Here is a 72,089-nt window from a genome sequence, read left to right on the forward strand (position 1 = left end):
AGTTCGTTTTTCACAAAGGGCGTGTTGCAGACCTCATTTCACAGCAATGGTTCTGTTTCATCTAGTCTTCCACTGACGCTGGGAAGTTACTTTTGAGAAGAATGTGTGATTCTGATTTTTTTTTAAAGTGATTTGTTTCATCTAGTTTTGCACAAATCTGATGCTGGGAAATGATGTTCTTGGAAGGTCCTTATTCTCATAGGAGCAGAAGCCCACAGGGTGGGCTGTTTTCATTAAACAGGCAGGAAGGCTTTCTTCTGTCTCTTCCCAGCACTTTTTCATGCTCGTACTGAAATGCAATACAGACGAAAGGCTCCTTTACCCCCTTCTCGGGACCTATGTCCATTTTCCAAACCAGAAAGTTAGTCCAGGAAGATAGGAAGCCAGGCCTGCACCCCATTTTCTATGTCCAGCCAGCCAGTTTTCTTTGTTTCTCCGTTTTATATCATAGACCGGGAAACTAATATGCACAGAGATTTACATTTAGCCTAGAACACACGGCAGAAAACATAGTGGCCAAGAACCCCAAGGCCAGTGGGCTTCAAAATGTTCCTTTAATCCCAAATAAATAGCTTTTGGGAAACCATCTGGCAATATCTATTAAAATAAAAAATACGTGTAGTCTTTGACGTAGCACCTAAACTTTGGAGGAATCTTTCCTTTAGAAATAAATACCAATGTATATTAATACGTTTGTGTCTGTGTCTGTATCTATCTAGCTCTCCGCCTGTCCACACACACATTTGAGCACTTATTGAAGCATGAGGCTGGGAACAATGTGAGTGGCAGCGATAGCCCCCCTAAAGTGGTGTCCCACGCTTGCAGGATGTCCCTGAGGTATCATTAGGTGAGATTCTCATTAACTAAGTGGTATGGCTGTCAAAAGACTCCAGTCATTATTCACAATCCCAGATGAAAAGAATTTTTTTCTTCATCAAACATCTTATTGTCCTTATTTATATGGATATGATTTTGCTTTTGTGTATAAAATGTAAGTTTTGTGTATAAGAATTGTTTGTGTAAATGAGTTACATGTAAGATTTAATCAGAAGGAAAAAAAGAGTCATGCCAGGTAGTGACCCCCTCAGAGAGAGAGAGAAACCCAGCAGGGGAGGCCCGTGGGTATCTCACCTGTATCTGTAATGTTTTATTGCTTAAGGTAGATGGTTAGCTCAGGAGGAGTCATTATGATAGTTTTTATATTCTTTTGTATATCTGAAACATTCCAAAAATGTTTAAAGAGTATTGAGTTTTAAAATGTTTTGAAGCCCCGAGGCAGGCAGGCTGTTGCAAAGTGTCATCGTCAGGGTGGAAAACACGAGGGGAGGTGACTGAGCACAGTATCTGCAAAGATGTCACATTTACCTCTAAGAGAACTATGATCCTGGCCGTTCCCTAACAAGGCCTCCTACTACCTGTTTCTTCTTGAAGAAACAATGGTGATATTCTCAGTGAAGACATAAGATTGTCTCAGGAAACATTTATTGTTTTCTTATATCAGCTTTAATAAGATACAATAGATATGTATGTATATATACCTCAAAGTTCATCATTTTAAGTGTACAATTCAGAGGTGTTTCATATTTCACAGAATTGTGCGACCATTACCAATATTTCATTGGAGAACATCTTTATCACCCTCCAAAAAATTCTGTCCCCTTTAGTGGTCACCCCACAATCCCCAGAGTCCCTCCTTCTGTACCCCTCACAACCACTAATCTATTGTTTGTCTCTATAGATTTGCATATTCTGGATATTTCATATAAATATAATCATACAGCATGTAACCTTTTGTGTTTGGCTTATTTGAATTCTCACAATGTTTTAAGGTTCAATCACAGCATAGCATGTATCAGTATTTTATTCTTTTTTACGGCTGAATAATATTCCATTGATGAAAATGGCACATTTTTAAAATCCACTCATCAGTTGATGGACATTTGGATTGTTTTCACTTTTTGGCTACTGTGAACAATGCTGCTATGAATACTCATTTACAAGTCTTTGTGGGGACATGTTTTCTATTCTCTTGAGTATATAGAGAAGAGTAGAATTCCTGGGTTATATGGCAACTACAGTTAACATTTTGAGAAATTTCCAAACTGTTTGCCAAAGTGACTGCACCATTTTACAACCCCAACGGCAATGTATGAGGGTTCCAATTTCTCCACTTCCTCATCAATACTTGTTATTTATTGTCTTTTTTTATTTTAACCAGTCTCGTGAGTGTGAAGTTGTATCCTGTTGTGGTTTGATTTGCACTTTCCCAGTGATTAATAATGTTGAACATCTTTCATGTACTTGGTATCCATTTGCATATATTCTTTTAAGAACTGTTCATTTAAGTTCTTTGCTTATTTTGAAATTGGGTTATCTTTTTATTGTTGGGTTGTATGAGTTTATATATTATTCATTCAAGTGCCTTAACAGATATATGATTTGCAAATATTTCCCCCCATCCTGTGGATTATCCTTCCACTTTCTTGATGCTGCTATTTACAGCACAAACGTTTTTAATTTTGATTAAATCCAGCTTATTAATTTTTTTTTATCGCTTGTGTTTTGAGTCATATCTAAGAAGCCATTGCTTAATGAAATGCCGCAAAGATTCATCCCTATGTCTTTTTCTAAGAGTTTTGTAATTTTAGCTCTAATACTTAGATCTTTGGGCCATTTGAGTTAATTTTTTTATCAGGTATGAAGTGGGAGACCAACTTCATTCTTTGCGTGTATATCCAATTTTCCCAGCACCATATGTTGAAAAGTCTATTTTCTTCCATTGAATTATCTTGATACTTTGGTGGACAATCAATTGACCATAAATATAAGGGATTATTTCTGCATTTTCAGGTTTATTTCACTGAATTGAGTGGCTATTTTCTGTGCCAGTACAGCACTGTCTTGAATACGTAGCTATGAAGTAAGTTTTGAAGTCAGGAATTTTGAGTCCTCTAATTCTGTTCTTCAACATTGTTTGGGCTATTGTGAGTCCTTTGCATTTCTGGGTGATAAAGAATCCGGCTGGTCTTCACCCCAGTTCCTGTAAGGTAACCTCTAAACCTGTGGAATTTCCTGAATAATAGGAGTGTCTTTGTTAACCATGTTGGGCCCCTTGGACCACACCTGATAATTTAGGGTAAGGAGGTAACCATGTGATTAGCAAGTCAGGGCTTTGGGTTGGTGATCTCAGCCTCTCCTCCAAGAAAGGTAGTGGGGATGGAGATTGAGTTTAACCATATGGCCAATGACTCAATCAACCATGCCTATGTAATAAAGCCTCGGTAAAACTCTGGACTCTGAAGCTTGGGTGAACTTTGATGTCAGGAGTATGGCACATCCCTAGGAAAGCAGAAGATGTGCATTTGGAACCTCCCCAGACTTCACCCAATGTGCCTCTCCCTTTAGCTGGCTCGAATTTGTAACCTTTTGCTATAATAAAACTGTGACCCACTGCTATTCTGAGTTTTGTGAGTCATTCTAGTGTATTATGAAACCTGAGGATGGTCGTGTGAACCTCTGAACTTGTGGCTGGTGTCTGAAATGAGGACAGTCTTTTGGAGGACTGTGCCTTTAACCTCTAGTTTGGCTAACTCCAGGTAATTCTTATATAAATTTTAGAATCAGCTTGCTAATTTCTGAAAAGAAAAAAAAGGGGGGGGGCAGCTGGAATTTTGATAGATATTGCAATGAATCTGTAGGTGAATTTAGGGAACATTACTATTTTAACAATATTAAAACTTTTGATTCATGAACAGGAAATGTCTTTATATTTATTTAGGTTCTTTATTTCAATGTTTGTAATTTTCAGTGTACAAATCTTTCACCTCCTTGGTTAAATTTATTCATAGGTAGTTAATTTTTTTTATGCTATTATAAATGAAATTGTTTTCTTAATTTCATTTTTGGATTGTTCATTGTTAGTGTATAGAATACAACTTTTTGTGTATGTGCATTGGCCTTGCATCCCGCAACTTTGCTGGACTCATTTATTAGTTCTAATAATTTTTAGTGGGTTCATTAGTATTGCCTATATACAAGCTTATGTCATTTCAGAATATAGTTTTACTTCTTCTATTCCAGTCTGGATGTCTTTTATTTCTGCTTATTACCTAACAACTCCGATAGAACTTCCAGTACAATATTGAATAGAAATGGCAAGAGTGGACATCCTTGTTTTGTTCCTGATCTTAGGGAGAAGGCATTCAGTGTGGTTTAGCTGTAGGTTTTTCACAGATAGCCTTTATCAGCTGGAGGAAGTCCCCTTCTATTTCTAGGTCTTTGAGGGTTTTTATTAAGAAGGGGTAACTATTAATTTGTGAATAGCCAAGAGGAGGAGATGAATGAAACACCCTGTTCAACAGCAAATGTGAGATGCTCTTCCATTCAGTTAGCTCTGTTGCGGTGGAAACGAGGCCCTTCCATGGAGCTGCAGGGAGAGCCTCCCAGGGACCCATGCATGGGAGGCAGAGGCATGGTAAGGTGTATCAGGCTGGAAACAGAAGGCTGCCCTCAGGGTCCCGAAGTCTCATCTCTGTCCATCCTGCCGCTGCAAAAGTTCAGTCTTGTCTTCACCAGGCCTAGAAATAGGGCCAGTGTCCAGACATTTTGTGCCATTGTCTCTGCCCCTGCCCTCCTCCGGTGAACCTAATCTGTGTCCCCGGCTGTGCTCCAGCTGGTGCTGCGCCCAGGCCTACATTTGGAGCCCCAGGCAGCTGCGAGAGCCCCATGACCATGGAGAGAAATGTCCAAGCGAATGGGCTGAAGGCATGTTGGCGGGTGAGAGAGAGGGCGCTTTGTTACTCGGGTTATATTACCTGGGGCTTGGGAAGGACCAAGCGCTTTTTCAAGCCAACCAGTCAGCTTCCCAATCTTCCACAGGCTTGCCGTCGGATCCTGCCCTTAGCCAGTCCATTTCCTACATCTCCCGGGGTTCTGTGTCCCCTGTCCAACTCAACCCTTTCCCCAGGCTACCCTGAGGGGTCTCTGTGGTTCATCTTGGCTCTCACCACACAAGCCTCATAGTAGACGCCCCTCTCCCTTAGTCATCTTGGATTTTACTGGAGCGAGCCCAGCTGAGGAATTTCTCTGCTTTCGTTCCTGCCCCCCTAGTCTGGACAAATGAACTGGTTATACCCTGGGGATACTGGAGAGCTGGTCCTTTCTCCCTACATGGGGTAGGGAGGGGTGTTAATCCCCTTAGTGGGGAACTGCTTGGATCCCCTGGGGTGCCTGTGAACGCTGCATCTCCCTAGTAGATATGGCCTCTTAATGTCTGATTTCCTTTGCTCCCTTCCCTTATTAACATATAGCTCCCTAAGCCAACAGTTCCTTATTCTCCATTCACGTGTGACTCTTGCGGAGAGAACCCCAGAGTCAGGCAGGAGCCAGCTGGGCTGTCTGTAATTTTGTGCAAAGAATATGAGATTTCTTCCCCATTGACCTGCATCCAAATTATCTAATCAAGAAAATATTCAGTCGTAGTGCTCCTGATTTCTGACTCTAAGAGCAGCAAAGAGACCCTGAATCAGGAATAACTATTTGGGGGAAGTACGTTTCTAGTTCAGAGAAATTTCCTGCTTCTTAATGGAAAACAAATTCTCTTTAGCACATTTTTTTCAACTTTTCTTTTCTCTAATAGGAGGTACTTAAGCAAAGGAAGAACGGAGACTGAGAAAGGGATTCCTTCACCTGAGGTGTGGCTTGCTGGATCCCCACGCCGTCCGTGATTCCTCGTGAGCGTGCCCTCCGACACAAGAAAGGAACTCAGGAGACTCAGAGACGAACCGAGTGAGACAGCGATGCCTGGAATATCCTCTTCAAAGGGCAATTCTCTGACTATACGCTACTGTCGCTTCTGTCATCCTCTGTGAGCGACAAAAACAGAGTTTCATTTTGTCCCTCCAGACTGATCTATTGTCCTGTGAGGCTGTCAGGGCTCAGGGACACAGGGTACTCGAATCAAGGAACGATGCCGGGCCATCCCGGGGCGAGAGGAGCAGTGGTATCCGGCCTGGATTATTTCTCCAAAGTAATTAGTACTAAACCTCCTTCCAAAGGTTTATTGTTGCCGAGGAAGCAACAGAGGGAAGTTGAGGAGAAATGCTTCCTGTTCTAGGGAGGTGATTGGACGGACAGAGGAATTCAATTTTAAAAAATGCTGCAGACTAAGAAAAGAAACAACAAGAAGAAAAATAAATAATAAAGAGGGATTAAGAATTGACTTTGAAGTTCAGCTCAAGTTCCATAGTTGCAAATATTCTTGGGCAAAATAGAAGAAAAACATATTTGCTTTCTGTGGTCTGGGAGGCTTCCCGAGTTGACCGCCTTCATTCTGATATCCTCTCGTGTTGCGGACACCACCACCGTGTCCTTCTGAGATGAGACCGACCTGGTTCGGAGGCCTCAGAAAACATAGGTTTGGAGTCTATTTCACACCCGTCTAAAGCTCTCCCCGGGACAGCAGGCATGAAAGAAAAGCCGGGGTCTGTTTTCCTCCGTGAGCTCTCCGCTTTGCCCTGCACCAGGCGATGCCAGAGGCGGGCACAGGTTGGAGCGGAGGCCAAGCAGCACCAGGACGGGCCGGCGCCCCCGGGCTCGCACGCTGCCCGAGCCTCCCAGCTGCTGTGCCAAGGGAAGAAGTCAGAACGGGCGATGGGGAAGATCAGAATGCCCGGTCGTTGCCACAGAACCCGCACATGCAGGTTTTGATGAAGCACGTGCTCTCTAAAGACAGCCAGACAGGGGTTCAAGTCTGGCTGCGCACATGCAATTTAGAAGGCTCCGGACAATGCTCTAGTCAACCTTAGTATTTCCTCATTTATGAAAAACAAATGATGTGAGTATCTGACTCACAGGGATAGTGAGGAGTAAACATAATGACGTATATAATGAACACTCAGGAGGGGGTGTGTGTGTAAAACCTTTGTACATGTTTTACCAGATTTTATATATGTAACATTTGGGGCAGGGATGATAGGAACACTTGTGTGGATTATAGTTTATTTCTTCAAAATCAGATTTTTAATCACAATAGGAATTAAATGTGAATCAGGGAAAAGATTAACTTCAGGCTGGACAAGAGTAATTCAGATTACAGGGAGCCGTAGGAGGGGGGAAAAAAAAACTAAGAGAAACAGGAAGGTGTGATTTTTGTTCCCCAGCAACAAGAGCATTGGCCAGAGCCCTCGGCACCCCGTGGGCCTGGCTGAGGACTCATAGGGTGGTATCACCCCCTCGCCATTTACAATGAAAACCTTCAGCCGGTGGAGGGCCCACTGCAGGGCCAAGTTTCACTGAGTCCTCGCTGTATTCTAAGTGCTCCTCCTGACGCAAAACCCTATAATGACATGTGCTTGCTTGACATGTAACTCCTGGAGCTATCTTCAGCATTCATGGCAGGACCATTTAGTCAGCTTCAGTGGGATTGCTAAAAAGACAAAGGGTGGGGGCCCTGCGTTAACTGTCCCCAGTGACAAGCTGAGCTAAAACTCCCAACCTTCAGCTAGAAGGAGCTCTCGATTTACAATCACGCCGGGATGGATTACCTGAAAACTCAACCTTCAGGCACACTGTGATTAACTTGAGCAAAGACATCTGGGAGAGTCATCGATGGCCTGGAATTATAACCTTAGTGTTCTGGCCTGAAACTAGACACCACTGGAATCGCCTTCCTGTACAGGGGCCTTTATTTGCTATCCCAATGGCTGCTTCTTTTTTTCTTGGAGCAGTTCAGTGAAAAACACCTCCACAGGGACATTCCCGAAGAAACAACGTTGACTTCCCAGTTTAGCGGACTTCGTTTTTTTAGAAAGCCAATTCCATCTTGCTCAAATCGTGGGAGAAAAGCAATGAACGCCTTGGTGATGATCAGCTGCGGAATAAGTAGGCTTATCAGAGCCATGGACCAAATATGAAATGTGGTGCTTGGAAAATCACATGCTCACAATTAGCTGAGCTTTCCTGCTGGATACTGTAAAATCACAACAGGCTGTCAGGATTCATTTTCCGTTGCTGTCATCAGCAGTGAATAAAGGTTGAAGTGAAATGCAAAACAGACTCACAGGTGCTAATGCAAGTAACCTAGCAGCGTGAGGCAGGCTCCCTTCTGTTCCCTGCAAAGCCTTGGGAACTTGGGTGCCTCCTTCTGTGCTGAGGAGCTGAGGATCCAGCAGCAGCCACACAAATAGGCCTTAGAAAGAAACTAAAGAAATAAAAAAGCCTATTTGCCTTCCCACCCAAAGGTGCCTTTCAAGAAACTATCTGGGCTTAGAAACTAGAGATTTAGAGGCCTTCCCAATATTTTTCTTGTCCTTTCTTCTGCCTCCCAGTCATTATATTGTCATTTAATCTGGGTGTTTTGGTCTGCAGGGAATTTGAAATAATTTTTTTAAATCTCTATGGGATGCAAAACCCCGTGCCAGTAAGGGCAAGAGGCCTGCAGAGTGTATGCTGATGTGTCCCACACACTTAGAGGATATTGTTCATGTTCACAGAAGAAAAACAGCAAACTCATCTGTTCCCTTCATACTTGGGGGCACCTTGAGGTACAGAAAATGGGTGAGATGGGAATGTCCAGATTTACAAAATTAGGTCGATGTTCAAACAAAGACAGAGACAGAGGAGGAGATGAAAAGATAAAGACTATTTATGTCCTTGAACTTCAAGGAAATTGTTGTGGAGACTTTTCACATTTTAAAAACTAGGCTCATCCCTTCTGAAGAAAATAAACATAAATTAGGGGATTACATTGATCTCTGAAGCACAAGAGAGCATTAAATGGCTTGGTAAACACTGAGAATTTTACTAGAGTGGAAATCCCTCTAATAATTTGGAAATGGTTTCTTCTAATAAGAACAAATGGGCGTGGTTGGTAACAAATACCCGCCTTTTGGAGGATGTTCTCACATGGTGAAGGGAGAAGGGAAAGGATTGTGGAAGGATGGGCTACCAGTAGCCCAAGGCTTTTCAGAAATACACTCATAACTTAGTTTTTCCCTCAATTTCCCTTAATTTTTTCTCAAACAATTTAGTTCTTAATATCCCCTTCCCAGCATGTATACTTATTTCCCAAAAACCATGTGCAATTTTTAAACATAAAACTCTATTTCAAAATAAAGGTTTGTTTTTCTATAGCATTATGAAGAATTTTGTGTAAATTAAGTGAGGACCTTTAAATTTGGACCCTTAGAGGTGTCAAAATTTACAAGAAATGACCCTATCAAGATACAAAAATTGCCCTGGCCAGTGTGGCTCAGTTGGGTGGGCATCACCCTGTGCACCAAAGGGTTGCCACTCCCAGTCCTGCAGTCGGCGGCGTCTTCCCTCCTTATTCTGGGACCTGTCCCCTATGCTTCACCCCTCGAAGGCCCATCCTCACTGTTAGGCCTCCCCTGCTGGTTTCTTCAGTCAAGGGGTATGAGCGGTTAATCCACCGAAGGGAATACAAATGGCCAGTGAAATGAGTCCCAGAAACAAAGAAACACAAACTCAGAGGATGGCAGCTCTACCCTTCCCGTTGCTCAGCCCCAAACTTCTTAGGCTATCTCATCTTTGTCTCCGCTCTTCCTCTCGTGCCCACCTCTGATCCATCAGCAATTTTCCGCATAGGTTCCGTCTAGCCACCTCCCACCACGTTCTCTGCCACCCCCGACCGCACCTACATCAGAATGCTGCCGTGCTTCCTGCGTGGCCCGTCTGCTGCCACCCTCGCTCACTTCGGCCTGGCGTCAATATTTCGGCCAGGGTGATCCCCCGAAGTCAGGCCATGCCAGTCCTCCTTTTAAAATCCTGCGGTGGCTCCTAATTCAGAGTAAAATCAAGACTCCACAGTGGCCTAGGAGCCCCTACATAATCCGCACCTTCCTATTATCTCTGTGGCCTAATCTTCCACAGCAGCCTCAGCCCCACTCACAGCTGCGCTGCTGTTCATGGACCATGCACCCTCTCCCTTTCCCACGCTGTCCTCAGGGCTCCTGCGCCATTTATTCTGTCTGCTTGGGTCACTCCCCTCTCTTGACTACCCCACTGTCCTTTTATAACTCTTTATCTAAAAGTCACCTTCTCAATGAACTGACCCAGACCCCCGCACATCTAAATTTCCAGTCTACCTTCCCTTGATCTTCCCTGTCCTGCCCTGTTTTCCACAGGACTTCACATACTATATATTTTGCTTATTTATTATGTGTATTCTCCACCCACTAGAATTTGTGCTCCATGTGGACAGAGATTTTTGTTTGTTTTAGCCCCTGGTGTAATCCAGAGGATTTAGAATGAATGAATGAATGAATGAATGAATGAATGAATGAGTGAACGACAAAAATGCCAATAACAAAGACTATGTTTGTTAAATGTTGAACATAAAGCATAGATTAATGCTAAAAAAAAATAAACAAAATAGAGTTCTCGTGTTTTGTTAAATAAATATATAACACCAAGGTGCAAGAGGACTTAATTTGAGGAATACTTTTCCTTTTGGGTTGAATTCAGACAGTTGAAGGACAAATGTGTGCAAATTAAAGACAATACTCTTCAAAAATAAAGACAACACTCAACTTTTCTGACCCTCGCCTGAACTTTGGCATTTGTTTATCCAAGCAATCGACTGACTCTTTAGAATTAGGTATTTTGAATTATACTTCGGTAATTTGTAACTTTTATTTACTGTAGTGATTAGTTAAGGACAAAAATATAAAATGCTAAAAAAATTAAATAGGTGTTAACTACTACTTAACAGTGGATGGAAATGCTGTCAGATCTAAATACTCAAGTCCCCTAGTTTCCAGCTGTTTTAAGCCTCAGAGCAGAGTGGAATCTGTCCTGAAAATTGTCCCTACAAAGAACATCGTTAGCAGCAATTGGGAATGCTCAGGTTGGCTCCAAACTGGCTAATCTCCGTGCTGCTGCTCCAGGAAAAACTTTTTTCCATGATTACAGGAGATTGCAACTGTGGAGAAATAAGGAAGTAGATATTCTGGAAATATAATTTTAGAGACAGAGAAACCAACTGACAGAGGAAACAAAGCTATCTTCTCTCATCCACAAACACAGTTCAGTCCTGCTATCTTGTTCTGTGAATATCTGAAAAAGAGATAGTAACTGCTCACATTTCGAATTCGAATAAAATTACCTTTGTGGTTTCTGGCAACCCTGATTTGTTTAGGGTTTCTGTACATGTGTATATATTTATGTAAAACTACTTTACTGTATTCAGGCTTTTGGTACATATTTTAACATTGTACATTTTTCTCATTTAAAAGAAATACATGCTCATTATAGAGAATTTGTACTTAAAAGGTACAAGAAAAAAATAAAATCACCTATAATTTCACCAAATCATTAACATTTTGATGTTATTTCTCCTCAGTCTGTGCTTGTAAAGTGACTCCAACCCTCCATTCAGATTACCAAGAGTTTGTCTTTCCTCTCTACCCAGGGGCCTCTAAACCTTCTTGACATGACCAAGAGGTCAGCCCCCTTTGTTTATCATGCCTTCATGGAGAGAAAACCAAGACTTTTAACCATCGACTAAAGGGCTCCTTCTGGGGGAGTGTTGCCTCTGTTGCAGCTAAATTCAGGACCTGGAGCCAGGCCAGTGCAGCACAGCAGACACCGAGGGCAGGGAGGGAGGGGCCTCAGCCAGGCAGGAGAGTTTGGTGGTTGAGAACACCCACCTCTGCAGGACACGCGAGTCTCACCACCATGGTCACTGCCATTTTGGTAGAAGGAGGGCTCAGAAGTAAAGGAAGCCACTTTCCTAGTGATGTTGCTCCGGCTCTGGAAAAGCAGCCTGGCCTCCCCTTGATGTCATGTCACCCTTTCTATTGACCACTCCCACCCCATGAGACACACTGGCTTTCTGTTGAGGAATGTCCGTGTGCTGGTGTTTGGGTCAGGAAGGGGTTAACATCAGCCACACATTTTGCCTCAAACCAGCCTTTTCTTAGCACAGTCATAACCTTGGTGTTGGGCCCAGTCCCAACCATCAACCAATTTAAGCACAGCCTTATTAGTGCCACAGCATCAGTGGATCTGTGCAATAGAAATACCAGTGAGGTTGCCTCAGGTCCCTGAAAATCTGACCGTGCAGTGAGAGATTGTGTCACTGGAAAGGAAGACAGATCTTTTTCCATTTGCCATGTAAATATCACTGACTCCTAGTTTTCAGTCCGCTCTATCGTCAACCATTCTCTTCTGTTCTTTATCTTTACTTATCCGTAATGATTCAAACAGATTGCTGAAGGGGAGTTATTATAAATTGTTTTTTACTTATTAATAACAATATCAAAGACCATATTATAATTAGGTAGCAATTTTTAAATCACCAAAAAGCAGTCAATGAGTGATTATCATTGTCAGCACCATCGCTTCATCGTGGTCCTTAGCCACAGCTTATTTATGAAGGTATAATGTCTCCACAGTGTCATCATACACTCCTAGCAGAAAAGCGTTTTGAACATAAACAAATTACACTTACAAAAGTTCCTGAACAAAACACTTAAATATATTTTGAAATATATACAAAACTTAAAATCAAAAGATGATACACACACACACACACACACAAAACACACACATTTGCGTGTATGTATAAATATATATATAGGTACATTTTAATACATGTATATGAATATACAAGCTCCTTTTTTTTTTCTTTCTGCATCTCGGGAAAAATTTATATGTAACCATTTTGAAAACTATACTGGCTAAAGAATATACCTTTTGCCTCTAAATAGATTACAACTGAACCTGAGCGTTATTGACACAGTGAGAAGATAAGTCTACGGAGAACATCTAGACTACTCATAAAAACAGCAACCAGTACCCATGAATAAATAAACCAATAAAATACATACAAAGGTTTTGCGCAATGGTTGATCTCATACCTAGAGATTCTATAGAAGAAAAAAGGTAAGGATACAAAAGCGTTTCTTGTTCAGGGAGATCACAGTGCTTCAAGAAATATGTGAAGGAAAGAGTGGCCCTTCTGGACAAAGCATTGGTGGGATGAAATTCCTGGAGTGAAAGAGCGTGGGTGAAAACTTGGTCTTGTGAGTGAAAAACCACATGAAAGTCTAATGCAAACACCAGATGGCCTGAGAGAGAGAGGATGATTTTATAAGTCTTAGGAAGACACTGGACATTTGCAGGACACTTACGTTCCATCAGCTTTCTAGATTATTAAGGGAAAATCAAGTTTCAGTCTCTATTTCCTTTTTATAGAGTTCCTTCTAATAATACCGCTTCAGGCCAATCCTTTCAGAAGGAATAAATGCAGATTCGTTATCCAATAAAGTTAAAAAGATTTCCATTGGTTACTTTCTTCCTCTAAAGGGAATACTTATCTTGGGGATAACAGAGCACAGACATCAATAACTTTGCAGGAAACTTGAATTTGCACAACAGCTATAGACATCAGAAGTGGCCTTTGGGGGAAATAGTTGGAAACAAGGTTGGAAATTCCAACTCAATTTTTTTTCTACCCTAAACTTAGAATATAAGTCTTTCTTCTCAGTGCCATTTGTTCCCCATCTTTGGCCCCCACTGAAGACGTCCATCCCATTATCCTAAAAGGTTTTTGAAAATTATTCCTGGAGGTATTGCTCCTTCCCCCAGCTTCTATCTTTCCTCTTTCCCTCCCCAGCAGAGCGCAACCAGAATGGTGACCTGCCCTGGGTTTGCTGGCCCTTCGGAAAAGGTGGAAGAAGGGCACAGTTCCACTCACATGCATGAACTCCATCAAACTCCTGGGCGTTTTTTCTGAAATGTTTACACTACAGGCACCTGGAGCACACTGACTTTCCCTCTTCAAATATTTTGATTTTTTTTCCTGTTTGGTGGCTGCTGCCTCCTCCTTACTCCCTGACTTAGGTCAAGATAAATGAGTTTTCCACTAGGAAATCCATTTGAATCTCTGAGGTTTTGAACCCTAATCCATGATATCTAGTCTATTGACTTTGAGTTTTCAGGGGTTCACTTTACCCCTACCTTGACTTCGGCCTTCTACAGTTCTGTACCTTCATGAGCCATAAGAGTCCTCTGCCAACCTCTTAGCTGCCTCATTATACTACTTCCATATACATTTTGCAGATAAAAGATCAAATGGTAGAAACTTTTGACAAACTTTCCACAACCAGAGAAGAGAATGTGTATGTGGGAATTAATGATGTACTCATTCATTTTACTCTATAGAAATGCCCTCCAACACTGGACCTCTATTCATTCTTCCAAGATATCTCAGGAGAGCTTTCAGTCTGTGGTATTGGTTTCGATATAGAAATACTGAGAGAATAATCTGAGTAATCAGTTTCCAGTATGGTAGGATCTGGGAGTTTGGAGAGATCTTCTTTATCTATCACAGTCGTTAGAATGATATCAATAAAGATTTCTTCCTTAATATTATAGTGATAATACATTCTAAATGATATATTTTAAATCTAAAATTGAAATCTAAGGTATGACATGAAGGGACAGAACATGTTATGCTCAAAAAAATGAAATGCTTAAAGAACGTGCCTATCCTTAAAGTCTGAGCAAACCCCTTGAAGTGGTATTCTCCAGAATGGTATCAGTCCTTCTCAACTCCATGTGAATTAGTCTTAGTATAACATCACTTTTCTGCTTTCAACTAGTTGCAATAAGGGAAAGGACATTTGTTTTAAAATGAAGAGAAGGTAATCATGAAGTAGGAGCTTTGCCCCTAGCAGGCTTGACCTGGCAGAGAATGAGGACACCTGGGAAGGTAACGGTCAGGGGGTCAGAGGGAAGGATTTGCCAGAACGGACGAACTGTGCCTTCGCTCCTATGGACCATAGTCTCCAGACAGCAGAAACCTCAGTCACCCTGGTGCTTCTGAAGGCCCAGGGGACGCGCTCAGGTGGAGCCCTGTGTCTTCCTCCTCCACGATCTTGGCCAAAAGCATCAACCTCTGAAGAGTCTCAGTGCTGTTAGAGACTTCCTGGCTAGGAGTGACTGCCTGCTGTGGACAAAAGGTAAAAACAAACAACATAAGAACAAATCAAAGAGGCCACTTACTCAGGGAGCTAGACAGCTAAACCAGCCCACACTTCCACAAAACAACAGTAGCTTAACAGACTTCTTAAAATCATGTTCTTTGGGGAGGGGGGTTATTTAATAAAGTTAAAGACACAATGCAGTTTTACAAGGCATTTTTTCTTCAACTGTGTCATTTACTGTTTTGCTTAAGGGGAAAAAGTCTTTTATATTCTTGCCAACAAGAGAAGTAGGGGGAGGACAACGAAGGAATGTTATATTTTGGATTCTTCTCTGGATAACCCGAAATGAAAGAATTGGCAGAATGATATGGAAATAATGGCAGATAGTCCTGCTGGCCCCACACTGGACTCTATCTTGAAAGGTCTGTTTATTAGATTATGCAAAGGCTCTTAAAAATTCAAAGAACTCGTCCTTTGACAAACCATTTTCCGTCATCTGGTTAGGATTGCTGGGCCAGCTAGCTCAGATCTGCATTTCCTCCCCATGTGCTCTGCAAACCATGGGAGGAGAGGTCATTATTTTGCAGGAGTCAGGAATGAAATGCAATTACGGGGCCCGCGCAGGACGGATGATACCGTCCCCCGGCCGGCCAGCCGGCATACAAGGCTGCTTGTCTGAGTTCAGGGGCTGCTGATTGAATTTCGCCAGGAATATGCTATAAGGGCCTTATCGGCCAGCTCTTCTCGTCTGTTTATTTAGAAAGAAACCATTGTGTGATGTGGTTATTCCAACGAGGCCTGCAGAGCAAGTGCTGCCTTTGACATGATGAATCGGCAGTGCGCTCGGGGTCCGCGCGGGTCCCAGAGGCCCGCTGCCCGGGAGGGGAAGGCTCAGGCCGGGCCCCTGCGCCTCTGAAAGCCAAGTCGGCAGATCTGGAGCTGGAGAAAGAATTTGCTGTCCTCGGTCTTAGCCCATCATATTTTGGTGGGGGAGAGTTTATACTCAGAAATCCAGTGTGTTGGAATGCTGGAATAACAGTAATTTTTGGTAATTTGCCTGGGTTTGCATTTGTGCTTTCTTTGGCCTAATCTGCTTAATTGAGACCTGAACTCTGGCTGGCCGCCAGCATCCACAGGCCATGTGGGCACCAGATCCATTTACCTCTATTTCTGTCGACTGAAAAATGACATTCCTCCCACTCTGTTAGCCTCTCACCCAGGGGAAAGTCATATATTGAAACGACTTGCCTGAAAGTAAATTAAAACTCGAAATAAATATAGGGAGCAAAAGTATCTGTTTTCACACTTATCCCTCATTCTTTAAAGACTGAGATGTGTTAACAAACACCCCATCCGAAAAGAAAATCAATAGTGAGCAAAAACTGATTGTTATTGACCAGAAGAGGGTTTACTTTGAAAGAAACATTCAAACACATATTGACATACCTGCCTCCACGTTCAGACAGCAAGAGGAACCCCAGGCAAGTGTCTTGCAACATCACTTAACTCTAGAAAAGGAGAGAAACGTGCACAGTGGAGCCTCACACGAGACAGAGTGAAGGATCTGTTTTAGAGATGCAAGCAAGGTGCTCAGAGAGGAAGTTCATTCTGTTCTGGGAGTTGGGGAAGATTCATGGAGGGGCCCCTTCTGAACTGAAACCCTCTCCCACCCATAGCAGCCTCACACACATGCACTGCACAAACAGCACAAAATGGAACACTGTTTTCACTTCCCAGTGGGTCAGAACATATTTGTATATGTGTACACATGTGTTTATATGTGTGCATATATATGCGTATATACATACAGACAGAAACTGCTGGTTTTTTAAAAATACTATCTTTAAAATTGTACCTCTTTTAAATTGTTGAGACACTGTGATAAATTTATTAGAAAAAAATAGTGGACAATTAATGGAGATATATATTCAACAATTTTGTATAATGCAAGTTAACTATACTTAAAAATATGTACTATAAATTAACTATATTTAAATATGTAGAACATATAAGCATGTATTTGCCATTATTGATTAGGTTTATATATTTTTATTGAGAGAATACACATAATATTTCAGTGTCTATGGCTATAGGCAATAAGAGAAACTGTTAACTTTCTGTTAACTTCTTTTTTTTCTTTCAGCAACACTACTACAAGGGTAATCAGCTTCGCTTTCAAATAATATGGTTGGAAACACGGGTGGCGTTTTCATGTTTCTTGACTTCTGTGAGAATGATATTGTTCGATTTGCACTATACTGTGCTTTACTGCCCCGCAAGACATTCCCTCGGGCCTTGGAAGAGCCTGCTTGTGCCGTGCGCCGGCCAGAGCCCCTGAGTTCCTCCCCCCGGGCACCCCTGCCGGCCGAGAGAACGCTCTGCCCCGGGGCTGAAGGGCGTGGGAGAGAACACCCGAGAGCCGCGGAGGCTTCCCTTCCTGTGTTAAACAGAGTAGTGAACATGCATGAACGTGAAGGCTGCTTGAGTTTGGGGAAAGACCTTCCCAAAAGGCTCAGGAGGAAGTTCTTTGCGCTCACACAAAGCGGGTAGTGATGCCTGTTTCCACCGTCATACAGGAAAACATCATAATTCACCCAGCATTGGAGAGAATATTCAGAAGCGGGGTAATTAGTACCAGACTAAACACTGCTCTGGTCCCTCCTAACAAATCTTAAAATCAAGTCCTCAAAGGATCAAACTGTCTCCAAGTAACTCAACAGCATCCCAGAGAAAAGATCGAGAATATGTTTTTAAATGTTGGGAGAATATCCAGCACCCAAAAAGGTAAAATTCACCGTGTCTTACATCCAATCAAGAGTTACAAGGAATGTGAAGAAGCCAGAAAATGTAAACCATAATGAGGGGGAAAGTAAGTCAAAAGACTATGCATTGCAAAAGGAAAGACTGGCAAACTTGGAAACAGCCAGAGCCACTCTCTGAAGTAAAACAGAGAGAGAAAAACAGCAAAACAAATAAAAAAGTGAAAGCAACAAACAGCATCAGTGAGGTGTGAGATCACATCAAGTGATGCAATGTACACATAACTGAAGCTCTAAAGGACGTGGGAGAGTTTGAAGAAATAATGTCTGAAATATTTTCAAATAAATAAAATACTGTAAATCCACAGATCCAAGAATCTCAATGAACACAAAACAAGAGAAACCTGCAGAAAAACACACCAGGGTATAGCATGATAAAATAGCTCGCAAAATACGTAAAAAACACAGGGCGTCCCCCCAGAAAGGTATACACACTTTGAATAATTATTAATTACAGTGGGTTAAATCTGCAAAGAAAGAAACATCAACTGAACTATCAGCCGTAAAGTGTGTATACATTTTTGAGGGACACCCTATACATTCGGAAAAGATTTTTCATTGAAAACAGTGTAAGTAAAAAGACAGTGGAAAAATGTTTTTAAAGTACTGAAGGGAAAAAACTGTCAACCTAGTCTGTCACCAAAAAACATTTTTTAAATGAAGAAAATAATTTTTAAGTACAGAAAAGCTTTGAAAAAAATGTATTATCAGCACCTTGAGTCAGAAGGAAAATGGTATCAATAGAAATATAAATCTATAAAAGAATAAAGAATGCCACAAATTATAACTATGTGGATTAGTATATAATAGTTTCCTTATTTAAATTTAATTAAAATATCATTGTTTAAACAAAAATAATTACAAAATCATGTGGGGTTTATAATATTGGTAGAAGTAAAATGTATGATGACAATTACGGGAGGGGAGAAGTGGAATTACCTAGGACAGAGTTCTTACAGTATATGTAAATATACCATCTGGAAAAGGTAGACTGTGGCAACTTAAAGATGCATACTATAAACCCGAAAGCACCCACTAAAACACCAAAACAGAGTTACTGCTAAGTTAGTAAAGAAGACAAAGTGAAATTAAAAATATGAAAGAAGGCAAAAAACGAGGAAAAGGGGAACAAAAATAGGATAAGTAGAAATCAAATAGCAAAACAGATTTTAATTTAACCCATAGTAATAACCACATGAAATGTAAATGGCTTAAATACCCTAATTAATGAGCAAAATTTGCTAGATTGGATAAAAAAAAATCAAGACCCAAATATATTCTGTATATAAGATGTAGCATTACATACAGTGTAATGGAATTTAATACATACTCATATAAACAAAAAGATACACTGACTAAAGGAAAATGGATGGAAAAAGTTATATTATGCTAACACTAACCAAAGCTGCAAGTAGAAATAGATAATCCACAATTATAACTGGAGATGCCAGTATCACTCTTTTATTAATTAATAGAGCAAGTAGATAGAAAATCGGCAATGAAATAGAAGACTTGAATAACACTGTCAACTGACTTGCCCGAACTGACGTTTACAGAAGGACCACTCAACAACAGCAGAAAATACATTCTTTTAAATTTATGGAGCAATCACCAAAAGACACCATGTTGCGGGCCATAAAGCAAGTCTCAACATAAAGGGATGCAAGTCATACAAAATCTTATCTCCGATCACAAGGGAATTAAATTAAAAATAAATAACAAAAATATCTGCGGGGAAAAAGGATAGAAAGAAGACTATAAGTTCATATTCTTTTAAATTTTAAAAGGTAATAAGGCATAATCCATGGAAGACATAACTGATGAGCTGAACTTTATTAAAATTGACATTTTCTGCTATGTGAAAAACACTCTCAAGAGAATAAAAGGACAGGCCACAGACTGGAAGAAACTATTCGTAAAAGACATATTTGATAAAGAACTGTTATCCAAAATATACAAAGAACTCTTAAAACCCAACAATAAGAAAGCAAACAACCCAATTAAAAAAATAAGCCAAAGACCTTAAGGGATACCTCACTAAAGATGTGCAGACGGCAAATAACTATATGAAAAGGTGCTCCATAGCATGTCATCAGGGAAATGCAAATTAAAACAACCATGAGATACCAATGCACACCTGTTGGAATGGCCAGTCCCCAGAACACTGAGAGCACCAAATGCTGGGGAGCGCGTGAGCAACTGACACTCTCGTTTGTTGCTGGTAGGCATGCAGAATGGCACAGCCACCGTGGAAGACAGGCAGTTTCCTACCAAACTAAACACACTCTTACCATATGATCCAGTAATCACGCTCCTTGGTATTTACTCAAGAGTCAAAAAGTTAGGTCCATACAAAAACCTACACACAGATGTTTATAACCCTTTTATTCATGATCGCCAAACCTTGGAAGCGACTCCCAGCTGCCAGCAGCGAAGCAAAAATAAAAAATAAAAATAAAAAAGCAGAGAAGATGGGAATCAAACCCAAACGTCACTCAGGACCTGGCACACCAGTGTCTGGTATGATTATTATTCTGTTATTGCCCAGCCTTTCTCCCATGGAATTCTTTCAGCTTTACACTCTGCTTCACCTCTGTAGACAGCACTGGCCTTCCTTCTGCAAAGGAGCTGTCACCAGGTCATCACCTGTGCCTCTGGGATACCTCTGAACGGTATCTGAGACTGGACTGTTTGGGCTCAGTTGGTGGTTACACCACACAGTAGCCGTGTCACCTTGGACAAGTTACTTAAATTCTCTGGGTTTCAGTTTCTTTATCTGTAGAGTAGGAGCATTAATAGTATTTATACCAGGGTTGTAATGAGGATTATGTAAGATAGTACTTAGTAGATGTAAAATGCTTAGATGTAAGATGTAATGCTTAATGTAAATTTTTAAACAGTGCTTGGTACATAGTAAGCTACATATAAATTTTAGCTACCATTGTTATTAACAACTTGATTAAGTTTACTCTATTAACACCCAAAATTTTCATATTGGTTCTTGTCACTGTAGAGCTGGCCCCTTAGAAATGGAGCATTATATGATAGCTACTTGTGATCTCCTGTAGAATTGGATTTTAAACATCCAAAGATATAACTTAGAATAATTAATTTGTTTTATTTTCATGCCTTCCGCTTCTCTCTCTGCCTCCTTCATTTCTTATTTTTCTATTATTGTTCAGTACAATTAAGATAAAAATTACCCACATCTGTTATTTATCTTTTCATCCTGGGGCAAGGCAAATGTGTATAGTTCCCTCAAGATAACAGGAACCATATGGAGCCCATGGAATTATCAGTTTACAAATTCAAACTTTTCCAAAGATCGTCCACAAGCAGCCCAGGGATCTTGGGTGAAAGAGTTTGCATTGTGATGTTTATATTCAGCAAACATAATGGTGTAAAACATGCTTACAGCTGGTGCCTCATCAGAGTGAAGGGGTTTAAAAGTGGTTCTGAGTGGTTCTCAAACTCTGCTATATATTAGAATTGCTTTGGGTGCTTTTAAAAATCCCTATATTCATGTCACTCCCCACACAAATTAAATTAGAATCTGTTGGGTAAAACCAGTGGCATTATGTGTGTTTGTTTGTTTGTTTGTTTGTTTGTTTAATTTTCAAGGAAATTCCTTTGTCTAGGAAAGTAGGAGACACAGCAAGAGCTTTTGAAAAAAAATGTTTGCATTATTTGGCCACTATAAGGGACATACTAAAAGACCAAAACACACCTTCACTTGGAGCCATTTCTACATTCCCATTAGTGATGCACATGTTTGGGTAAAAATGTCAGCCTACTCGAATCCTAACGAGCAGCCGTGCAGTGCTATCCCCCAATAGCATCCTTCTCAAAAACTGCAAACACTGATTAACTAGGCCCAGAGAATTTAATCTAATCTTGCTGGGGGGGGGGGGGGGGGGTAGGGAGAGGAAGAAGAAGAAGAAGACGAAGAAAGAAACTCAATCCATTTGTCCAATTTTCAAGTCAATTGCTATTCATTCAACAAGTTACATCCTGGGCTTAGCCCAAGCTCTGTGTCTGTTACGCTTAATTGCATACAGTTGGCCTTCAAACAGAGATCAGAAGGTGACACACAAGGTACGTTTCGGGCACCAGCTGGCTCCAATTCAGTGTCCTGGAAAGAGCCTTGCCGAACAGTGGGTCACTTTTTAGAGATGGCCCACTGGACGCCGCTTGGAAGACAATTTGCTTTGATCTCGAAGGGCATTTCCACTCTCATGAAAATCTCTGGGTCCTGAAGCTCCCTACAATGGTGTTAGTGTCTGTAGAATCTTTTCCCATGTTGCCTTCCTATTGCAGAGAAACAGTGAGGCACTTGAATTTCTTATGAAGAGCTGTGTTACCACCTGGATCCCTCATCTTGTTGTTGTTTTTAATAGAAATAATATTTCAAACAATAACTCCCCTTTGCTATGTAGAACCAGCTTCTGATTTGTTCAGATTAGTGATTTTAGTGATTACAAGTTATTTGTAAAATGAGAAATTGTTTGGAAATAATATACCTAAAGCTATTTCTAGTTCTTAGTCTAAGATTGATTTTGAGCCTTCAGCATTAGTGTCACATCGTGTTGCTGAAGTCAGACAAAGTTCAAGTACCAATTTCACAACTTCTCTTGTGCACCTTACTCATTCTTTCTGGTCTTCAATTTCTGCACCTCCAAAAAGGAACTTATCATTACACTTGCTCCTTAGGTCTAGAGAGTCGGAGGGCTAAAAGCATGGCTTCTGGGATCAGGCTGCCTGGCCTGAACCCCCGCCCTAGTAGAATTAGCTATGTCTCTCTGAACACGTAACATTCTCATGTTTCATTTTCATCACTTGTAAAATTGGGATGTTAACAATGAGCATTTCATCAAGTGACCATGCGAATTAAATGGTAGTGTGCGTTAAACTTAGCACAGAACCTGGCAAATAATAAACATTGAAAAAGAAAATCATTTCGGTCATCATCATATCATCAGTGTAAAATGAGACTGCATAAATAACTTGTAGACACCTGAGACATGAACCCTCTCATCCATCCTAGTCTCCTCTTATTTCCAAGGCTACTAAGTCCCCAAGGCCTTCTGAACCCCGTAACGACAAGGATAACTTGCTTATCTTTCAGCCTCCAACAACTAGACACATTCCTGGTGCTCAATAAATACTTAGGGGCTAACTAAAAAAAAAAATTCTGACAATTACTCTATGGAATATTATGGGCACTGTCCAAGTCAAGGTTTATGCAAATAAAACAGAATCATATATGACTAAAAACCTGTCATGGGCTTGGATGTTTGTTTGGGAAAACTGTCTCACAGGTGGTAACTCAAGAACCTGTGTTCCTTGTTTCTTACATGGTCTGGCCTTATTGTTCATTCAACCAACCAACACTGTCTCAATATAGATCACCAGGCTAAACTCTGGGAATTCAGCAGTGGACAGACCGCGAATCCAGACAAGATCCGGCCTGCATGGAGCATACATTCTAGTCAATGGAAACATACAAGAAACAAGGAGATAATAACTGAAATAATTTCAGATGACATTAAGTGCTATTAAGAGACTAAAACACACAAATGAGCTGGAAAGTGCCTGGGGTGAGGGCCACATAGGTTTCGTGGTGAGGAAAAGCCTTACTGAAGAGATAACATTTAAGCTGAGGTCTGAATTCAAGAAGGGGCCACCTTAATATAGATGGTGTTAAAACATATATTAAGAGATCCTGGGAAGGTCATGTCATCCAAGTCAGGGCAAACAGCAGATGCAAAGGTCCTGGCACAAGAAAATCTTGCTGTTGTGTTCATCTGGATGAAAGAGGACAGTGGCTTATACAAGTGACAGGACATGGTCAAATTCCAGGTAAAACTCAGAAATAGAATCAACAGGACAGGCTGATGCATTGGATATGGAGGGACTAGGAAAATAGACAAGAACCTCCCAGGTTTTCGGTCTGCTTAACTGGTGAATGGTAGCCCCATTTTCCAAACTGGAAACATCTGACATTTGACCTGAGTAAGATATGAAAGACAAAAAGGACCCAACCAAACATTTATGTGAAAAATTTTGGGGGTAAAAAAAGAAACAACAAGTGATGAGGCTTAAAGAATGAAAAGCGCTTGGTGTGCTTGTGGAACAGAAAGCAGGCCAATGTGACTAGGCTGAGAATTTATTAGCTTGTTCGTTTTAACAAGAAAAAAAGATAATTTTTATTTGCCATCATTAATCCTGTAAGAATTAATTAAAGTACTCATATGATGAAAGCAACAGGAGATGTTATCCTTCTTAAAACTTGCTGAAACTGTTTTATAATAGAAAAACATTCAACTGTGAGGTAAGTGATTTAAAGTTATTTTGAGGAATCAGACAGTTCTAAATCATTTTGGTACATTTTATCATGACCTCAAGTAAGGCAGGCATATGAACTGTTGCATACACTTTAACAAGAATAAAAAAGTATTCAGTTCAAGTCCTTATCTACTAGAAAGAGAATCTCTACTAGAAAATAAATTCTTCAAGTAATTAAAATTTGATATTTGAATCCAAGAGTCAGCAAAATCTTACTTTAGTTTATCTATTGTATTTCACAGTGTTGGCCAGAATTTAGCTGTGTTGAAATACTTACTAGTTGAAACTATAGGGCAAAACCCTACAGAACAAGTGGAGTACTGAAAATTATACCACTGGGCCTGAAGCCATAGAACAAGACAGGGAATCGATGAGGAGAGTCTACAGGTTAATTTCGGGTGTGGAGGGACCTGATTGGCATGAAATACAGCCACCAAACCTTTGTGCCACATCTTCTGCTGTGTTAGTGCAGTCCCTGCCTGAGTCGGTTTCTGCTGTAATGGATTATTTTTGGCATGAGTACCCACTCTCATGTTCTAAATAAATATGTTCAGACTTCTCCCCTTCTCTTTAAGTCTAATGTTTCTCTGGTCTAATGTAGACCGTCACAATATTTTGTATTCATAGAAAACCTTTTCTTCATGAGATTTCAAGTACTAGAGCAGAATAAATGACTCTAATAATTTCCCCAGGTCCCTGAAGTCCCAGATGCACTGGAGCTTGCAGCATTCCCAGAGCACTGGGCCAGTTCAGACTCTATTTTGCTTCCATCCTACCCTCACTCTTTTATATTAGAAAATATGCTGAAGAACTGTGGACCACACATTTTTTTCCAAGAAGTTTTTTTCCACAAAGGTAAGTGTCCATGGAAGTTCCCTTCCTATCTGAAACCTTTTCTTATCCTTCCCCCAGCCCTACCCCCGCCCCAGTCCCCCCAGCGGAATTTACAACTTCCTCCCTTTCAACCTCCACTTTACCCTGTTCAAACCTCTACCATGGCTTAGTTAGGACTATGAGCTTTGGAATTAGAAAGTCCTGGTTGTGTACATTCAGGTCTCAGTGCGGTCAGTGAAAACATACGTAACAATTGACTGACCACAGAAATTATAATAAAGATCATAAGAGACAATTAGGTTAAAAAAACCCTCTTAGGATAGTACCTGGTTCGTGGGAAGCGATCAGTCACTGATAGCCATCGACAGCAGCAATCCCAGAAGTAGCAGTGTTTTCATCATCATCATTCTCACTACGAGGTCAATTTCATAGCTTTTTGCATGTACTTTCTCTGCAAGGTTGTTTCTTAGCCCATAATGACCAGGCCTTGTTATTGACCTTGTTTTCCAGCTGCCAAACACAGGACCTTCATAAATGTTGATTGAATTTATGAATGAACTACTTTTGCCCATAGTTAGTATTTTCAGTGTTTTTTCTGCTTTCTAGACAACTTATAATCTTCAAACAATCAACAAGTGGCAGTTTAGTCTCAGTTCCAACTTTCTTTCCCTTGCCAGCTGTTTATCCAAACAGTGGGTGACACTGACAGATTTGAAATTCAGCTCAGGCCAAAAAGATAAGTCAAATGAACTCACTGTCAGGGGAGAAGAGAAGAGCTTGGAAGAAGAGCTTTACTTGTGGTTAAATAAAATCAACCATTCCTTGGTAATCAAAACCTTCTGTTTATTCCTGTTTCATTTTATCTGAGTTGCAATATCTTTAAGTTTAGTTAAACTTATAATTTTATTTGTGCATTGATAAAATCTCATAGAATTTCAATGAGATGAGATTTAAAGACCCTGAGTAGATTCAATGCAATGTATGAATTTCCTCTGTAGCACCTTGAGTAAGTGCTTCACTGAGCTTCCATTTAATGAGGTCCCCACTGCATTCTTAGAGATACTGTTTATTAACAGCTATAAGAAATGTAAGCTACATGATTGCCAGGTATTTACTAAATGACAGGCACTTTCTAGATGCTTTACTATGTTATTCATAATTCTCAGGGCAGTTATTCATAATTCTGAGAAGCATACATATAGCTACAGAATCAGGAATACTTTAGTTGCAAGTAAGAGAATATTTGACTTCAGTAGCTTAAGCATTAATTATCTCATATGACAAGAAGTACAAAAATGGACAGCCAAGGACTCATTTAGCAATTCCAAGGGGTTACCAAGGACTCTTCAGGGTCTTTCCAGCCATCCCTTCTGTCATCTTTAGCACATTGGTTTCATCCTATGAATGTCACCTCATGGATTCAAGATGCTGCCAATTCTCCAGGAACCATGTCCACCAGCAGCAGCCCAAGTGGGAAAGGAGAGATAAACGCCATTCTCCTCTTGAGGCTCTACCTTAAACCTTCCCTTTCCATTTCTTTGGCTAGACGTGTTTATTATTCCTGCTTTCCCTAGAGCACTCATGGAAATTGTTATTGCTATTTTACATCAATCAGAATGTGTCTGCTGGGCCTGGATCTTCCCTGAAATTGAGAGATTCTGCCAACTGTCTGAACCTCAAAGCTAGGTCCTGTCTGTAGAGAAGATATTAAATGCTCTTTGGTTAGAAATGAGCTACATCATAATTATTATTATCCATTTATGGCTTAAAAAAAGATGCTCAGAGAAGTTAAACAATATTTTCAGGATTACACAGATCACAAGTGGAATATAGGATTTCAATATTCAAGAACACCAAAAAATTAAGGAATCCATAGAATATCTGAGGCTTGCAAAAAAGAGGACAATCCCTCAGGATCAGTGCATTCCTGATAAAACAAATGAGAAGAGTAAAGATAAAAAGCATTTTTTTACATGCCCACTATAAGCCAAGCACTGTTACTTATATTGTCCCAGTAAGACTTAGAGAAGGGACCAGACAGGTTAGGTAATCAGCTGGAGATCACACAGTATTTCAGTGTGGTGCATGAATTTGAAACCAGATATTCTAATTCCATACCTCATGACCTTTGCATGTTGCTTCTCTGTCCTTTTGTATAAACACACAAGATGGGCTGTCTTGAATAAAAATGGACTCCATGAGCTGCAAAGTACAAAATCAACCAAAGGATTGCTGGGAGGAGGAAGGTAGAGAGTAAGTAGTTACCCAAGGATCCCTTCATTCCTCTAATTGCCTGTCTTCTACTTTCAGTTTGCATTGACTGTCCAGCTGCCCATTGATCTGGTCCCTCAGAAACAAGTCTGCTGTTGCCATTTTCCCATAAACCTGTCACAATTCAAATTCTTACTTATTTAAAAGGAGCCATACATTTACAGCCACAGGAGCAACTTGGTGGCTGTGGGTGGTGTCAGGGCAGGTAGAGTGACCCAAATCCCCTAAATTATATGGCCACCCTCATCTTCTGTCCTGACAGTCTTCCTCTGCGATGTTGTCTGGGTCTGAAAGTGGAAATTAATTTTGAGCTGAGACCTGCTAATAACCACTTCTGCAAAGCTCTGACTGTCACATGCAATTCTCTGGGTGGAAATTCTTCATAACCAGGAATAATATAAGTGATAAGAAGTTCAAAAGAGCAAACCTCAAAGTATCTTTCCAGAAGTTTCTATTGGGAGTAAGAATGAGGAACACCAGCTTTGCCACTTACTGGCTTGAGATTATCAACTTACTTAATTTCTGCAAATTCCTTATTTGTCAAAACTAGGCTGACAAAGGTGACCTCTGAAGTGTCTGTGGGCTTCAAGCGAGGTGCAGCTCAGCACACACAGGTGCATGTGCCCCCCCGGGTTCCCTTCTGAATTGGCACATTTCCACCCACTTGAACCAGGACTAAAGAGCTTACCTGCTCCAAGGCCGGGCATCTAAAGCCCAGCATTACAGTGAAGAAAGGCAAGTAAATCCAAAGGCGCCTTTACCATTTGGTAGTCATCAAACTCGAGCCCCCGGTGTCGAAGGTCAGATTCTGACATTACTGCTAAGGGAAGCCAGTTGCCTAGAAGTGGAAAAACTGCCTGGCAATTAAGAAAATTTATAGATATTTCTCAAAACTCCTTGGGGCCTGGGTAGGGAGAAAGGGGAGGATGGGGTAGTGGTATGTATTTTATCAAAAGCTCAACTAAATCCAGATCCAATTAGCATCACTGCTCAGAGATATAAAAAGACAGGGAGGCAATGAAAAGGCCGAAGGAAGCTTTAGCAAGGTTTTTCCAGTTGGAACAGCAGCCACGCCTGCATTCTGTGTTTCCTTTCTCTGTCCGCTCCGGCCAGCCCCCAGGGTCAGAGGGAGACTCATCCACCCCTGGCTTGTTTTTATCCTCAGGCCCCAAAGGAAAGATCTAAGCGAGAGACGTTTTTTCAAACTTGGATAGGGTCTCACTCTGTAATCCAGAAAGCAGATGTTTGTGACTCAATCTTGGAAGTAAATGTCACTTTAAAAAATTTATTTATTTATCTACTTATGTATCTATTTCCTTATTAATTGTCATTTTAAAATGTATCTGTTTATTTATTTTTACTAAGATTTGTGCACAATTTAAATATGTCCTACCCAGGAAATATTTCTATTCAGGGTTTCACTTTGGCTTCATTTTTCCTTCTTTGCATAGATTTCCAACTTAATAGGGGATGGCTGGATACTATAACTTTTTGGCAGAAATCTCCAAAAAAGGAAAAGGGGAAGTTCTTTTCCAGGGCCGAATTGTTTGCGCTCTTTGTCTTGACAGTGCCACCTGACCCCCTGGGAAGGGTTGGGTTTCCCCACATCCATCACGCCCGCAGAGGCCGTGTCAGGAGCCGCAGGGCCCCTTCCTCGCCCCGCTATGGCTGATTATCCACTACATTGTGCGCCGGGGACCGGGGCCTGTGACGGAAAAGGTACATTCCTGCCCGGCCGCTCAGGACACTGACCCTTTTGTGAGCTGACTTTCCTCTCTTGTTCCCATATCTATGACCTCCCATCGCTGTTCAGAGCCGTTTCAAGTGCGATCTTGTAAGGTATCACTTTTCTGAAAATTTTGGCCCATAACCATGGGCATTCAGATATGAGTAAAAAGATACGTCGGTAATAAAGCCAAGCATAACAGCCAGCGCGTCAGGATTCCTGAGTGTGTTTTGCAATAGCAGATCGCGTTGCAGCTGATGCCGGGCTTACATGTTGTTCATCTAATAAAAGCGCACAGGGTGCACAGGGCCTTCCCTCAGCCTCGGCTCTGCACGCGTGAAAATGCTGTTGGACCACCGGGCGTTCTGTTCGAGCTCATCTGCCATCTTGAAAATAAATGTTCCAGCTTGATTTATGTCCTTTGGAAAATTCTCTCCTTATCTGTTGATGTGAGACTTAGATAAATTATGGAGGTAAAGGTTTAGCTGGTCAGAATCAGAGTCGTAAGTAGTCCTGGAAATTCCCTATCAGGCACCAATGCCAGCATGTCTTGGTACCGCTTAGGAGGAGAATTTGGAAGGAATGGAGGAATGGGCCCAAACTATTTCACCTCTGAGAGTCTTTATTTCTGAAATGAATGAAGGTACTCTTTGCTCTCACACATGATGAACGCATTGAGACTGCCTAGATTCCCTTGAATAACTTACCCTAGTTAAACCTGTTCTGAAACGTGTATTGGATACAAGCTGTATGCTGGAGGTTGCACACTCAGTAGCTACAGGGCCGCATAACAGGATAAGACGGAGAGGATGTGAGATGGTAGAGTGGTGGGGATGGAGCATACTTCGAAGGACAGCCACTACTCCACTCCCTTGGGATTGCAAGTGTGGCAACATTTTCTGATTTTTTCCACAAGAAAAGTCAGAAATCTGGATGCTTAGGTGGCATCTTTAAATGTTGGTAACTAATTCAAATTTTTAAAAAATTCTCTATGGAAATAAAAGAGTCTATGCTGAATTCAGCCAATAGGATATCAGTTTTTAACCTCTGCAACAGACTTGGACTTGGGAATTTATCTCTGACTACACAATATGGGGCTCTATGAGTGGGGAGTTACAGTGATCTTTCTTCATGACATCCTAGAGAGTCTGTCACTCAGCCCTTCTGCATGGAGCATGATCCAAGCAGAAGGGTGCTTACCCACACATACCCAACGGCCCTTCCACCCTGGCCAGCGCACATTTGAGGTTGGCTCAATTACAGTTATTTGTTTTCTATGGATGCTATAACAAATTACTACAAACATGGAAGCTTAAAATAACACAAATGTGTTATCTTCACAGTTCTGACACAGTTTTCAGTGGGTTAAAATCAAGATGTCAAGAGGGCTGCATTCTTTTCTTGGACACTCTCGAGGAAAATCTGTTTCCCTGCCTTTTTCAGGGTGTTGAGGCCTCCTGCATTCCTTGACTCATGTCCCCTCTATGCATCTTAAAATCCAGCAATGGCAGGTGGAGTCCTCACATCGCATCACTCTGACTTGGCTTCCATCATCACATCTTTTTCTATTCTTTGCCTCCCCTTCCAGTTTCAAGAATTTTTCTGATTATACTGAGCCCCCCTGAGTCATCTCTCTATTTTTATATTAGCTGATTAGCAACCTTAAAGTCCCTTTGCAATGTGGTCTAACATATTCACAGGTTTTAGGGTCTAGGATGTGGACCCCTCCAAAGTACCCAAACCAGAGTGTAAACAGCTGTGAATGAGGCGAGGAGACCACAGAGGATGAACATGGAGTCACGTGCTCTTGTCCTCTGCTTTAAATGCCTAGTTTTCTCGAATGTATCCATTGGCCTTACTCGCCTGCCTTAACTTCTGTATCTTATGGGGCATTTCAGCCTAATATTAATTCCGTTATTTTTGCATTTGAATCGCAGGAAGTTTTCTTCAACTGTATTTATTTTCACTAATCTGAGGCACACACTGTCCTCACCACCTAGCCACTCAGTTTGCTCCTTTGCACGAAAAAGACAAAAAGACTCAGAAAGCAAATGCCATTTCCTGTCTGCCCACTTAAAATCCCTAAACCAAAGCTTTAACCTTGTTTTTCTTTGTCATTTTTTTGTTTTGATTTACTAAACTTTTATCGAATGGCCTCACTGTCTGTAACATTGTGTTAGAGCTGTGATGGGGTGACTGAGATTCCAAAATGCATAACATGTCCACTGGTCCCCATTCCCTTATCAAGGGTACAGTTGGGTAAAACAGGTAACGAAGGAAAGACGAGTGGGTGTTGGAAGCAGAGAAGATTCCATGGGGACTACAAATGGAACTAATGAGCTTCAAAGTGCCAAAGTGGAATGCTGTTCTTACAATCCGTTTTTCTGCCTTTGAATATCATTAAAGGAGAGAATACTCTAAGTTTGGTGGCAAAAGTTGAAATCAGGATGGAAGGTGAGAGTTAGTGCAGTGGATGAGAATAAGGGGGTGATCAAAGATGGGGCTCCCTTCTATTTCATGCCATTTCTCACAGATTTTGGCCAATGCCTTGCTCAAAAAAATATTTATGGTCATAAATATATGCCAACTTGTAAAATTCAAGAGACAAAAATGTCGATGTTGCATATAGCTGTTGTAATTATTGCTTTGTCATTGTTTAAAAAGAAGCCCATCTTCCCCTAGAGGTGAGATTTGGGGAGGAAGGGATGGATTCTGATTTACCTTATGTTTCTAAACTTGAATCATACTTAGCACCTTGTTGGTGCTTAATACACACATGATTTCAACTGTGCTCTCTACTGCTCCCCCCAACTTGTGACATCACAAGAAGGCAGAGCTTGGCAGGACTTTGGCTCCAGTAGCCTTCATCCCCTTGAGTTAGGCCTGGGATTATGTTATAAAATTAAGGTTGATAATCGGCTGACTTTACCCTTGAGGAGTATCCTGAATAATCCAGGTAAACCCAATATAATCACATGGGCCGATAAGAGCAGAAGCGTAAGGGACAGAAAGATGCAGCAGAAGAATTGGAGTCAGAGAGAAGTGCAGTATGAGGTTGATGCTTTTTCTGGTTCTGAGATATAGGGACCATGGGCAAGGTATGGAACTACAGACAGCCTTAGTTGACAGCCAGGAAGAACTGAATTCTTCCAATAGCCCAGGGCTGGAATGGATTCTTTCCCAAATCTTCCAGAAGGAACGCAGCCTTGCTGACCTGTATTCTAGTCCAGTGAGACCTGTATCAGACTTCTGGCCTACAGAACTAGGAGGCAATAAATTTGTGTTGATTTAAGCAGCTAAGTCTATAGTAATTTATGACTGCAGCAATAGATAACTAATACATACACTGTTCCTAGATCTCTGAAAATCCTACATACCTGGGATCATAACCACTACATACCTAGTCTCTCCAAAGAGAAGTGTTTCTTCCCTTGTCTTAGCCACAGAGCAGATAGTATCTGCCCCCCCTCTTCCAGCACTCCTAGTATAAGACTCATAATAACATTAGCCCCGTTTCCTTGTGGACTTCTTACCTGACACAGTTGATTGTAAGTTCCTTGTAAGTAAGAAGTAGGTATTGGTCATCTTTATCTCTTGCTGCACAGGGCTTAGGAAAAACCATTTATTTCTGTCAAAAAGATGTCCAAAACCCATTTGGGAGAGAGATAGGAGTAGGCCCCACCAGGGAGCTGTTTTTCAGTCTGGGGTCTACAATGGGAAATCTGAGAATCGGGTGGGAGTGTTGAGCTCCAGTTTACCACAAGGGTCATTGCAAAACCCAAAAGGGAACCCAGTCAGACAGAGCAGCTACCATAAGAACCCAAATATCTGGATCAGAGAAATAAAGGCAAATGCAGGTGGATTGGGAGCAATGGGGGAGCACCTGGGAGATTACCTAAAAACTCTGTGATGTCATTGGCCTGACCTAAAGAGTCCAGCATAGTGTGGGTGCTGTGTGTCTAGAGAATGTCATTTCCCATGCTAGTGAGTGACCTCCATCTTCTTATCAACACACTACCATTGAGGGACAGCTTTCATCCAGTGTATTCTCTCTAGTAATCTTTCACTCCATCCCAAGGAATTTGAGAGTCCAAATTTATAAGTAACCAAGCTTGGGTAGACCTAGCTTCACTTTACTTGGTTCCATAATTGAAGATTGAAGTCCAAAGTTTCAAAAGTAATATGTGTCCTGCCCCCATTCTCCAACACACACACACACACACACACACACACACACACACACACACACACACACAAGGCTTTAACCTGGAAAGTTCAGTCATACAGCCTGTCTTCCTTATGGATCACAGCTAACCCTGGGAGCCCTGGTGGTTCTCAGAAATACAGATCATCCCCAAATCAAACTTCACAGCTCACCAATCCCAAGTGTTAGCCTCTCCAGCCAACTCACCCCTGGAAACTAATTTTAAACTCTTTTAGCAGAGAAAAATATTTGGATCTTTGCCTATTTTGCAAAGGCTGAGCATCAAATTACACACTCAGAGCTTCTGTTTTTTTAATATTATGTGTCTGTACTATTTAAACATACATGGAAAGTGGTATTTTTTTCCTAACAAACTAAAGCTCGCTGGCGCCAGCATTGCATTGGTGACTGTGACCATTATGTGAGTTGTGTCACTGGGATGCAGTCAGAGGCCTCAGTGAAATAGTCTGAAGGCACAGGAGGGAGCCAGATTGGGACATGGAATGTGGCTCTTCCCTTTGCTTTTCTGGAAAGTGAGATATAAATTACCAAGACTTTCCATTAATTACTCCAGTGTCACATCCTGAGTCTCAGAGTAGACCATGGCAAGCCCTAGGATACTGAAATGTTATTCTCTTTGTATTTATGGAGACTCCTTTTAATTAAATGAATTTTTCTTTCTATAACCTTTTTCTTAAGTTTAAAAAACATTCTTAGCCCATGTATCTAAGCTATGTAAGCACATGTGTTTTGTGACGCTATATATTTCAAGAGGAAAAGAGTAAGATCCTTTGAACATATTTTTCAAGAGTCTCAACTCATTAAGAATCTATTTTATCTTCCATGTCTGTGAATAGTTTGCAAGTGATGTGGCCAATGTTTTTTACCCCTGAGTTTCATACAGCGTCATTAGTGTGGACCTCACTTGGGAATTGGTGAACATTTGAGCAGCAGCTGTACTGAAGTTCACAGTTCCACAGTCCAGGCAGGGAAAGTTAGCTGAATAAATTAACAATATAAATAATATTTCAGAGGCTTTTTAAAACCAGTTAAGAAAACAAGCTATTCCCAATCACTTCAGATGAATTATTAACATTCCAAATTCTAATAACAAATTTGTTTTGCTTTATTAAACTAGGAGTTCCAATTTTCCCTGCTAGAATGTCTATTATTGGCATGGTTTAAATTATTACATCTACGTAAAATAAAAATAAGTAAAATTACATATCTTAAATAATAATTTTTTTTTCTACTTTTTCAACCAGTCTTTCACCCCATTTAATGATCTTTGACTCCATCTTTCATTATATTAAAAGTTCTTTGCTACTCCCTCCCTTACCTTCCACTAAGAACCCTGTTTTGACTTGTAAGGGCCTTCGTGTTGCTTGACAAGTGTTGCGAAGCCCAAATTCGTGCTGAATTTACCTGCACCCTCAGTCCTGGCTGGTGGGGGAGTTGTGTCCCATAGAAAGGCTACAGAGACGGGCAATAACAGTACACTGGGCTGGTGAAATCTTTCTGTGCCATGCGGTCCAGCCCACGCGCTCCTACAGGAGGCCTCACTCCCTTTTCACAGGTGGAGGAAGGAGCTCTCACTTTTGATCCCCCTACTACGCCCCACGCTGCGCTAAGCACTTGAAAGGCAGTCCCTGACTTCACCCTCCCAGACTCCTTCTACAAAAGTACCACTGTCCTGAGAACTTCCTTTTCAACTTCGAAGAGCATGGATTTAGGCAGAAGGCCATCTGATCCCAAAGGCCATATGAGTGTATGTAAAGCAAGTGCTCTCTTAAGTCCAATAAAATATCCAATAAAATACATTTTAAAAACAAAAGCAGAAACAATTTCACAAGCCAACCACATCAGTAGAGCAAATTATGTCATTGAATTTAAGAAAATAGTTGTCTTACAAGTAGTACTATACGCAAATGTTGTAATAAACAGTTTGGAGGGAAATGATAATGGAGCCTCAAGTCCATGTGAAATGAAGATTTTAGAGATGGCTCAGATAGAAATGAAGGCAGGGGGGGTGCTTCTCCTCTTTTGAGAGCTCCCCAGGTAGAGTTATTGTCTAATTAGATTTTGAATGGGACAGAATGGTAAGTCATTGATTTACAGAAAGACCACACGGACTGTAGTAGCAATGGGGAAAAGCATTGCTAGAATCATCTTTAGAACCCAGGAATTTGGCTTCATCCAGCCTCTCCCACAACCACTTCAATCTTCTGCGTTAGTAGAGATAACAACCCAACATGCTTTAAACATCATTGCCTTTGCCTGGGGAGCCACCTCTACTTCTACTTCAAGCATCACAAAGCTTTGTCGTCCAGGAGGTCTTCTTGCCTCCCTGAATATGTTTTGGTTTTTTTTTTTGGTTTGTTTCTTTCCTCCTACCCAACCCCATGAGCTGCCTCAGTGTATTGGAATCCCTGGCCTGCATGTTTACTTCTCACTAGAGGTCACATCCTCTGAGGGTACATACTGTCTTTTCCGTGTGGCATCCCCATGGCTTTATTGAGTGCCTTTGCATGTTTGGGGGATGAGCAACTCTCATTTGAACCCAGTCTGAGGTCTATAAGCCCATGTTTAAACAATAAAAGTAAGAGACAAAGTGGCAAAAATGTTACCCTTAGTGACTTGATTTTTAATTGGACTATGGAATTCTAGAGCGCTGATGGAACTTTGTGTGTCAGGGCCCAAGTTTCCACATCTATAAACTGTGAGAGCTGAAATAATAAACTCCAAGTGATGTCACCACAGCTAGAAGGAGCCAGGGGCTGAGCCTTAATCTCTGGAGTCCAGTCCACTTTTCCTTGTATCACAGGTCCTACTAATGGAGTTTTCCAAACTTAGCCTTGACTTTGTAGCCTAAATCTCAGCAATGTGAATTCCACTAAGGTCTTTGAGACCTAAATCCCCAACTCAGCATTTTTAATTTTATTTGAAAGAAATGATCACCAGCAACATTACAATTCAGATACAAGATATAGATAATGAAGACTACAGATTGTGTGATACTGGAAACAACAAAAGGAAACGTTTCTCTCTCTTTTGTTGACAAACTGCTGCCGTCTATGCATCAGAACACTCTGGAGGCATAAGAAGATATCAGCGAACAAATATCCACAATATTCTGAATATAACTTTCAAAATGTAAATTTATTTTAACAAAGGAAATATATGCGACTTAAGAGGATTCAGTAGTTATCAGCAGTTAGATTTAATATGTTGTCTTCCAGGTGGAAGAATGTATGGGCTCAACTATAAATCTCACCACAAACAACAATAAAATACATTGCAAAAGCAAAATCGTTGGATGTGGAAGGAATCTCTTTAGGCTCAACTTTGTCCTGCCAATAGCAGGAATAAAACTGTAACTTCAGAGCTAATCATAACCAGTTCAAAAGGAAGACTTCCTTCAAAGTAAAATCAAACTATTTTACAAATTAGAAGATATTTTAACTATCTGGACTTCAAGTAGATGGAGGGAATATATACAGTACACAGCTGTCTTTACATTGCCCTTTTTTGTTACGATAAAGTACAGTAAAAGAGACTGATCCCTAAAGGAATGAGATATGTTCTTTTTTTTTTTTTCCCAAAGAGAGTGGCACTTTCATGATTTCCCACAAAACAGCTGCAAAAATACCTACAGTAAGGCATCTGGAATTCTTAAAAGTGACTTGAGGATTTGTGGCTAATGAAACATTGTGAAATAACACTCACCATGTTGTAAAAAAATACCCTTAACCATTTATTAGCATTCTTTAAGACAAAAATGAAAGGTGCCCTAAGCATATTAGCCTAGCTTGATTAGAAGAAAACACGAAAGTGACAAAGAAATCATGTAAATAGATGCCTTGCCAGGAACAGATCTTGACATGGTAAGACATTTAAATCTCTTTTCAAGTTTATGAGGAACAGTGTGATAAAATCCCAATGTGATGGCTGGAGCTTAAAGTGTTTGATCCGATTCTGAAGCATCATCAGTAATAACTTACATGTTCTTTAAAAAATGTGGTTTCCTATTGAGACCAAGCACTGTTCCCAGAAAAAAAAAGAAAAAATTCTCTTAAAGATGTTTTTCATTTTTACCTCTCACATAACAGGACTATCAAAATGAAAGCAATGGCCTTTCCATGAGAACTCGGGTCAAATAAACCATGTATTGTTCCATCTTAAAATGAAACATCTGGCTGATTTAAGAAAAAAACTAGCTTAATTATTCCTGAGTATCTAGCAGAGAGAGGTTAACTTCAAAATCTATATGTCTTTCCAAGGTGGACATGGAAGAAAAAAACAGCATGAAGTTATTTTTTACTTGGGAAAGTAGATCTGGAGGTAATTTAGTGAACACAAATTACCAGTGACAAGGGAAGAAATAATTTATTCTCCTGGTGAGTCTTTTTATATGAGTGGGCAGTGCAGAGCTGTCAGCAGGGAAAAGGCATTTGGATGGATTTTTAAATAATTGAAATCTGAGTCCAAAATCCTATATGATATTTGGGGTATTATATGAAGTTGATATTCCTTGGAGAAGTTTCATTTCTAAACTGAAGCATGAGAGTGAAACTATGAGATATAAATTCAGATGGAGAATTTACAGCTGGGAGATAAACATGTTGGAGGGATGGCTAACCCTTGCATATTTCTTAACAAATTCTTCTTTTAGCCTCACTTTCAGTTTTGTTCCTGGGCCCTCGATCTAAGGGGCCCTCCTCACTGGAGTATTTATAGATGTCTTTGGAAGTCCTTCCTAAGCTCTGGGTGTTTCCTTAATGGCTCCTCCTTGAATGTGAACCTTGGCTCACTTCACTGACCATCACTTTCAGACATAATCCACTTGGAACCAAGTTGTCCTTTCTCTGCTGGAACTTTGGGACATGGGTGGGATGAGGAATGATTTGATAGCTGGCCACGCTTCCCTCAATGTACAGTCTCCTCTTCTCCACTTAGGTATCACTTAAGACTAAAGGGGTGATCAGACTTTCAGCCTTTCCTGAAGGTACGGAGGAGCTGCAAGGCAATACCTTCTAGAAGAGGAAGACTTACAATTGTACTCTCAATCTGCCTTCTTCCATAATTATAAGGAAAGGCACCCGACCTTGACCACCTGGCCTGCTCCTCTCTCGACCATCTCACCTTATAGTCTCCATGCTGTGATATTCCACATGCCTTTTGGGAAAACCCAGTCTTCCTCACAGGCTCCTCTTCTCCATCCAGGATTATATTTCCTTCAGTTTAGACTATATTTCCTCCAGTTTAGAACAGTTCTTCTCTGAGAGGATGGGGCATTAGAAGGGAACTGTGATTGCTGGTCTTTGGGATTTTAAGTTTTATAGACTAAGCCATCTCACTGCCCCCCCTTATATGATGGAGCCACTATTGAGTTGAACACACATACTCACATGTCTCACAAGGACATACTTCAAATCTCATAGAGAGTATCAGCAAATGTAAGGGGGAAGAGGGTTAGTGATAAGACTTCCCATAATTTACAAAACTGACCTCTCTCACAATGAAGTTATAGTTCACTATATTATGCAGAGCACTATCAACATCATCCTTAATTCCCCAACAACTTTCTCCTTCCCCCTCTCTCTAACATCTACTGGGGATAACCATTCGGCTTTGGTTAAAACACTCCTTTAAGTCTACAGATTCTCCCCATGGATGCTTTGAAGTTGCCAATTAACTTGAGTTCTCACCCAAGGGTCATCAAGGTCACTTTCTTTCTGGGTAAGAAAATTACAGTGATATCTAAAATTATTTTGTTGATGAAGATTCCATAGCCAGTTGTTGGTCATCTAATCAGATGTGAGAAGGGAGGTCATATGGATAATATAAAATGATTTATGCTCAAAATAATCTTAATTCACTAGTGTGTGTATATATTGGAAGAGAGATATGTTAAAAATTTTGAAAATCTACCATAACTCAAAGAGAACACTGATACTCCACTCTAAAGACCAAATGCAAGAGGCACTAAAAACTAGCAGCACATTTTTTTCAGCTCTTCAGTGCAAAATCCATGTTTCTGTAAATCGAAGTGATCTACCTATTATCCAGAATATTCTGTAACTCAGGCAAGTCCTATCTCCAGCTCTGTGATGCTTTCACTCATTCCTGAGGGTGGTGTGTGTGTGTGCGCGCACACACATGGCACATAGCCGTAGTAATAAAAGGAATAGTAGTAATAGTAGCAGTCGACAAGGCAGGGGTGGCACCAAGTGCTTTTCATGACAAAATGTCTCAGAAAAGAAAATTTTGTGTGGAACCAGGAATGACTATAGAAACTCTGTATTTTTGGAACCTGACTGAAATAAACTTGTCAATTCTGTTGGCTATTTCTGTCTTACCAGGGATCAGATTGCGCAACAAATCATTTGCTCAGTGAGTCCCACAAAATTAGAGAATCAAGAAGTGTCTCACATTAATGGTATATTTTCTCACTGTAACTTCTTAGTTTCATTCTCCTGCACTTATTGTTTAAACTGGTATGGGAAGGGCAGGTGGGGGGAGAGAGAGATAACAAGGAGAGTGGGAAAGGGTGTCTGATGGTTAGAACTTCAGCCCGAATGGAGGGAAGAAGAGCATGGAATGAGTAGCTTGAGGCTCCATTTCAGTCATGTGTAGTCAGTTACCTGCGCACTAGGTAATCTGGCTACCAGGTCACTGAGAATTGAGTCTATTTTGGTAGGGTGTTTGTTTATTTATTTGTTTGTTTGTTTTTAAAGCTTATGTGAATGTACCGTGTAGGGGAAATGGAGTTATCTCTATTTTAACAAAAAAGCAATAGTAAATTCATAGATTAGAGTTAATTTTCAGTTGTGAAAAGGAAATAACTAGAACAAAGACATTTGATTTTATTTCAAAAATGGCTATTAACTCAGGGGCTCAGATTTTTTTCTAAGTTGAATGCAAAATGACCAGACCACTTTAATATTATGTAGGTCAGCAAATCTCAAAAATGAGTTCTTTTACTTTTTTCTTTCAAGGAATAAAACATTGATTCCTAAGCATGGTTGCGAGTTATTTTGATAGTTCTCTGATTTCTCCAAGTACTATTAGAGAATTTTCCATTTTAAATCCCTTGAAAAAATATGGGTACTCATGATTCAATATTTGATTATTTTAGTGGGGGATTGGAGGTTTAGGTGGAGTCATAAAATCAAAACAAACAATTTAAGGTTACAGCTCACTTAATAAAATTAATTCCAGGATACACAAGTCACTAAGTTGGGAGAGAATGTTCTAGAAGAGGTTATAATTAGAATAAGAGGACTTCTCATCTACACAAGGCCTCCAACTTTGGCTCTGAGGCGTAGCCTTGTTTCCAGGGGAAGAAAAGCTTTATACATTCTTTGAACCTATCTTCACTGCTCTGAAAAGGAGAACAAAAGGGAGAGCTAGAGCCAGAGAAAGAAAAAAGGGAGGGAGAGAATGTTAAGGAAACTATGACGCATAAGGGATGAAAAGAAAGAACATCTGCTGGATAATTAGCAAATTCCTTCACAAAGAAACATTTAAAACTATTATTTTCTACTCCAAATTCAGTAAATTCAGGAACTACTTTAAAGAGGAAAGTAGAGGAGGGAGTGAAGAGAAATGACTTCTTCCATAACTATTATTTTAAATCTCCATATTCAGTTTTGCCCTTGATTTGAACCAAATTAATTTGATATCCACAGGTACTACTTTTTAACAGTCTAAGTAAATTATATATTTCCATCTTCTTCAGTTGCTGAAGAAAGGGGTGAATTGTATTTTTACTTGGGCAAACCGAAAAGGGAGCTGGAAATGGTAGAGTCTCATATCCAACCAGGTTAATGGAGAACTGGCGGCCAGTTAGCTTACGAGATTAGCTGGGCCTGGAGAAGAACCACCGAGGTGAGGCAGGCTTCTCTACTCCACACTTTAAGGAGAAAAGTAGGAGGAACAAGATGGCGGGTAGGTAGCAGCTGCCCCCGCCGCCTCCCGCAACCACATCAAAATTACAACTAAAACACAGAACCACCGTCACTCAGAGCCTCCTGAGATCCGGCTGATCAGAAGCCCCACAACCAGGGAACTAAAGCAGCACCGACACTGGGAGGAGGGGCGGAGACACGGGCGGATCGGGGCTGAATCGAAGGGACGCGAACGCGGGCCCACACCCGGTGCCGCGGGGTAAACCCGGGAGGGAATCTCAGTGGCGGAGGTTTCCCTGAGGAGTGAGGGGTCCCAGCCCCACATCAGGCCCCCGGCCCAGGGCTCCAGGGCTGGGAAGAGATGTCCCCACAACTTCGGGCTGTGAAAACCAGCGGGGACTGTCCCTGAGGGTCACAGAGGCTGCGGGAGCCCCAGCAGCTCCTCTCAAAGGGCCCGGCACGGACTCACTCAGACACGCTCTGTCCAAGCCCCACTGCCAGGCAGCAGCTTGAAAGGACCCGGGACACTCGGGGAGGAACTAACCTGCCTGGAATCCGGGCGAGAGGCGGAGGGCGGCTTCCTCCCAGGCAGAAGGGCTGGCAGAGGCCGTTGCTCCTTTGGCGAGTCCTCCCCGCACACAGCCGGCAGGCAGGCGCCATATTTGAATCGCCAGCACCTGACTCCCACCTTTGGCCCCGCCCCGTGATTCCCGGAGGCCCCGCCCCTCCCCACCTGCAGCTCATCCAGGCCATTTCCAGTGGCTTTTCTGTGCAAGTGGCCCCTCAAGGCTTATGCTTAGGACTTTCCTAAAATCTCTCAAATAAGCAGCATCGTGCCCCATATGACTTGATAAGTGGCCCCAGGCCTGGCACTAGCGGCAGCCTGCACTGGCTCATAGCTTGGCCTCTCCTGGACACCTCCAAGCCCAGCACAAGTAGCAGCCAACTATGGTTTGCTGTGTAGCTCATGCTGGGTGGCCCTGGGCAAGGCACTGGCACAGGCTGACTTTGCACCTCCCGGGAAGCCCCGGACAATGCACCTGGTGGTCAGACTCGACCACGCTGGATTACAACCCTTCCACATCCACGAGTGACACACTCAAGGGGTGCACTGGGTGAACACCAAAGCTCCACTGAAGTAAATCCTGCTCCATAGGGGTGTCTCCAGAACAGCAGCTCTTTGGCTATAGTTGTAGCTGGTCCTCACAGCAGATTGGCTGGGGGTCAATTCCTCCCAGTGATGCCAACAGCAACCAAGGCTCAACTACAACAGGACAGTGCACACAGCTCACACAGGGGAGCACCTAGAAGGCCCAGCTCAGGTGACTGGGGAGGCTGAGCCACTCGACCCTACAGGACACCTACTACACAAAGCCACTCTACAAATTCCAGGAGACATAGCAGCTCTACCTAATACATAGAAACAAACACCAGGAAGCAGCCAGAATGTGGAGGCAAAGAAACATGTCACAAAGGAAAGGACAGAAGAAATCTCTAGAAGAGGAACTAAATGAAATATATCCAAGCAAGCTAACAGATACAGAGTTCAGAATTTTGTTATAAGGATGCTCAACCATATTAGTAAGAGTATTAAGAAAACAACTGAGAAAATTGATGACATAATAAAGTACCAATTTGAAATGAAGGCTACACGAACTGAAATGAAGAATAATTTACAGGGAATCAACAGTAGAGTAGAGGATGCTGAGAATCAAATCAGTAATTTGGAACATGAGGAAACAAAAAACACTCAACCAGAAGAGCAAAAAGAAGAATCCAGAAATGTGAAGATAGTATAAGGACCCTCTGGGACAACTTCGAGAGGCCCAACATTTGTCTTATTGGGGTGCTAGAAGGAGAAGAAAGAGAGCAAGAAATTGAAAACCTATTTGAAAAAATAATGACAGAAAACTTCTCCTACCTGGGGAAAGAAATAGACTTACAAGTTCAGGAAGCACAGAGGGTCCCAAACAAGAGGAACCCAAGAGGCTCACAGCAAGACACATCATAATTAAAATGCCGAAGGTTAAAGACAAAGAGAGAATCTTAAAAGCAGCAAGAGAAAAGCAGTTAATTACCTACAAGGGGGCACCCACACAACTGTCAGCTGATTTCTCAACAGAAACTTTGCAGGCCAGAAGGGAGTGGCAAGAAATATTCAAAGTGATGAAAAACATGGAACTACAACCAAGATTACTCTACCCAGCAAAGCTATCATTTAGAATTGAAGGTCAGATAAAGAGCTTCACAGATTAAAAAAAAAGCTAAAGGAGTTCATCACCACCAGACCAGCACTACAGGAAATGTTGAAGGGTCTTCTTTAAGAAGAAACTAATGTACAAAAGAATCGGATGAACTAAATAGACCCAGAGACATTGACGCAGGCAACAGACGATCATATTTCAGAGGAAAGAGGGAAGGGGGTGGAAGGTGGGAAGAGATTAACCAAAGAAATTATATGCATATATGCATAACCCATGGACACAGGCAATGATGGGGTGAGGGCCTGGGGAGGGGGTGGGAGTGAGGTGGAGGGTGTCCATTGTGGGGAAAAAATGGGACACCTGTAATACTTTCAACAATAAAGATAAATTAAAACCAAAAAAAAAAAGACTAAAAGATACACTCTAAGTACAAAAAGATAAAGCTAGGCGAGGTAAGGAAAGAAAGTTACCTCCTGTCTGAGCAAAGAGATGAAAACAAATTAGAAGCCCTATAATCCATCCACGCAGCGCCAAAGCAGTAAGGAGGGCTGAGGTCCCCATCTCTAAGGCAACTAGAGAAACAGGAAATGGAGAGAAGCAGGAAGTGGAGAGAAGCAGGAAGTGGAGAGAAACAGAGAAGCAGGAAGTGGAGAGAAGCAGGAAGTGGAGAGAAACAGAGAAGCAGGAAGTGGAGAGAAACAGAGAAGCAGGAAGTGGAGAGAAGCAGGAAGTAGCTCAGCCAACAGCGTGTTGAATGGCCAGGGCCTTATCCTTACTCCTCCTTGACTCTTTTTACCCTCTCCCTCCGCTCCTCTTTCTCTTCTACTTTTTCTTTTCGGCTCTTGGCTGACGCTGCCCGAGGGTTACTACAGCCTCCACTGACCCCGCCCTGACGTTGGACACCCTCTCCGCTCTGAGGTAGCACAAGGAGAGGCCTGAGCAGGAAGCAAGGTCCTGCTGCATCAGGGAAGAGTAAAGATGCTCGTTACTCCAAGCGCCGACTTTCAGCTCTGTTAGCAATTAGATGATTTTAATCATTGAAAATGGCATTCCCCAAAATGGCATGATTTATAAGTATTTGCCAACATGTTCTTTAGTAAATAAAAACATGCACAACGATTTAGTCATGCACAGAGATTCATTTGGAATAATCTTATCAGTGACTTATTTGCTCATTTAAATGTCATGAAAAATTACAAAATGCCCCTCTTATTTCTCCCTCCTTCCATATCTCCCTCGTCCCTACTAGTGAATTTGTCACCTGGTGCATGGACATCGGAGACCTTGTAGGTCAATGACTGATGCTACAGAAGTTTCTAAGGCTCATTTAGTTCGATTCCAGTCTACCTATAATGAGGATGGAAGGAAACACATGTATCACCCACCCTTCTGAATATAATCCTAATTTTTCCTGCTCAGTAAATCAATAGAAATAGTCATTTATTTATGGAATTTTCCCCACTGTCTGAGAATACATGCCAGCAGGTGATTTGATGACACCACAGAAAAAGCCCTGATACTGGCACCTCTCAGACGGGAACATGACTAAATGTTTCCATCTCCTAGTATCTCCTTATTAAATTGATTGAGCCGATTACATTCCAGTGACCTGAAAAAATATATTTTGTAGGTCTTCTCAATTTTTTAAGACCCTGGCTGTGTAACAATCAATAAATTTTCACCTGTATAGGTGCTTTTGCATATTCCCACTGAACACTTGTAGAATTGAGAGACCCCCTACCCCGGACCACCAAAATCTTATATCAAAGACAATTTATACATGTATAAAACAATTCCTGAGTGATACAAAAGTGACATAATTGTATTTGTCAGGGTTCAACCAGGGAAACAAACCACTCTAGGTGTGTAAAATAGAGGGTATTTAATTCTTTATGTAGATGATAGAAGCTGAGAAGCAGAACCCAGCATGGTGGTCCAACCCAAGATTGGCAAGAGCAAGGGGTTGCTACCTCTCCGAGGCTGAAAGGTCACAGTATTACCTGAGTCTAAAGTCAAGGACACAGGAGGCAATGAGAATCCTGGAAGCTCAGGTGGGTTCTGGATTCCTAGGAGAGACGCAGTTCTTGTGAGGGATGCTGTCCAAGGCAATGAGGGAAGGGGGAAGTACCCTGGCTTCTCCCCTCTTAGCTCCCCTACTATCTCACAGCAGTGCCTCCCATTAGCCAAATCCTGCTGGAAGACAACGGATGGAGAAACCTGGGAAACACAGGCCACAGGGTGAACCTCCAAAGATATAGAGCGGGGCAGAGTGAGGAAAGGCAAGGAATGGCTCCAAGAGCAGAGGGCCCAGGTCTGACACAGTGATGGAGTATTAGCTTAATTTATATTAACACTGATTCTGAAATAAATTCGGGAAAAACTTTTGTTGTTGCTGACACATTCTACCAAGTGCTCAATACACTTTTATATGTCACACACACATACACACACACGCATATCAGGATGACTCAAAGAAGTCACCAGCATGCTTACAGGCAAAATTGGGAGGAGGGGCATTTGAGATGGCACCCAATAATTTTAGAGTTACTTTTCTCCACTGTTGCCTAAACAATCAAAAAGGATCACTCTGTACACATGTGATGTTGGAATCATTACTCTGAATCCAAGGCAGCTGACTACTTAATCTTTATTCCCTTTAGGAAAGCAAAGGTTGGTATCCCTGGGAAACCAGCAGCCTACAGAAGGCATATTTCCCACCAAGCCATCTTGCCCAGGCTTTTCACCAGTTCTGAGAGTAGGGTGTCTGGCTTGTGGCTAGACCACAATTCTGAGGCGGTTGGCGAGCAGGGGCAGTGCCAGGCTGACTTCACCGGGATGATGTCAGAGCTGGGGTTGGGTTGCCAGTCTCAACATGCTGATGTCAAAGCCAGCCTACTTCTTAACCTGCTCAGTCTGTTGGCTGAAACAATTGGCTAACATTAAGCTAGGGCCTAAGGACCAAAGGATTAGTTAAGGCCCCGGCAGACTAGGTTCCCAGTACCAACTGCTACAAGTAAGCACTTCAGATCATGTCACGTATGGTGAGGCGAGATTTGGGAGTCAGGCAGATCTAGCTCCAAATCCCAGGTCCTTTGCTGACTAGCCATGTGGCACTGGGCAGTTCTTTCATCTTGAAAACGGGGAGAGAGAGGTTGGAATGAAGCGCACAGTGAACACGTCAGCCCAGGACTCTCTGTAACGTACAGTTTGTGTTCAGCCAATGACTCCTACTGTAAGTGTGAATGTTTAGTTCAAATTAATCACTAATAATAATGATAATCCATGAAAGAGATATTGGCCCAGCCACTGAAATAAAATTGCAGTCTAAAAAAGCCAATCAGTTGGACACGTTTGTTTAATCGATGTGTGCTTTCCTTGCTCGAGACACAAATATTCCCGAGGCTGCTTATCTGGCAGCTGACACTCAAGGCCTTGCTTTCCATACGCGCAGATGGTGATCCTGACCCACTCAGTCGGCAGCCCCTGCAGAGGAACACTGCACGCTGGGCCAATGACTGGGAAGTCAGCACTGCCACCACCCCTGCCTTCACTGTCACTGAGAGAAGCCAGTCCTAAACACTTCTCACTTTGGATGTGTAGGCTGTACTGTACTGGCTATAAATGACATGGAAGCACTAATATTTGCTGCAGTAAAAATCTGGAGAGCGTGAGTTTCAGAGGAGGTTCCTATTTGCTAGTGTTGTACTCTCTCTCAAATCTAAATATTTCTCTTCGCTCCCTTTCTTTTCTTTAGCTTTTCTGCTCCTCCTGCTGGTATTTCTTCCTTCCCTCTCTGCTCTTCTCACACACATGGATCGTTCACCATGAAACTAGCTAGACACATTAAATTATTTTGAAGAAAAGTATCCAATAGGCCGTCTAAAAAAAATGTGATTCATACTCAAGTAATTATTTTAAGGATTTTGTTATTTTGAAATTTGAGAGAGCTGCAGGAGAAGAGTCCAAAAACCAGGCAACTGCTTTCCTTTTGAGGGGTACGTTGGCATATTCAGCAAATAATTTCCCAAACACTGTGTGATTTGGGGAGTTGTTTTTCTATCTAGACAATGTGTGTGGCTTGGAAATCACATTTTGCGGTATGTTTTCTTAGATTGGCTTGCCAGGTGACCAGAAATGAAAAGCATGTCCTTAAAAACTACCTCCTCCGATGCCTATCTCCTCCAATCGAGGGGTTCAGTGCATTCCAAGTCCGCATTCTTTGCTCGCACGCCCTGTGTGGCCTTGCTCAGTTTAGATTTGAACCCAGTTCAAAAAGCACGAGTCCAGGAAAGGGTTGTGCAAGAGCGCCGTGTTTACGCTGCGCTGCACACGCTCAGCAATATTAGCCACTTTGTCCATAAACATCAGTCCACATTTTATGAGATTACCAATCAACTTCTAGGCAAATATTATAGATTTGAAGGCAAAAGTGGAGAAAATACTAAATAAAGCAATGTTTTCCCAAAAGTTTATATAAGACAGTGAACACAAGGGCATCAATCAAATCAGTGAGGCAAACACTTGTGGGGTGTCCACTTTGGGCATTGCACTGTTGCTAGGTGCTCAGAGGAGCAAGAAAGTGAGCAAGACTCTGGGCCCTCCCTCAGAAAAATCATGCTGCGGTACTGAGGGCTTTGTTCTCCCAGGGCTGGATTCACCACATCCGACTTCAGGCCGTCGGTCCATTGGAAAATAATCGTGCGGCCTCTATTCGAGGGTATAAAGAAATTGATCTTGGGGAGTACAACTTACGAACTAATTATTAAATTTGTTCCAAATTATTTCATTAAGTTTTAAGAGTAGGTAAGAGAAGAGCATTTGTATTAAACAATTCCTCAGATTTCCCTGTATTTATCAGTAGAACTTTTATCACAGTAAGGATAAAAGCTAACCCATTGACTAGCTACTACGTAGTTGGCACTGACCTAGCTCCAAACATTTTACACACAATAACTACTTTAGTGCTCAAAATAGCCCTTAAATGGGGTTCCAGTTATCTATGACAGCCAACTTACTAGTTTAAACCTGGCAGCTAAAAGAATAAACATTTTTCTGTGTTCACAGAAATCTGTGGATCAGGGAGTCAGACAGGGCACATGACATCAGACAGAGAAGACATTTTTCTACTCCAGTGTCTGAGCCCTCGGCTGGGAAGACTTGAAGAGCTGTAGGTGGCCTGACCAACCATTTGGGGCCTGGAGTCACCTAGATGCTTCTTCCCACAAATCTGACACCTGACCTGGAATGATTTAAAAGCTGGACTCAAGTGGAACTGTGAATTAGAGCACCTACTCATGTGTCCTCTCCATGAAAGGTGGGGGTCCTCACAACATAACAGCCTCAAAGCCCTTGAACTTCTTACATGGCAGCTCTGGATTCCAGGAGCAAGTTCTCCAGTGAGGAAGGCGGAAGCTGGATCACCCTGTATGACCTAGCCTTGGTCATGGCTCCCATCATGCTCTATTGGTCAGAACAGTCATAAGCCTGCTCAGAGTTAAGGACAGGGGACGTAGACCTTCCTCTTGATGGAAGGAGTGTCAAAGAATCTGTGACCACATTTTTTAAATGCTACAGATTGCCCTGGCCGGGTAGCTCAGTTGGTTGGAGCATTGTCCTAATACACCAAGGTTGCAGGTTTGATCCCCGGTCAGGGCACATGCAAGAAGCAACCAATGAATGCGTAAGTAAGTGGAGCAACAAACTGATGTTTCTCTCTCTCTCTCTCTCAAATCAATAAATCAAAAATTTTAAAAATAAAATGCTACAGGTTGTTCTTATTGCATTCTACAGATAGGAAAACTTAGGCAAAGAGGTGCAGAGTAACTTGTCCAAGATTACTTATTGAATAAGAGGCTAGAGCAAGGTATGGACCCAACCTACCTGGCTTAAGAATCCACCTTCTTTACAAGTAGCTCTGCTGTCCCTAGATTCAGGCCTGCAACTCATTCAACAAGTGTTTTGTGAGGATTTGCTAGTTGCTGGTCTCTCTTCAAGACCCAGGGGATGTAGCTCTGAGCAAAGTAGTCAAATGCCCTTCTCTTAACAGTTTACATTCTATTTGTGCTATACAGATAATAGACAAACATAAAATATGCCAAATCAGGAGGGCTAATTTAAAAATAAAGAGTTATCATTAATTACTTGATTATGTTATTTCACATAGGATGGCCATGAAAGGCCTCTGTGGAGATTTGACATTGACCTGATTGGAATAATAATAATAATTCAGCATGTGGACTTCTGGAGGATTAGCATTCAAGGAAAGGAATGGCAATGTGCAGCCAAAGCCTCGATGGAGAAGGAGAGGAATACGGGAGGAAATTTAGGTCGACCAACATCAAAGGAAACATCAAGAGCAAAGGGCCAGGGTTGAGAGCTTGCTTGCCAAACACACCCACCAACAGGGCAGCCTGAATGTCTAGAGCAGGCTCCTGAGTCGGTGAGAGGAGATGAGATTGGACACTCGAGAGCCAGATTCTGGAGGACCTTATGGGCCATTGTAAAGACTTAGGTTTTCACTTGGAATGAGTTGGGACCCACTGAAGGGTTTTAAGCAGAGAAATTTTGTGATCCGAGTAGACTATAAAAAGCAAGAGTTTGGCAGGGACCAGTTGGGAGGTTGTAGAAATAGTTGAGGTCAAAGATGATGTTGGCTTAGACCAGGATGGCAGTTGTGAAGGCGGCAGAAAATGGAAAGGTTGCTTATCAATCTTGGGAGTAAATCTTACCCTAAAAATTTGCTTATGGGACTGAGAGGAACGGAAAACTCAAAAATCTCTTTGAAAGCCATGTTCTGAGGAAACAAGAGGATGGAGCTGTCACTGGCTGAGATGGCAAGAAGCTGGGGAACAAACAAGTCTGAGGGAGACGGACATTTGGGCTTCTGTTCGTGACATGCTCCATTGGCAACGGCTACTGGGCTTCCAGGTGGGAATACTGAGGAAGCAGAAAAACAAGCCTGGAGTTAAGGGACATAGCCTGCCTCGTAACCCGGGGGCGCCGTCTCCCCTTCTTCTGTTCATCCTTTCCGCCCGGCGCTAAGCGCCGTCAGTTCCACCAACTGCATGTTAACCGCAAACGGCAAAGGGGGAGGTTGGTGTTTTCCTGATAAACTCGACATATTACGATGAGTAAAAATTAAATAAATAGGAATCAAATGCACTGGAATGAAAGCATCGAGGTTGAAAAAAAAGGGGAAGAAACAGAGGCTTGAAAGGAAGAAGAAAGAAAAGCAAAGGTGGGGATGGAGGGGAAAGAAGAGAATTTCCCGAGGGAATGTCCCCGCGGCGCGTGTGGCGGGTCAGTAGGCAGAGAGGACTCGAGTTTTTAGAGGAACAGAAAATGCAAACAGAAGTGAGGCTGGGGGAGGGGGAATATTGGTTGGACTGTAGCCAGTTTTCCAGCTCCAGGGACATCTGGAGGCGAGACGGGGAAAGGTGAGGAGCTGTCCCTGCCGCGGCCCTGCCCCCGGGGCTGGGGACGCGGGGTATTTACATTAAGTTAACGCGGCGGCTCTGGCTGCGCTCAGCACTTGGATACGCGGTTAAATAATCAGTGTGGTTTGGCTGCTGGTTTCTTTACTGTGGTTAAATAATTGGTGTTGTCTTGGTTGCTAGCTACTTTAAAAATGTATATGTGCACTTGTTTCTCTTTTTTCTTTCTCTGGAGCAATTTTGACAAGCCCTTGGCAGTGAAGTAGCTGACCAGCTTTTAAAGGGATGCGTTTCCCCCGTGTCATTTCTATTTCTCCCAGATGCTTTTGAAAGATGTGGGAACCTTAGAGACTTCTCTTCCCCGGGACCCAGGAGAAGCCCCCTATGTTAGAAAGCAGCTCGGTTTGCTGCTTTTGTTTGTAGCGTGGAGATAAGGCTGAGCCTAAGGGCATCTATGCTGCTCCAAAAACGAGCCCCGCTCCTCTAACAACGACGCCTGAGGTTCTCAGATTCACCAGAACAGGAGGGTGGGGAAAGAAAATTGTGGTGGCCATTGTATGAAGCAACCCCAGGTGGAGGCCTTTCCCCCTGTGCTATTCCAAACCTCCAAAGCCTAGAAGGGTCCTTGTTACAGAGTAGGTGCTCAATATCTGTTGAATGAAGGATAATAACAGTGAAAATTCATAATTCAGGGTTGACATAACTTCTATTCCAAAAAGTTGCTTCATTTAGTCACTTTGTTGATTTAATAATTGTCAAACTACCGCAGACTGCTCTGCCCTTGGACCACAGGACACTGCTTCCTCTCCACGTGGCTCTGTCTCTTCTAGTTTCCCCAGACCCACCACTGACTTCAGGCAGATGATCAGGGCAATTAATCTTCTATCATCAGGAAGCTGACCGGGACAGCCGGGTCAGGAGATCGCACAGTCCAGGGACAAGCCCCCACCTGACACACACAACACATACCAAAGAGGTATGTATGTATGTATGTGTATAAGTCATGGATAAAGGCAAAGTCTTCAACTGCTGCTCAGAAACAAGGTTCTCAGGGTTCCACAGGCTACAGACGCAGTGCTTCAAGTTTGAAGCTGGATACAGAGAGGAAACTGGTATGTCAGAGTGGGAGAGAGGTGAGCAAAGAGCAAAGTTTTGTTCCTCAAATATCTCTCATCAATAATAGGATACTTTCACCTCTAATAGAAGTCCATTTTATGTCAATAATTCACTGGTGACTCAGATAAAAAATTTTTATATTTTTTTAATTCTATTTCAGGGTTGGGGAGGAGAGGAGTTCCTATGATTTTCTAGTAAGAAGTCTTATTTCCTTCATAAAAGGCATTCTTTACCAACTATTTTGACAATTATTGGTCAAGTGGTTGGAAACTGTCAGGAAAGGCAAATGTTGAAGCAGCTATCTCGGCACTGTGCTGGGTGCAATGGAAGCAAGGTGGGGTGATGGCCAACGAGGCCGAGCTTGGAGGTCACTTTCTGGGTGTTCTCGTTTTGGATCACTTAACCTCCCTGAACTTAAATGTCTTCAATCTTTACCTTTTTAATTTCCTGTAGACTTAATAATAATGTTTGTCTTTACATATAAGAGAATTTAAAATTAAAGCTACAATGAGATATACTTTTCACCTATCAGATTGTCAAAGATCAAACAGTTTAATAACATGTTGTGTTGGTGATGATGTGAAGAGCAAACATTTTCATACCCAGGCACAACTTCTATGGAGAACAATTGACCTTTCCTAGGTAGATAGGATAATTGATCTATCAGAATTTAAAACGTACCTCCTCCTTGACTCAGTAATTCCACTTCTAAAGGTGTATCCTCTAGCTGTATTAAAGTAACTATGAAATGACAAATGCGCAGAGTTACTCATTGCCACATTGTCATAATGAAAGAGTGGAATTTAAGCATTCATCAATAAAGAACTCATTAAATAATTTATGAAACAACCAAAATGAAATAGTATGCACTCATCAAAAGGGTAAGCAAGTACTATGTCAGCATTTTATGAAGTCATATGGAACAGTGTCCAAAAGCATATATTGTTCAGTGAAAAAACCAAGATCATTGTTTTATATATGTGTGTGTATGTGTGTGTATGTATATATGTGTGTATATATATGTACATATATCTGGGAACACATACAATAAGTTGATAACAGTGATTGAGGAAAGCAGGTTCCTGGGTGCAAAGGAGAGTGAAGGCTTTCTGGACATCATGTACTTTTTTAAACCTGTGTGTTTTCTCCTACAGTTGACCCTTAAACAATGTGGGGAGAGGGGTGCCAATTCCTCCCATGCAGTCAAAAATCCATGTATAACTTTTGACTCCCTAAAATCTTAGCTAATAGCCTACTATTGACAAGAAGCCTTACCAATAACATAAACAGTTGTTTAACACATATTTTGTATGTTACATGTATTATATACTATATTCTTACAATAAAGTAAGCTAGAGAAAAATGTTATTAAGCAAATCATAAGGTGGAGAAAATATATTTACAGTACAGTACATATTTATTGAAAAAAAACCCCACATTTATGTGGACCTGCCCAATTCAAACCTGTGTTGTTCAAGGGTCCACTGTATATGCATGTATTTCCTATTTAAAAATAAATTTAAATTTTTAAAAATGAAATAAACTGGAAAGTACACAAAAAAATGTGAAAGAGGCTTTGGTAACTACATGTGCAAAGGTCTCTAGCCGAAAGTCACATATTACAACTTCCCTAATCAGAAGAACACTGGAATAGAGTACTGACCCGGGTGAGAGCTCAATGAATGTTTCTGAGGTGGGTAACTGACTATATAAATGATTATATCAATATAAACGGTTAATCACTTGGGGAGATGTGTACAACTTTTAGATCCAAATGGCATGTATGGCCTGACTTTATTATTTTAATGGACAAAAAATATACTAAATGTGGAAGCATTAAGTGGTGAAGCCATAAATGAAAAGATTCAACTTACAGTAACTTCTAGGTTAAAACAGTGTTTCTAGGGGGTTTTCAGGGCAGTCAAACTATTCTGTATGACACTCTAATGGTGAGTACATGACATTACACATTTGGCAAAACCCATAGAATGTACAACACAGAGTGAACCCTGATGTAAACTATGGACTTTAGTTCGTAATAAGGTATCAATATTGTTTAATTGATTATAACAAATGTACCACCCTAATAAAAGATGTAAACAATAAGGGAAATTACATAGAGGAAAGCAAGCGGGGGTATGTGGAAACTCTATACTTTCCAATCAACTTTTCTGAAAACCTAAGAGGGCTTTTAAAAATTGAAGTCTACTAATAAAACAACAACAAAATAACAAAGTTGGAAGGCAAAAAAAAAAAAAAGATTCAGCTTTCTGGCACATACAGCAGTTACTCAATATATATCTGTTTGTTTCAACTGAATCAAATTCAGTGAAAACTGAGCAGGTAAATGTAAAAGCAGATTTAAAATGTAGGAAGAATGTGAACAGCAATGTTTTGGATAATGCCCTGGGATACACATTTCATTGAGGGAGTTAGGTGACTTTTGGTCTTTATCAGTCAATAAGATCATAGATTTTTTCCCCCAAGATACTTGGACAATTATACACGCAACAATAAAGGTGTGAGCAATTCTGTTTCCTGCAAATTGTTTGAGAAGCATTAACCACACACTTACAAATTCTAGCTTGTTGATGGAGTTTTTTGTTGGTGACAGCTCTTCCTTTTTCTTTTTGGAAGCATACTGTCTTTATATAGATCCCTCCAAGCTTTTTTTTAAAAACAGATTTTTAAGACAATTCATTACTTCTCTTACAAATTATGTTCTTTTTATTTAGAGAACAGCTTATCCAGATTTACAAAATTATGAAAAAGTTTCTTGTTTTAATATTGAAAAGCTGGATTTTAAAACATGGCCTGGCATGGCTTTGAGACATTCTACAATACCCATTGTAGATTGGTCCAGGTAACTTAAGGCATAATGTCCAAGTGTGTGCAAGGTTCTAACTTGGAAAAAATTACCCTTTGTAGCAAACTGTGCTGCCAGCTACAAGCCACAGAGGTTGAAGCAGGTCGTGCCTCAAATGGTCTCTATAGAACTTCACTGTTTGGGCTTTCAACCTCCGTTTCATTAATATCTCTTTTGCACAGTGTATAAAAGTCAAATTTCCTGAGAATTGGAGCTCCTACTGATTTTGTGGGATTTCCTCTTGTTATTAGGCGTTGAAACCCGGCCAGGATCTTGATCCCCTGAGTTCCCAAGCATTGGTGTGGGGCAGGTTTGCTGCCCCTTCGAGCAGCTGCTCTGTCCGCTCCTGTGCGTGTCAGTAAAAGCGAGGCTGTGCTGTCATTTCGCATCCTCGAGTTACTAACGACATTCTTTGAAGAATCGTCAGTTTGTTTCTTACATTTTTATTAATCTTCACATTGTGGTGAACCCTTACTTCCCTGCACTAACAACTTACTTACCTTTAAAATCAAAGAAAATAACTACTAGTAATACATAGCACAGAGCTTCTCCAATTGTCTGCAGTGGAAGACCAGATACTGTTTCCATCTGTTACAGATAGGTACTTTTTAAAAACAGAATAAAACTAGATTATTAGAAAAATTAAATGATGCTACAAAATAGAAGCCCCAAATTTTCATTAGGTTCAACAGACATAAAATTACTCTTCCAAATTGCTATACAAGTATCCAAATGCTTACTCCTATGTTCTCATGGGCCACCAAGGAATAGTCCATGGACCAGCACCAGCCCACAGAACAGGCTGGGGGATCCCTGGTGCAGGGGATGCCTTTTCATCTAACGACAGCCTTGGCCCCCTTCAGGGAGCATCCCCACACAACCCAGACCAAATGAGTTTCTAGGACTTTGCCAAGAACTTTTTTGGGAAAAGAGTAATTATTACTAATGGGACTGTAGAAATTCATAGTATTCATATTTTAGGCAATAGACTATCGCATTGCTTTGTAATTTTCTTTCATCTGGCTACTATTAATGTAAACATCTTTTCACTCATTTGTTGACATTTTAATTTACACTTCTGTGTATTGTCTATTACATCTTTTCCCCATTTTCTCTTAAACTATCTTTGTCTTATAAGTTTTTAGGAGCTCTTTGCTTATTAGAAAATTAGTCTTCTGGCATCTACTCTTTAAATAGGCTTGCTAAATCTGTGTGTCTATTAACATTGTCTCTGGTATATTTTCCATATATAATTTCTTAATTTTTTTATATGGTCAAATATGGTTTTCTTCCATATCTTCTGATTTTCTAGTCCTCGGTATAAGGGTCTTCTTCTAGGTTATATATATATATATATATATATATATATATACACACACACACACACACACACACACACATATATATCATCATAACCTAGATTTTCTTACTTGATTTTTCTTATTTGATTTACATTTATATTTAAGTTTTTACCTGGAATTTATTTTTACACTTCCATCTAAGTGGATGGTTAGTTTTGCCAGTATTATCCTTTTAAGAAACCATGCTTTTCCCACTGATTAAACCATAACCTTTATGAAGTTCATATGTGACAAAGGTTATGGCTTAATCATCCATGATAATTAAACTAACCTGGGAATATCATTTTATATTTTATAACTTCAGAACTTTTCCATATTCTTTAACCTCTTAGAGTCTCTGTTCCCTTTTCTATAGTATGAATTATCTGGACTAAGCCTGAGTTGGCTGATGTAGAAGAGAAGCAGTAAGTTCTGATTTTTTATTCATTCAACTCATCGAATATTTTTTTGACTGCCTATAATTAGCCATCAATTGGATATGCAATGTGACAAAAAGGGGACGAATATTTGACCCAAGCACTCGGATATGATGAAAAGAGTATGTGATTTTCTACTGTTCTATAAAAAGCTTAGTGGCTTAAAACAGCATCCTTTGTTATTTCCCGATACTCTGAGTTGACGGGCAAAGCTGCACTGTTATTGCAGGGGGCAAAACCAGAAGGGAACGAGACTCTGCCCCTTGATCTGGGGGGCATGGATGTAAAGCGTGGGGGGAAATGGATGGAGACCGACTTTGGAGGCTACCGACCACGGGAGCCCCAGGGAGCAAGCAGGTGTGGAGGGCAGGAGGCAGAAGTGCTCTCGGGCGTTACGTGTGCAGTGCCCATTGAACAGCCAAGTAAATATACACACATGGAAGCCAGAGGAAGTCTGGGATTAAAAATATCAAATTAGGCCCGGCCGGGCGTGGCTCAGTGGTTGAGAGTCGAGCTAGGATCCAGGCAATCAGGGTTCGATTCCCGGTCAGGGCACATGCTCGGGTTGTGGGCTCGATCAATGACTCTCTCATCAGTGAAGTTTCTATCTCTCTCTCTCCCCCTCTCCTTTCCTCTCTCTGAAATCAATATATATATTTTTAAAAAAATCAAATTAGGAGATGTAATTTAGAATCAAGACACTGGATAGGGTCACCTAGGAAAGTCAGCTGAGCAAGAGAAAGAGCCACCAGGTAGTACAATGGGAAACAGGGGAGTGTGAAGCCAAATAAAAAAGCACTTTGAAAAGATGACCACGTCCCATGGTGCCAAAAGGTCAGAGAAGATGAAGACTGAGAAGTGATCATTCGGTCATTAGTGACCTTAGTGAGAAAAATGGCAGGATGAAACTTGATTATAGTGAATTAAAGAGTGGAAAAGCGAGTAAAGGCAACTTTTTCAAGTTTTCATAGAAATGGGATAGTTCCTGAGTGAGGACTTAAAGTCTAAGAAGAGTTTGGTTTTGTTTGTTTTCTGGGGAATTTTTGTTTTAAGGTGAGAGAAATGAATTATAGGCAGGGGGGGAATGAATGCTATAGAAACAGAGCAATTGCAAATGTCACGCCTACATTAGCTGAAAGGTGACAGAACCGAGACAGGTGAACTGGAAAGACAAGAGGTGTTGGTCAGTGAAATAACGTATGGATTAGAAATTTTAAATGAGAGATTTTTGAGGTGACATGCTTATTTTAATGCCTAGGTCTGGGGTCAGATTACCAGCTGATGGTTGAATGTGAAAAGTCAAGGGGCTAAGAGGCCAAGGTTGTGACGAATGATAAGAGTAGTCTGGAGAGAAACCAGCCAGGGAGTCAGATGCTAAAACCTCGAGGAAGCGCACACCTGAGAAATGACGCCTGCCTGCCCAAAGGCACCTGCGGGCCCTGCATTATCCAGCAGGGCTGAGCTGGAGCTGCGCTTCTCAGCATCCCCCCTGCGTGGCTCCATGTCAGCGTGGCCACGAGGGGAACAGTGGAAGGAAGTAAAGCAGCAGCCACGTTACTTTTATCCTCTGAAGGTGGTGGAGGGCCCCGGGCATCACGGCAGCTTGCACCAGCCCCTGCCCATGAGAAGTTCCCCTGGGTCGGGTGAGCCAGCACCCGGACCTGAGCTTTCCCTGCTTGTCCCTGCAGCTCTCCTGCTTCCGCTTCTCCAAGTCCTGGCCAGAGCCCAGGTCCGCTTTGGGAATGGTACCAGTCTAGTGCGGGTCACCCTCGTGGCACTGAGGTTGCAGCGATGAAGGAAACACCAGTTCCAACTCACCCTCATGGGTTCCAGTTGTCCCAGCTTCCCTTCCCAGCTGCCTGTCTGGCCAACCCATAGGGCATTAAGGCTGGACTAAGACGCAGAAGCAACCGGCTGCTCTGCCTGCTGCCCCGGCTCCCACAGTCGTGCGAGGGCTCCTTTCCATAAGACAGTCTCCAAGGGCCATCCTTGTTAACACAAATGGCAAGATTTCCTTCTTCTTGTGGCTGAATAATATTCTTGTGTGTATCACATTTTATTTATTCGATGGACACTTAGGTTGCTTCCACATTTTGGCTGTTGGAGTAATGCTGCAATGAACATTAGAGTGCAAATATCTCTTCAAGATAGTGATTTCATGTCTTTTTATAATACCCAGAACGGAGATTGCCAGACCCTATGGTAGTTCTATATTAATTTTTTGAGGGACCTCCAAACAGTTCTCCAGTAACCGCTCCTATTTACATACCCACCGTCAGTGCACCAGAGTTCCCTTTTCTCCACATTCTTGCCAGCATGTTCTCTTTTATTTTTATTTTTATGATAGTCATTCTAACGGCTGTGTGGTGACAACTTCATTGTGGTTTTGATTGGCATTTCCCTGATGATTAATACAGTTGAGCACCTTTTCATGGATTTGTTGGCCATTGTATGCCTTCTTTGGAAAAATGTCTATTCAAGTCCTCTGTCCATTTTTAAATCAGATTATTCTATTTTTTTGCTTTTGAGTTGTTTGGATATTAACCCATCAAATATGTGGTTTGCAAATATTTTCTCCCATTCCATAGACTGCAGCAGGTTTTAGTTAGAGCAAGAAGGTGAAGATCCAGCTCAGAAAGCAGGTTGAAGATACGCAAGATTTTGCTAAGAACAGATTGAGAGCTACAGGGGAAGCGGATATGGAGGGGAGGATGCTCATGGTGGGAATTAAGTCAGTTTAAGAGATTTACAGAGTAATATGGGGATTAGTGTCTGGGTGCGGAGGGAGGCCTGGTGGCTATCAATGCAAACCTGGATGTGAAGCATGGTGGTACTCATGGTTTCTGGACTCACGGAGAAGGGGTTCATTCATTCTCTCTCATCATAGCTTCCTTCTCAGGCCTGTATCACTTACCTGATAGCTCTGTGGATCTGAAATGTTGTGAGCCTGGGGTACTTAAGCGTCTCTGAAGCACACAAGTCTCTCTGGAGTTCCTTAAATCCCACTGAGAGCTGTGCCAAGACCAGAATGGGGCAAATTTTACAAACATCAAGAAAAAACACACACGTGATTCTCTAGAGCAGTGAATCTCCAACTTTGGTTCCCAGGCAAACAGCAGCAGCATCCCCTTAAAACTTGTTAGACATGCTGATTCTCTGGCCCCACCAGTCTTGTGGCACCAGGAACTCCAGGAGCAGGTCCAGCAATCTGGGTTTTAACAAGGCCACCAGGCAGGTCTCAAGTTCACTAAGGTTTAAGACCCACATTAGCTTAAAGATGCAGCTGAATGTTGACCTTCTTATGAACCTAAAAATCAGAGCACTGAAGATGAAAACACTTTTCCAACTATCTGGTCTCACTTGAAACTTATATGTGAAGGACCCAAGTTACAGGGAAGGAGTGGGACTTGTCCAAACCATCCTTCCCTGATGGAAACAACAGCTCCAAATAACACAACAACAACAAGAAAAATCTAGAGCCTGGAAAATGGTTATTCAGACGGGCCACATAGTTCCTTCCTTCCTTCCTTCCTTCCTTCCTTCCTTCCTTCCTTCCTTCCTTCCTTCCTTCCCTCCCTCCCTCCCTCCCTCCCTCCCTCCCTCCCTCCCTCCCTCCCTCCCTCCCTCCCTCCCTCCCTTTTTTCTTTTTAAATATAGATTGATGTGTGTGAGTTTTCTTTGACTCAAGTCAGTGCAGAACGACCTGCTTTACCTCGGGTTCTTTTGCAGTTTGTTCCGTCTCGCATTGTCTGGGAGCTCCCCGAGGCGGACCTCGCGCCCGGGGACGCGGAGCCTCGCGGGCGCCGGGCGCCTGCAGCCTGTGGGTCTGCAGCGGCGCTGTTCGCACTTTGCCGTTTGAAACTCACTCGGCCTCGGGGGAGAGGCGGCCAGCCCCGCTCTGCGCGCGGGAGCCCGGCTCCCTCTGCTTCTGGAGAGGAGCTTTAGCCCTAATTTTTGTGACAGATGGAGTTGATAGTCTCTCCACGGAAAGGGGAGGAAAAAAGCGCCAGTTTTTGACAGGCCGCAGACGCCCGGTGCCTCTGGCGGTCGAAGGCTGCGTTGCGCCGCAGTTAAGGTAGCGCGCAAACTCCCGCGCCCGCTGGCAGGGGATGCTGTCCCGGGCTGCCCTGAAACGGGGGGACTGAAACGCACTGTAACAGAAACCCTGGGGCGGACGGGTTTACCCCCTTCCTTTATGTTGTGACTGCGGCCAGAGTGTACGGCTCAACGTCCCTAAAGATTTTTAATGCTATTATTTTTTTCATCACAATCATGTTACTAACTTATATGCCTAAAATATTAAATTGGTTGGTTGGATTTGTCTTGCAATTGACAACGATGCCTTTGCTCCAGGACCATACCTGCCAGATAATCTGGACCGGGTGATGGGAGGAAAGGAAAGGGGGCTGTAAATATCTCATCAGCACCCCCTCTACGAAAGTGTGTGCCGCTTTTTTGTGTGCGTTTTTTAATTTTTAAGTCTCACAATAAATTCTCTTATCTGCCCCCCCCCGCCCCCCGCCCGTGATGAGCAGGACCCAAAGATGGGCAAGTCGAAAAACAAACCGAATTCCGAACCCGGTCGAAGGCACAGATGGGATCCAGGGAGAATTAATGCAACTACCAAGAAAAAAAAAAAAAGTTTAAAAGAATCAAACAAAAAGGCCCGTGGCCCAGCCGGATGCAAACAGCTGCCCCTAAGCCCTGAGCGCTGGTTGGGAGCGCGAGCTGCGGCTCCGCAGCCGAGCCTCCTTAAGAGTGGGAGGAGCTCCCGGGCTCTGTCAGACGCCCTAAGCCCTTCCTTTCAAGCCCTGAATGCCTGAATGTGAGCTGCCCACCGCCCTCCCCGCCCTCCCCCAATCCGCAACCCCACTCCAGCGGCTCGGGGGAAAAAAAAAAAAAAAGTTTCAACAACAACAGGCAGGACCAATAGCATCTCGAAAAGCCGGGAAAGGGGGCCGAGCAAAGGGCGAAAGAGAGTGGAGAAAGGAGAAAGCGGGCAGGCTCGGAGCGCGCGGGGCCGGGGCTCGGCGAGCCGGAGGAGCGTTGCTAATGTTTTTGTTTGTTTGCTTTTCCATGCATGCATAATGAGGGGGCGCCGCGGCACCACGCGGGGGCTCCCGGCCCACTTTTGTATTTAAAGCCTCGCTGCGAGCGAGTCCACAGCCGGGCTCAGCGGATCCGCTCCCCGGGCTCCTTGTCACCCGAGAAGCCGCCGCCGAGGGAAGCCGGGGAGCCGCTCTCCGGCCGCGCCGAGTTTCTTGTTCTCCCCGCGCCTCCCGGAAAGGGCTCCCCGGAGCTCCGCGGAGGCCGGGGTCGCCGCGGGCGGAGGGGGAGGGGACGCGGGCGGCCGGGCCGCGGGAAGGCGGGCTGCGCACGGACGCGAGCCAGGAAGCGGCGCGATGCGAGAGCCCGCGGCGGCGGCGCGGAGCTGAGCCCGGGAGGAAGGAGCCGCCGCGGCCGCACAACGGATCTGCAGGCGCGGAGCAAAATGCACCCGCGGCGCTCCGCGGTCCTGCAGCCCCGCCGCGGCCCCGCGGCCCGCAACCCGCCGGGACAGCAGTGAGCGCCTCCCGCCACCGCCGGGGACTGACCGGAGGGGGCTCTTCGCGGCTGTGATTTTCTAGGAACCCACCGCGGCCGGAACGAGACCGACCTGCGAGCAGTGGAGCTCCAGCCAGCGGCGCGCATGGATTTATGAAAACACTCATGCAAGAAGTTGGCAGGACTGGGGCAAACTTTTCCACCGGCTCCGCGTCCGCCGCTCCCCACGCTTCGTCTCCTTTCCCCTCCTCGCCCGGCGGCCGCCGCTGCCCGCGATGGTGGCAGGGCTGCTGGGCGGCGGCGGCGGGGCCCGCGGGGGGACCGTGCCGGGCGCCTGGCTGTGCCTGATGGCGCTGCTGCAGCTGCTGGGCTCGGCGCCGCGGGGCTCGGGGCTGGCGCACGGCCGCCGCCTCATCTGCTGGCAGGCGCTGCTTCAGTGTCAGGGGGAGCCGGAGTGCAGCTACGCCTACAACCAGTACGCCGAGGCTTGCGCGCCGGTGCTGGCGCAGCGCGGCGGGGGCGACGCGCCGGGGGCTGCCGCCGCCTTCCCGGCCTCGGCCGCTTCTTTCTCGTCGCGCTGGCGCTGCCCGAGCCACTGTATCTCGGCCCTCATTCAGCTCAACCACACGCGCCGCGGGCCAGCTCTGGAGGACTGTGACTGCGCGCAGGACGAGAACTGTAAGTCCACCAAGCGCGCCATTGAGCCGTGCCTGCCCCGGACTAGCGGCGGCGGCGCGGGCGGCCCGGGCGCGGGCGGGGTCATGGGCTGCACCGAAGCCCGCCGGCGCTGCGACCGCGACAGCCGCTGCAACCTGGCGCTCAGCCGCTACCTGACCTACTGCGGCAAGCTCTTCAACGGGCTGCGCTGCACCGACGAGTGCCGCACGGTCATCGAGGACATGCTGGCCGTGCCCAAGGCGGCGCTGCTCAACGACTGCGTGTGCGACGGCCTCGAGCGGCCCATCTGCGAGTCGGTCAAGGAGAACATGGCCCGCCTGTGCTTCGGCGCCGAGCTGGGTAACGGCCCGGGCAGCAGCGGCTCGGACGGGGGCCTGGACGACTACTACGACGAGGAATACGACGACGAGCAGCGCCCCGGGGGCGCGGGCGGCGAGCAGCCGCTGGACGACGACGACGGCGCGCCGCGCCCGGGTGGCGGCGCTGCTGCGGCGGGCGGCCACGGAGACGCGCCCTACGGGCCCGGGCGGCGGAGCGGCAGCGGCGGCGGCGGCTGTGCGCCCCGAGGCGCCTGGACCCCGTTCGCCTCCATCTTGCTGCTGCTGCGCCCGCTGCTGTTTTAGCCCTCGCGCCGCCGCCGTCGGCTGCGGGAGGGCCCGGGCCAGGGCACCTGTAGCTTGGGGACAGAAGGGATGGCTGGGGACACATGCCAAAACCTTTTCCAAGCCGACTGTACCTAGCCGGTCTCCCCGCCACGACTTTCGGCACTTTCCCCGTGTCCCCTGCCGAGCGCGACGTCCTGTCCCATCTCCCCTCCCCTCCTCCCAGGCTCTCGGAGCTCCCCGCGCGCCCGCCCCGCAGGCACCGGCGTAGCTGGAGCTCTGGTCGCCGGGCGTGGACCGGGCGTGGGGGGGACGGAACCCTAGTCCTGGACGCCAAAGAGGTGCCGACCAGTGGGGCCTTCAGTTTCAAGGCGCTGGGCTTGGAGCGCGGGGTGGGGGTGTGGGGGGTGTTCGAAGGAGAATTTATATTTGCAATGAGGCTGGCTGTTCAGGAGCGGTTTTCCCGTGAGGGGGTCGGGGCAAAGGGCCGGTGCTGACTTTTATTGTTGCCAGTGAGGACCCTGCAATCCTGAGTAATCGGAGAAGTCCCGCTTCCCGGTCCCGGGTCATTCGCTTACTCTTGGTACCAGCGCCCAGTCTGGGGGTAGGGGGGTGGGAAGGGATTAATATTCCTAAATTAGTTTTGGATAACTTTGAGCCCTTGACCTTAATTTTATTCCCACCACTCTGATCTCATAGCACATTTCTTAGGATTAAGGGTCGAAAAATGCTGATCTAAAGAGTTGCTAGTGATACTGAACAGTGCAAGTTTGTATTAAATGAGCTCTGCACTGCCATCTATGAAAGCCTCTTTATGGTGTTTGTTTTGTTGTTGTTTTTGTTCTTTACATCAAGAAGTTGTACGTACAAATATGCGGAGAACATATATTGCTTCTGCTTTTATCAGGGTGCTAAACCCTGGTACTTCTTATATAAAGTGTATTAAAACTGGGGTTTGTTACCAGTTGCTGTACTTTGTATATAGAATTTTTATAAATTGTATGCTTCAGAAATAATTTATTTTTAAAAACAAATTAAAAACTTTAAATCACTTTCATATTACACCTTTTCTCCTTGAAATGTATAAAAACCATTTGTCACCAGGGATCCAAATCCACAGTCCATTGTGAAGTGTGCTCTATCTAGAACAGTCTTAAAATGTACAGTGTATTGTATAGATTTGAAGTTAACATTCTTATTTTCAAAAGAATTTATGGACATTGTAGAGATGTATAAATGCATTTCCAAACTGCCTTAAACATTGTATTTTTATAGACATCGTTTAAAAAAAAAAAGTCTTATGTTTTAAGTAACTATGGCTTTGTGTATTTCTTTTTCTTTCCTTTTTTTGTTTTGTTATTTGTTTTATTAAAATGTGTACATCAGTAAAGAGTTTTAAATAATGAATATGGTGTAGTTACTTTCCAGAGTTACATTGTGGTTAACCCAATAATGGGTGAGGAAGGGGGTGGAGGGGCCACTGGGAATCTATCAACCATCAACTGAAATTAAAATACAGTACAAGACAAGAAATGAGAGCTATTATTTCTGCCTTTAATTTAATGAACAATTAGACATCTGTAAATGAGGCAGCTAAAAAGATATAATTGACTGGCCTCCACTGGTTTTATGTTTGTGGAGAGAATTCACAAAATAGTGTCTCCTACATAATTTGGGGATAACCCAGACACCTCTTTTTCCTCCCCCCTTTTCACGGGGAGCCCCCCTAAGCCCCTCCAGGAGTGTCCTCCCTGGCTACTAGACATTCTCATACAATCAAACATGCCAATAACATCTGTTACCAATAGGTCTTAGGAAACCTGCGAGACTCAGTGCTTCAAAGCCATTTTCACACTTTGGGTGAAAACGTACAAAATTTTGTTACAAAACATTCAGGCGAGCAAAAGTAAACACACTGGGGAGAGGAACAATTACCAGAACTTGTAATATTGTTGTGAGGAGTTGTTTAGCAGTGGGCTGAAGGCTGGGTTCCTGCCAGAGCTACTGATCTACACTCAAACGCCCTTAGATAAATAATTACACTCTTAAGCTGTGTCGAGTGCTGATACACTTGACCTTGTAAATAGAAATGTTTGCAGTAGGAATAAACTCCGGCATTGGAAAATCTTTTAAACATTAACACAAAAGAGAGCGCTGTGTCCTCTGGGGATTTGAGTCTGAACCTCGCCAAGCTAGGCACTTGCAAGGGGGAAAAAAAGTTTATTTATCTTCTATTCCTGGTGTTTATTTAAAGCTTTTCATTTTAAACGCGGTGATTGGAAGGCAAGTCAGGAGTTTAAAAGTCACCACAAATAAACTTTGTCTGAGGGGTCCACAGATTAGCAAGATCTCGTGTCTCTTTATATGATATTAACATGTGCTGAGAAAACATAACCAGATTTCTCTGCTGCCTGAAGTAATTAACAAAGCTACGCCCCCTCCCAACTTCCTCCCACCCACTCCCACCCCCTACTTTCCAGGTTTCTTTTCCTCTAAGTGGCTCTTTCCCCAGCTTTTATGGAGGGCTTCAAGGTGCTTCTCGTTGGATCTAAAACCAAGAGATTTGTATATGGGTGGCATCAGAAAGTCTTAGATAGTCGTAGTGTCAGAGAAGCCTGGGAGTGGTGTGTGGCTGGAACCCCCATCACCTGAATGGTTGAGTAAACATATTGTTAAAACAAAGCTAAACGCTTTGTGTCTTTGGGAAATGAACAAAGGGTATGCCAAAAGCCTTGTAAATGAAATCAGCTTTCTTTACAAAACGTCAAGTTAGCAACCCTCCTGCATTTGTCCTTAAATATATTTAAATCATCTCCATTTCATGTTATTTTAACACATTCTTGACTAAAAGTTAAGTCTTTGTCCCAGTAAAAGGCCCAGTTTTCCCCAGTAAGAAGTAAAAGGCATTAGCACCAGAAAAGGCCTGATAATTAACTGCTACAATAAACTCACGACTTGATTTTACAGGGTCCTGTCAAAAGCATCTGCCTGGAATTAATCAACACAGCTAGCTCTCGGGGAGAGAGGACGCGAGGCTTTCTGCTTTCCGCCTTGAAGAGAGGGAACGTTGATCGGTGGTCCATTTCGATTTAAACAATTCTGCACTGGAGCCCAGGGGCCGCCTTTTCCCTCCGCAGACCGGGTGGATTCCAGAGCAGGTCGCTGATGATCTGAGGCCCTTCGGCTTTGGGGATGGGAGTGTAGGTTGCCATCTGCTCCTAGGCAGAAAGGATTTTTACAGATGTTGACATCTGTAATATCTCCCGCTCCCTGGGGAGCCCTTCGGAATTTTGGACATTTGAGATGAGAATGCCTGGAAGTACCATTCCTGAAAGAAAAGGTATCTCTGGCTTCTCCCTGGGGGCTCTCAGAAAGCGCCACGCTTCCCACAGAAGTCTCCCAGAGTGAGAGCAACTCCTTGTGAATTTTATGTAAAATCATGGGTCCTCGCGGTCATCCTCACCTCCCCAGTTAGCAGGTTTGCCTTCTCAGTGACAGTTTATTTGTCTTTGGAGGCCCTTCAGTGACAAATGTTTAAGGGAGTGAGGGACAATGGTGGAGAACAGGAGGCAGTTCATTGAAGTGACAGTGACCATACAGTAAATAGGAGGCTCAGGCTTCACTGTTCACCCAAGCACACAGCAACGCTTTTGTATATGACCACAATGGACATAACATAAGGTCTCTGTTTATTTTTAACAATATATAGCAATTTATGGGGCAGTATCTGTACATAAAATGAAAAAAAGATGGCTGGAGGGAACTGGATTCTCGTACTAAGTCGCAGGACCTCCCTTTGCTGGGACAGGGCCCCTACATATGTCCAAAAGAAAGGAAGCAGCTCCTGACATCCACTGCCACAAACTAAAGAGATCACAACACTCAGACACGTTCGGGGTGCACCGCAGTGGCCCCAATAAGGTCTGCATAAGGAAGACAAGACCCAGAACAAGTAGTCTCTCTCCTTGAAAGCGTCAAGAGATGCCATCTGGAGTGGGGCTCCCTTCATCACCACTCCCTGCGTTCGCGCCCCGACTCCATCCCAGCAGTGCTATGTAGTACAGACTAAATAAAAATGAGAGGAGAGGCCAAGAGAACTTTCAGGCCCATCAGACGCTGCATTTGAAAATCTTTCTCCTTTGAACTTCGGCTTTGCATTAGCTCACTGGGTTCAACAGTGGAAGTTCTCAAACGTAACCTCATGCATCCCTGCCAAGCCTATGAAAAGAAAAGTATACGTTATTTGTTTTCTGACCTCTTACACCAAGAAACATCAGAAACACTTGTCAGCTGACCCGGTTCCTCCCAAAGCAAGGTCCTGGGAGGCATCAAGTTACAAATGCCTGGGTTTCCAGTGGTCTCGCTGCCCTGTGAGCTAAGGAGAGTTGGACGCTACTGTATCCTGTGAGAGGGCTTGTCTCTGCTGGACAGTTGAAAAGGTTCACCCTTGACTATCTGAATGACATAAATAATGTGCTATTAGCATAAATACCTTCTAAGGCATCCATTTAATCAATTTCTTAAATCACAGAATGATCTACTACAAAATAGTGGACTGTATACACTATATTTTGGCACAAAGATGGTCATTCTCCCACTAGTAACCAGGGGCTCTAAATAAATGATTTCAACAATGTTTTATTAAAAGACGACAAGAGCCCTCGAGCTGCATTAATCGGGGAGAAGTCGAGTGGCACTTTTGTCATGGAAATGTTAAGCACATAATAGCACCACCGAACAATGTGTAGGCACTTCATTCTTTCAGCCACGCTGACACCTCTTAAAGAGGAGCTGCAGGGAAGGATGTGGGAAAGATTTGCTTTCCGAGGGAGCTTTCAGCTCATATCTTGGAGAGCTACCTCCAAACCTCGTGGAACACGCATGCAGCCGAAGCAAGGAGGGCTGCTGACACGCAGTGTTTTCTTCCCTAACTTGGGGAGCTTGGGCTCCATCATAAAATCGATTGTCTACAGTTTTTGACAAGGCATTTGTCAAAACTATATGTTGCTGATTTTGTAGCGCTGCAAGTCCAATTTTATAATGTGGATCCAAGTCTCGGTTACTCTCGATGGTGTTGATATAGACCGTAAGTTCACCTTAAGCCAACAAAACGCACCTTAAAGGCTGCCAACAGGTGAATACACACAATGTCATAAAAGGCATCTTCAATCTGTAATAAAAAATAAAATAATATTATGTTCTGAGACTTTATGGACACCCTTATGTTCTCTCGCAATCACTACCTATTCTTACAATTTCATTTCTATATTTAAATGTTATAAGTTCTATAGGACATTAGTGGGTTTGTGGATGCCAGAATGGAGTAATAGCTCACAACTAAATCCTACTGTGTGTCATGTTACTGAGCACCAACCTAAGAAACGTTTCAGCGAGGTGTGAGACCTTTAGCTCTTTTATGAAATTACCATTCCAACCTTCAGCTTTAACCCCTGCCACCTCTTACCTGTCACTTAGTTACACCTATTTGGAGTGTCCTTCTGTGGCAAACATTGGAGTAAGCTTTTGTGATGACTAGAACTCATGTCTGTAACCCTGACCATTGATGGGATGGGTCCCTTTTGGTTCCACAGGTATCTGTGGAGGGTCTGATATGTGAGGGCGACCAATGTGAATGTCTTGTCCCTGGACAAGCTGGTGGTCAGGGGGGGAGATACACAGATACTTTCAACATCAAGTGGCAAGCGCAGGGGAGTATAACTGCATGATTTAGCCCAACGTTGGATTTAAGAAAAGCTTATTGGAGACGGTACCACTGAAGCTACGTCCAAAGACAAGAAGGAGAATTAGCAAGGAAAAAGGTGGGGAAGACATTTCCATTTCCCCTGTGTGTGTGTGTGTGTGTGTGTGTGTGTGTGTGTGTGTGGCCAGTCACCACCAAAGCATAAAGTAGGAAGTAACAAGGATGGGGTTTGACAATACTGGGTCATAGAGGTCTTGAATGCTGTGCTAGGCATTGACTTTACCTTGCACAGTGAACATGGCAAGAAACTGCTGGGAATTCACAGCTGAAAGCTTCAGAGGTTCACCTTCTTGAACAGAGAATATGTTGATTTTAAGGAGTGAAGACCAGACACCGGGAGAACAGTTAAGAGGCTTCTGCCAGGTCCAGTGGACAAAGGCCAGGGACTGGCTACAAGCGTGGCAGTGGGGGGACAGGAGAAGACAGGGTCAGGACACTGAGACTGGTCTAATATGCAGTGTTCGGGCAGGCAGGAGGCCAGTGTGACTGCTGGGCTTCTAGGTCAGAAAATCGGGTGGCTGGTGTTCTATTCTGTCCCAGAAGGAAGGTTGGGGGGCAAGTTATGTTTGAGGATACACAAAATAACAAGCTGGCAATGCACTCAGGAAACCAACTCAGGCCTAACATTCAGGGCCCATGTCAGACTTGGGTAGTGGTCATGGTTAAAACTCTGAGGGTGACGCTCCCAAAGAGAGTGCAGAGAGAAGTAAGTGCAGTGGGCTTGGGGAGATGTCCAGGAAAGGACCCCAGAAGGGATCATAGGATGTCAGAGAGATCTGAGGGGGACCACGAGCAAAGAATAATAAAGTTTCTGGTCATGACAGCTAAAAATTAAAATGCTTAAGAGACTAATACTGACTAAATCTTAAAGACCAAGACAAATTCATCAGATTTCTAAGAAAATATAAATCACCAAAATATTCTTCATTATACCAATAGCAGTAATCATAATTACAATCACAACCAACTCTAGGAAAATAAAAATTACCAAAATATGCCATTGCATTAAAAAATGTAATAATAATAAGTAATGACAATTACTTAGCATTACAGAGTGATTATTACGTGTCCTGCGCAGTGCTGAGCATGTAATATGTATTACATCATTTCATCATTACACCTCTACTTTTGCTTCATTCTCACCATTTTATAGATGAAGGAACTGATGCTTAAGTGAACTCACCTTGGTTATTCAGTGAGTAACTTGGTGAGTATGGAATCTAGGTTTGTGTCAGGATAGTGAGATCATAGCTTTTATATTATATTGATTCTCAAAATGTAGAAAGCCTGAATAGCCCATGTAGTTTTGAAATATTGGGCCTAATCCAAATGATTTTCTCTAACCATCTATCTATAGGAGGAAATATGTCAAAAGGTTAGTAGTGCTGGCATTGTGAATAATTACTATTTTTTCCTTATATGTTTCCAAAATTTTATCAATAAATATATATTACCCTGCTTTCACAATTAAAATGTTTTTAAAGAATACTATTCAGAACCCTAAGCAAGAAATGAGAGGGTGCAGGTTCAGCACCTGTGATCACTGCCCCTAGTCACTCACACTTCAGAGGAGTGTGCCCTCCTTTCCCTCATTTACTCAGTATACCTCAGAGTTTCAAGAAAAAGAAGTGATATTTTTCAAGGCCTAAAATATGTCAAACTGTAAAATTGTTCTATTTGAAAAAGCACATGACAGACAAATAAATCATAAAAACATAAAAATGTTATTGCAAGAAGGGTCTCAAAAGATCTTTTATTCATCCATTCATTCAAATGATGTTTATTGAGCACTTACTATGGGCCAAGTGACATGCTAAGCACTAGGGATGCAGCAGCAAACCAAAAAGCATGGGGCAGTGCTGAGGCCTGCTTGCCTGAGTCTCGCTCCCTGTCCCTAACAGCACTGTTCTTCCTCTCATCAAGAATGACACACCTTCTTAGTCTACATCTATTCACTCAGTTTGTTGTTTATCTTTCATTTCTCTAAATGTGTTCGTGCCTCACAGATATGTGTGGGGAAACATAAGCTTGTATATATATGACTGTTCACCCCATTTTTTTGTGTGATTTACAAGCAGAAGATTTAAATCCTATCCCTTTTCAGTTCATTGTACAGTTTTCTTCTAGTGAAATTCTGATAGAAGAGCTAAACCAAACATTTTTATGGCATTTTCAGAAACTAAAATGTGCCCTGATTCTTGATATGTGCCTAAATGAAAATGTACTATTATATTCTGGAAGAACAAGTGATTTATAATGAGTAAAGTAACCATGAAATTGCATATTGCATAATATTTTGAAAAGTAAACATCACTAAGCTATAGAAATAAAGTACAGACTCACATTTAATTTAAATTGTCAAGTGGAGTCCTTGCTTATTGTGACCTGACTTTCCTCTATTTAAAAATAGTGAACCTGGGCACACAATGCAATATGAAGATCATGTATCATAAAAATGTATACTCAAATCTTATATAATCTTACTAATCAATGTCACCCTGATAAATTTAATACAAAGAAAAAATAGTGAACCTATTACATGTTAACATAAATAACATATTTTTTGGGGAAAAGAAGTCTATTAGTGAGAAAGCAGCTGGATTTTCATATCTGCTTCTGTATTCACTCTACTCTCTATATAGCATATATCTTTAGATATGTAGTTAGAAAAGACAGGAATAATTTAATAGTTGTTTTAAACAGTTGTGGACATTATTTTTTGATATTCAACAACACTCAGCAAGTGGTAGGTTTTTAAAGATTAATTGCAAGGCAGAACCTGAAACCATATCAATAAATATTTTATAATCAGTGACATTACAATCCATATGTCTATCCTGCTATTTTAATGGTCCTTTAATCTATGCATGATATAATAACCATCCATCCATTGGTCTTTTAAAAAATATTTGTCACTGAGTTGTGAAGATAATACAAATATGAACACATTTTATTTTATGACATTAAATAAATAACATTTGTTAATATCACCAGTGATATCATTATTAATTCTCTAAGTATTGGAAACATATCAACTTCACAGTACAG

General features: G+C 42.7%; 1 protein-coding gene and 1 long non-coding RNA gene across 2 annotated transcripts; one reads left to right on the forward strand and one right to left on the reverse strand.

The window, feature by feature from the left end:
- Positions 1–12,306: 12,306 nt before the first annotated feature.
- Positions 12,307–59,752, reverse strand: LOC308563778. Its single transcript, XR_013999843.1, has 3 exons — positions 59,371–59,752; positions 16,398–16,459; positions 12,307–14,974 (listed from the first exon to the last, which is right to left on the reverse strand). It is a non-coding gene; the product is annotated as an uncharacterized lncRNA (long non-coding RNA).
- Positions 59,753–62,191: 2,439 nt separating this feature from the next.
- Positions 62,192–64,679, forward strand: GAS1 (growth arrest specific 1). Its single transcript, XM_081152154.1, has one exon. It carries the CDS (start codon positions 62,276–62,278, stop codon positions 63,299–63,301), a length of 1,026 nt encoding a protein of 341 aa, XP_081008280.1. The 5' UTR covers positions 62,192–62,275; the 3' UTR covers positions 63,302–64,679.
- Positions 64,680–72,089: the final 7,410 nt, after the last annotated feature.

Source organism: Miniopterus schreibersii (assembly GCF_964146895.1).
Source record: "Miniopterus schreibersii genome assembly, chromosome: 11".
In the NCBI taxonomy this organism is placed as follows: Eukaryota; Metazoa; Chordata; class Mammalia; order Chiroptera; family Miniopteridae; genus Miniopterus; species Miniopterus schreibersii.

Bases quoted from the DNA above. Each gene is read 5' to 3' on its own strand.
- GAS1 (XM_081152154.1), top strand. From the start codon at position 62,276: ATGGTGGCAGGGCTGCTGGGCGGCGGCGGCGGGGCCCGCGGGGGGACC.